Source organism: Nicotiana tabacum, chromosome 11 (genome assembly GCF_000715075.1).
Source record: "Nicotiana tabacum cultivar K326 chromosome 11, ASM71507v2, whole genome shotgun sequence".
In the NCBI taxonomy this organism is placed as follows: domain Eukaryota; kingdom Viridiplantae; phylum Streptophyta; class Magnoliopsida; order Solanales; family Solanaceae; genus Nicotiana; species Nicotiana tabacum.
In genome coordinates this window covers 38,683,587-38,747,249 of record NC_134090.1, presented here as the reverse complement: position 1 = coordinate 38,747,249, position 63,663 = coordinate 38,683,587, and the positions used below count along the sequence as shown (strand labels likewise).

The window sequence follows — 63,663 nt, the reverse complement described above, 5'->3', positions numbered from 1 at the left end:
TACACCCAAGTTCACTATTTTCCTTTGAGGGGTTGGTTATATCTCGATGATATTGTTGGAATACGCATGTGTTCATCTCAAGCCTACATCTCAATCCCCTGGATAAACTGACAAAATTTCCATATAGTTCCTTCCAAGCTCTTCATTAAGCAACTCATCTCAACGACGGAAAAGAAAGGGGTAACCATAAAGAAAGGATCAAATATAAAAAATTAATCTCTTTTAACTGAACCTTATGCTCCACCCTCACAAACCCAAAAAAGAGAGAGACAAAGAGAAACACGATAACATATTTTTGGGCATTTGCAGCTCATTAATAGCATAAATTCAAATGTGTAAAACATAATTAGAAAAAATTAAGACTTACGGATTTTAGATAGGACAATTTATCCATTATCATACAGAGAGACGATAAGATGGTTCTTTTCTGCTTTCTGTGAAAGCTTTAGTGATCATTTATCCACGACTAACAGAATATGCTAACTATACCCTCTCTAAAATTTACTCTTGATTGAATATCATTCACAATTCGAAAGAAGGATTGATGAACAAAATCGAGAATGATCATATATTGGGTATTTACAATCACTTTTATTCTCCTATCAGGCAGGAGTGCAACCATAGTGGAGAAGGAGTAAGATGGAAAATTTATAGCTAAAAGGGCAACATTAAGTCCGCCCTTGAATCACCACATTTTTTTGTTATTTTCATTATTCAAAAATTAAACTTTCCAAATATTAATAGAAAATCATGTAAGAATTAAAGTTGATAAAATAAACTCAAAGAGATAAGAAAAAAAGATGGGTGAAGCAAACCATGTAATATCAAAATAATCAACGTCTAATTCATTAACCCAATTGGTTGAAAATTATTACACTGGCTCTCTATTATAGATTCCCTTTTTGTAGTACTCTTTATCTTCAACACAAAAGTAGATACTTTTCTAGGCGACCCAATGGTTCATGAGAGGCGCAGAGTCTCAGTTCTACGTTTGGGCTCTGTCAGACCTCCTAAAAGTCTGGACTTCACTGTATGTAAAAGGGGTTTTTCCCTACAACTTCGAAGCTAAATTCTGTTCAAATGCAGATGCAATTCCTAATTAAATAGCCAATAAAATTAAAATAATGGTAAAGTGTTGTGCAATTTGCGTATCTACCCGTATACGTACTTTGGTAAATAAGTAAAAGAAGTAAATACGAAGTTCAACACAGAGATCTCAAATTAGTATAAAACCCAGAGGGAGCAAACCTCAGTATAAGAAATCCAACCAAAACGAACACATACATAGCTTTCGTGGCAATAATTGGAAGTGAAGAATCTGATAACTACCATTTTCACACAATCAAAGACCATCAACAGAAAAAACTCACACTTTAAAAGAGTGTGGAATATAGAGAAGCAACTCATTAAAACATATAGACCCGACACTGAAAGACTGACGAAGAAAGAGCAGCGCAAAGAAAAAGTCGAAAAACTTACCGAAAAGATAGATTGCACTTCGAGGAGAATTGCAGAGAGCGTAGGAGTAGGGAGCTCAGGGAAGGAGAAAGAAAATTGCAAAGTCTCCCAAATAGGGCTGTTAATCTTGTACAATCAATCTAAGTAGTGGTACACGTGATTTGGTTAAAGAGAGTTGCAATCCACGTGTTTATTCACAGGTGAAATGAGCCCAATTTTACAGTATACACTACCGTCTACCAATTGTATATAGTAGTAACAATTTACAAAGAGCACGCACATGTCAGGACATCGAAGAGAATGAAAATGCTGAAATTGGCATAAAAATACAAAAATGCCCATGACAAACATGTCTTCGTGCATACAAACTCCCGTTTCTAATATATACTAGTGTAGAATGGCCCGTGCTGAGCCCGGCCCAAACTTATGTTGTTTTATAAAAAGAGTGCATAAATTTTTATGAGATGTATAAGTTTTTTGTTATTAGAGATATAGTTTGAGAAACTCAATTCGAGGGGGTCTTCTATATGGATTCAAACGCTATTATCCTGGAATTCTCTCTGCATAAATGAATTTTACTTAATTGTAATAGTTCACTTGAGCCATTACATTTCAACTTCCAAAAGCAGATTTGTTAGCTTAAGTAACTTGTGGTGTATAAGTATATTTGGGAGCCAATTCATTTATCTGCAAATCTTTTATTAAAAAAAAATTCATTGACCTTCGACGATCTTTCTTAGGCTGTCTGGGTATAGAAAACTGAACTTTGAGCTTTTGCACTTGCCATTTATTAACTCCGTTCATTATCATTACTTTCAGAAAATAGAACTGTCACGATAATTGGAAGTCCATTGTGCTTACACCAACAAAAAGTTGCTTCTGTACTGTGTGACTTCTCCCTGGCTTCCTTTGTTGGTAAACCTTATGAGCTCTTATATTTCCTGCAATCCCTGTCCATAAAAATTCGAGGGAACATACTTGATGTTTTTGATTTACAATATCTTGAATTATTTCTGCCCAAGAGTGTCAAGAATTTAAAGTTACAGCCAACAACGGAACACTTCTCTATCCACTGGATAGATAAGCTCAGAGGTGTCCCTTGGTCCAAATTGCAAAGCTTATCTCTTGTCTTAGACGTTATGTCAGATAACCTTTTAATCACAGTTGTGAATTTCCTTCCACTTATGGTAGAGCCGAATTGAAGAAGGACCTCCCACTGGTCAAGTTGGCCGAGTTTTGTTCTCTGCTTTGTACTTAGTTTGTCTAAAATACAACTTCACTGTGATGCACGTTATACTTATTTTAGCTAATGCTGCTCGGTGGGCCGGGCCTGAACCGGACCGGACCGGGCCCGCGGTCCTAACGGGCCTGGTGGGCCTGGTGGGCCGGTCCTGGGTGGGCCGGTCTTGGTGGGCCTCTGAGCCCGTCACGGGCTGGTCTCCATGGTTGAGCCCACGAGCCCGGGACCGTTTGGCCCGGGACCGGCAGGCGGGCCTGGGCCGGTCCTGGCGGGCCCAACGGCTATTTTTCAAAAAAAAAAAAAAAAAAAAATCCAACGGCCATATTTAAAATCTAGCCGTTTGGGCTGAAAATATGACCGTTTTTAAGTTAAAAAAATGGCCATTTGGCCCCCAAACTTTATTTTAACCCCAAACTTTATATAATTACACTTTTCCCCATTTCTCAACTATAAATACCCCCTCATTCTTTCATTTTTATTCACCAATTCATCAATATCTCTCAATATCTCTCAATCTCTCTCAATCTCTCTACTACAATTACTTAATTTATTGTTGAAATTTCGTGAAAAATTGTGAAGTTGTTGAATTGAAGTTTTCAAGTGTTCAACGATTTTCAATTTTCAAGAAGTTGTTCGGCAATCCGGTAAACTCGTTTCAACTCTTACGTTTTTATAATATATTTTTGTGTGGTTTAGTTTGCATAATTATAATTAATATGGCATTTACTTTGAAAAAAATGTTTGGTAAAGGAAAAGATAAAACCGGTGAAAGTAGTGGCCAACCAACTACCCTTCCCCCGGCTCCCCGACCTAGAAAAGATAAGCAAGTTGAAAGTAGTCGCCAACCTAGACGTCCTCCTCCTTCCGTAATTCTTGATAGTGATCACCCTTGTTTTCAATTTACCGATAGTGAATTTTATCATAATGTTGCACCAGGTGATAGATTAGATGATGAAATTATGAATGCTCTTTATCCTAATGAAACCATCTTAGAAAATAATGAGGAAAATGAGGATGATGATGAAACTCAAGCACCGGATTTAGATGATACACCTACTAGTCCTCTTAATAACCCAAGTGATGCACCGGTCGACCCACCTGTAGAAACTCCTACTTTTAATAGAGAACCTGCTAAACGCTTAGAAACATCATTAGTTTGGAATTTTTTTACTCAAGTAAGAGAAAAAAATAAGGCTAAGTGTAAAACTTGTGGGAAATTAATGTCGCATAAATATGTAGGAGACCGTAGCGGCACAGGTAGTTTGACTAGGCACATAAAAACACACCCTAGAGATAAGGCTAGATTTTTTCAAATGAAAGCGCATCTAGAGGGGACAAGTGTAGATTCTGCGATTAACCCTAGTACAGGTTCAAATCTAGTTCAACCAGGAATTAACACTGTCACTGGAGGTATTTTATATTACGATCCAAATAGAGATCGTGAAGAATTAGCAAAGATGATTACTGTTATGTGCTTACCTTATACTTTTGCTTCTAATCCTAATTGGGTTCATTATATTAGAAGAGTGTTTAATCCTACTTATAAAGGTTGGCCTCGCGCAACAGTTAAGAGTGATAAGCACAGGACCATGTGGGCTTAGGCCCGTCACGAGCCGGTTCCACCCATTAGGCCCACGAAGACCGGGACCGCCAGGCCCGGGATCGCCAGAGCCCGGGACCACGAAGCCCGGGACCGCGAGGCCCGGCCCGTTAGGCCCACTAAGGCCCGGGCCCGGGACAAAATACAGCATTAATTTTAGCCTTATTTGCAGCCTGAATTGTAATGTTCCGATTATCTTGCTTTATCATTCTTTGTTGTATAAACCCTTTAAATTGCAATGGATATCATCCTGTTAAAAAGGATCTCTTCTCAACTTTCAAGAGAAATGCGTTAGCTTATTTGCAGTCTGTCATATTCAAACATTATCTTTGATCGCAATGGGTTCCTTTTGTCATCACCACAAAAGAATTGGATTGATTAACAAGATTAAAAGAGTGTTATTTTGCACTTCAAGTGAACTTGTAAGATTTGAAGAACTCATACTCCATAAGATAGGGCAACTTTTTAATAACGTTTTGTATAAATCAAACTGAAATTCATTTCAACAGGATAAAAAAATGCATATTTGAAAGTAATTTTGAGGGTAGGAAAGACTAACATTCACCAAGAAAGTAGGATGAAGATTAACTTGGTATTAAAAGGGTTGGGTTACGGGAAAGGAAGAACACATGCCCAGAATCTCAAATTAAATTAGTACTTGCAGAACACTACTACTACCGGACAACAATAGGCCCAAACATACTGAGTAAAACTTCTGAAGCCAAAATCCTCTTATCACTTTCACGCACCTATATAATGGTGCCACAAGAATCAAGGTTATATATATGGGCAACTACGACTACAGAGAGACAAAAGAAAAGCAAACTTCTCAGTACTTTGATTCCTATAGGATCCCTAAACTCAGCAAAACATGTAGCTACTGCTACAAAGGAGATTCAATAAGAGCAAAAAGGTAATCTTGGTAATATTTAAATTTTCAAATAAAAGCAGTTCGCCCACTCCTCCTGCTATGTCTGTCATATGCAGTGTTCAATTTGTCAACAAGCTCGTTCATTGTGCTGCAACCACCAAAGAAAATAAAAATATCTTAGATAGTGACGGAAAATATTTTATTAGAAATCTCCATACATAAATAAGCTAGCAATACTCTTATTTATAATAGTATGAACCAGATACATTAAATATGACTCACAGACTTTCAGTAAATCAGAGATGACCAAGGCAACTGCGTCACCTGCTTGCACTTAAAATGTGTGGTACTAATTTGTTGGAACTTCTTTACCTGCTTGCACTATTCCAGACTTATTGACCTATTTTAATACTAAATAAATTGCAGGTGACGTTTTACTAATAAACGATCTGCACATGATTGAAGAGCTCATTTGAGAGACGAAGTTGCCGACCGATCTCATCAATTTAGTAGTCTTCTCAAAATTCCTAAATTATGAACATAAAACTATCTGAAGAGAAGAAAAGCTCATAGGTGTATCTGTATCGCTCATTGCTTCATAGTTCTCCGTTATCCAGCAGCCCCAATTAACTATCTCTGATGAATTATTCCTTTTTTTTAATAACCATGATGGACAGGCCAGCTTATGCACATCTCAAGTTCTCAACTAATTCTACAAGTTACCTGCAAAGATCCGTTCCAGTAGGCATTTTGAGTTGTCATAACATAGAATCATTATACTATGTTACATACTCTCAGTAAATCAAGGTTTTAGACATCACACTGGAAGTAAAGATTTTATAAAGTCATGACAGAATGAAAAAAGTCATCCAATCAGGTAAATTATGCAAGAAGAAATCAGTAAATGGCACCCCAAATTATTGTTTACTTTACCATTGAGGCAATCTTTTTAAAGACGAAATCAATTCGCATTTAGCATCGCCTCTTTAACTCCTAGGCTTATATACCGAAACAGCCTAAAAAAGAGTTTATCCTGAAGACTTTAAAAAGGTAACAAACCACAGCTTCAAGTGAACCAACTCCAAAACGTTTTAGTATAATAAAGTTAGCAGCAACATAATAAATATTTGCACTTTTAAATTATTCTGTCAACGCTGTTTTCAATTGGAGTAAAGGAATGAATTATACAGAATACAAATACTTTATTTTCTTTCTTTTCCTTTGAAAATACAGATGCTTTCCTTGGCAGCTAGCAAGAAATTAGATGTAGCGAAATTAAATCCTAGAAACCGATCAACAAAGGTGCTATGTTGTCGTTGAACAATTTTAAAGTCAATAAACATTAAGCATGTACTATTAAGAATGAGAATCTATGGAGTACAAGAAAACACCTTTTAAATATCAAACAAGCTTCAGTTTATACTGTGTTTTGCCTACTCTAGCTCATGTCTAAAATATTCAAACCATAGGCATGCTAAATGACCAACTTGTGTTTTAAAGGCTGGACTTGTCGTAGAAAGTAGCAACATCATTTTGCTTTCTTATTCTACTCTTCTTTTCTTGTATCATCTACTGGATCTAAAGGAGTACTGGTTAGTCACTCTTCATCCATTTCTAATAACCCATTCTTAGTAAAATGCTTAGCAATACCTTGTCTCGGGACAACTTTGGTTGAGTTCCTTGTTGCGGAAGCCAAATGTATATAGTGTGAATAAGTCACAACTACTATACCAAAATTATGACAGCCACCAAATAATAAATAAGACAATAAAGCAACAATAAAGGGAACACCAGAATTTACGAGGTTCGGCTAATTTTGCCTACTCCTCGGACACAACCAATATTTTATTTCACTCCAAAAATACAAGTGAAATAATACTAAAGAGAGAAGATACAAATGCCTTAAACAGATGAGAAGGCAAATGAGAGGTGTGTTTCAATCCTAAACATTAGGCCTTCTTTTATAGGGGAAAAATCCCCCCAAACTTAACTCCCAACCAATGTGGGACTTTGGCATTTTGCCAAACTTCAACAAATCTCCACCTTGGCAAAATTCCACATTTTCAATTCTCTCTCAATAACAAATTTTGGTTGTGTCTTCATCTTCAATCTTCAGTGTTCAACAATGTTGATCAAATCCAAACATTGTTGAAACTTGACCGCAGTCACCACCTTTGTCAGCATATCAGCAGGATTCTCCGTAGTATGAATTTTCTTCACCGTGACTCCACCTTCTTCTATGATTTCTCGTACGAAATGATACCGAACATCAATGTGCTTCGTCCTTGCATGATAAACTTGGTTCTTCGCTAATTGAATAGCACTTTGACTATCACAAAAAATTGTGATACCTTTTTGTTCAACACCAAGCTCCTTTAGCAATCCTTGAAGCCAAATTGCCTCTTTCACAGCATCTGTAATAGCCATGTACTCTGCCTCTGTTGTAGACAAAGCAACTGTTGACTGCAAAGTAGACTTCCAACTAACAGCCTTTGCAAAAGTAAACACATAACCAGTAGTTGATCTTCGTTTGTCCATATCACCCGCAAAATCTGAGTCACAATATCCAACTACAGACTGATTGTCTTCCTGCTCAAAAACTAACCCGACATCTACAGTATTATGAATATACCGTAGAATCCACTTCACAGCTTGCCAATGCTCCTTCCCTGGATTGTGCATATATCTGCTAATAACTCCAACAGCTTGTGAAATGTCAGGCCTTGTGCAAACCATTGCATACATCAAGCTACCAACAGCATTTGCGTATGGTACCTTTGACATATACTCTCGTTTGATTTTGAGGACGACCCCTCACAAACAGTGCTTCTCCTTCTCCGCCCTTCTGTTTTTCTCGCTTTCTTTGTTCATAGCTGTACAAAGCTGAACAAACTTCTCTGAGAGAAATTTCGTCATTTCCATGGAGTAGAGTAGTTTCAAGGTGCTCGTACTCATCAGGAAGTGACGCCAACAACATTAAGGCCAAGTCACCATCATCATAAGTTGTATCCATATTTTGCAAATCTGTGACCAACTTATTGAAACTGGTGATATGTTCATTCATCGTGGTGCCAGGAACATAGGTGAAGTGAAACAGTCTCTTCTTCATGTACAATTTATTTTGACTGTTTTTCTTCAAAAATTTATCCTCCAGTGCTTTCCATAATTTACTTGCAGAAGTTTCCTTTGTGTATGGATATTTCTGCTCTCTAGCAAGGTAGGATCGAATGGTACCGCAAGCAACACGGTTGATAATTCTCCAATCTTCTTCTCCAATAACATCTGGTTTCTTTTCTTCAATGGCCAGATCTAGCCCTTGTTGAAAAAGGACATCTAGAACCTCGCCTTGCCACATCCCAAAATGTCCGGACCCGTCAAAAATTTCTACCGCAAATTTCGCATTTGACACAATTCTTGTCATAAGCGAAGATGCCAATGATGACGTATTGTTGACACTTGATGTAGATTCTTCTTGTTTATTGTCCCCCATATTTGACACAAATATTATTTAATAGCTGACGACACAAATCAAGATTATTTCCTTTCTGATGTAGAAGATCAGACTAAGCTGCAACTACAGAGCATACTCAGACAGAACCTTGACTCAGTTACCAAGATAAATCTTTTCTGATGTGGAAGATCAGACTATGCTGCAACCACAGAGCATACTTAGACAGTACCTTGGCTCTGATACCAATTGTTGCGGAAGCCAAATGTATATAGTGTGAATAAGTCACAACTACTATACCAAAATTATGACAGCCACCAAATAATAAATAAGACAATAAAGCAACAATAAAGGGAACACCAGAATTTACGAGGTTCGGCTAATTTTGCCTACTCCTCGGACACAACCAATATTTTATTTCACTCCAAAAATACAAGTGAAATAATACTAAAAAGAGAAGATACAAATGCCTTAAACAGATGAGAAGGCAAATGAGAGGTGTGTTTCAATCCTAAACATTAGGCCTTCTTTTATAGGGGAAAAATCCCCCCAAACTTAACTCCCAACCAATGTGGGACTTTGGCATTTTGCCAAACTTCACAATTGACACAGCTCCTCAGCCAATCAAAGTTATTTCTTTGAAAAGACTAATCGCCTGAAAAGCCGGAAGAAAGGATTTGAAATTAATTTTTTATCAAGAATAAAGGAGTTGAAACCACTAAACCTGAATGTAGAATTCAGCATATTTACATTGGATATTGTAAACTAACTGAATCAAATGATTCTCATGAGGAGTCACATTCTTGCAGATTAGCCAAACAACTAAGAAGATATTGAAATAAGAAACGCAGAGTTAAAGAATGAAAAAGAATAAGTAATTTTCCTACCAAAGCTTGTCCGGCCAAGAAATTGAGCTATCAACCCCTGCAGTAGTCTTAGAATACAGAACATTTTTCAATTGAGAGAGATATGGTGTAAGTTTGATTTCGAGTAGCTTGTCTAAAGGGAGTTCAAAGAAGTCATACGAAGATCGAAGAATGAACTTACTATATACATTCCCTGCGGTTGGTTTGCCAATAAAGCACACTCCTCAAGAGTGTCATATATGCCTTTAATGTTGTCCTCTTTAATGTAACCAGGAAGCACTACTTCACAGAAAGTGACAAAAGAGAACAATGCAAGCAGTTAGGTAAATTTTGTAATAAAGATATTAATACTAAATAGGAAAGGACGTTGTTGGATAAGATAGATCCATGAATCTTGATTTTACCTTCCATATTACCAAGCATACAATTGAAGATCCTAACGAAAGTGTGTTGTAGCCTAGGCTAGATCCTAACTGTATAAAAACTTGATTTCCTCCAAAGATGGTCCATACTTTCCACAATGACATTCAAGCTTCTCATGGAAGATGTATACAGAGTCAAATGCAGTTGCACTGCAGAAACCTTCATTCCAAATAACAAGTGTAGCATGTCAACCTCTTCTTTGCCACGGATCCATTGATAAAAAGATTGACCTCCTTGAGGGTAAGTACTCCAATCACCTTAGAAACCTACAGAACAACTGTCACACCTCCTTTTTCCGCCCCCGCGAGGGGTGAATGAGTTTTTCCAATTAAAGGACAATCGAAACGGGATTTGTTTATTTATTTCAGAGCCGCCACTTGGGAGATTTAGGGTGTCCCTCCCAAGTCACCAATTTAATCCCGAATCGAGGAAAAGAATGACTCTGTTTAACAGTCTGCGAACCAGAAATCCGGATAAGGAATTCTGTTAACCTGGGAGAAGGTGTTAGGCATTCCCGAGTTCCGTGGTTCTAGCACGGTCGCTCAACTGTTGCATTTAGCTATTATCTGATTTTTACATGAATAACCTATGTGCTGATTCTACTTTTTATTGCTTTTACATATACATATTTATTCGAGAGAGTGAACGCCGTTTAAAGTATGTTTTCGGATTGCGCCGCATCAAATGAACCCGCAATCTTAGGCACACTCTATTCAACGTCTTAGGATTTGGATTCGGGCCGCATAAAATGCCCACCCATATTTAGGAATGTAATTTACTAAAGCCGCGCCTAAAGATTCTGCGCATTATTATCTTTTGGGAGGGTCGTGAAATTCGCTAAACGGCCCTTCCCGACTTCTAAAAAATTTCTTAAACTTTTACTGAGGGTCCTGCAATTTTTTATTTTTATTTTTTTTTGTTTTTATTTGACGAAGCTCGTCTCATTTATTTATTTATTTATTTTTTAAAAGGAAAGTAACTACATTTCTATTTTTATTTGTCTCTAAATAAAGAAAAATCCTGGTTAATTACATGCTAAAAAAAACCGTAACTTATTTAATTAATAGATTACAACAGATGCTAACGAAAATTATACTTGAACTTGTAAAAATGGAAAATTGTTTCGCGCCTTATTCCATAAGCTAATATTACTAAAAATGGAATTATGTATATAAAATAACGTACAAGATTGACTAACGTTACTACGATTAGCCATTTTTAACTGTGGTGAGGTTAACTAAATGATCAAAGCTATAGACTAATTAATTAACCCTAATGGATTCGCAATTTAACTATATTTTATTGAAACTACTCTACATTAGTGTAAGTATACTTAATTATTAATACATAAAATTATCGACTACGACCTTTATTTATTTATTTATTTACTTCTATTATTATTATTGGAGCTATAATGTTGACACTACCCAACCACCTTACATTTACATTTTTATCAAGTCCACAATCTATCTATGTGAGATTATTTGTAACATGAATTAATGCCAATACTGATGAGAGTATAATCACTTAAGAGGACTAATGAAAATTAGTTTTAACCATCTAAACGAAATACTAATCGGGTTTTGACTAAGTACTCTATCTCGTTTATGGACTACTTAAATATATGCATGGAAACAAACAACTAACTAGAGATATGCTACTTATCATGATTTACCCCATTAATCTAACAAAATTGAAATGTTCATGTTATATCAGCGCATGACCATTTATACGATTCCTTCTCTTTTCAGTCCAATTATACATTAAAAAAAAAAATTAAAACAGTTCACAAAGAAAAAAAACTAAATAGACCAGATTGTCTACTATCTACTTTATTGAAGCGGTTGGATTTTATTGCTGCATTTCAACTTCAAAACTTTATCACTACAAGATTCGAATGTGTACCTGGAATTCGAATTACACATAGAGAAAAGAGGTCAGGAGCAACAATGTACAGCAGTAGCACAGCAACAGAATCCCACAGCAAATAACAACAACAAAAACCAACAATAACCAGTGTAACAATGGTCAGAACCAAACTGAAAACCCCCGGAAAGCCTGACTGAAAATCAGTAGCACTAAACGCAATCCACAGAGGCAGTAACAAAGTTCTGATTTCAGTATGTAAAGAAAAGGACCTCACTTTCAGTTTTTAACTCTCAAAGACTGATTTTTAGTTCTGAAAAATTAGCCTATTTCTCCCTTTTAAGTTCTGAAAATTTTTCTTCTCTAAATTTCCAGTCCTCTTCTCGATCAGCTCCTCCTATTTATAGGCTAGAACTAAACATTATTTATTCAAAGTTTTTTCACTTTCAGCCTGTATATTCCTTCTCATGTGCATCTATACACTTTTATCATTAATCCCATGCTTATTTTCTGATTTTCCACCCTTAAAGATACCAGACAGGGTGTATTCTGCACTACTAATTCCCTTTTCATTAAATAATTCATTAATTTAATTATACACTGAATATTCAACTGGCAGACTACTAACACTAAACATTTTAAATCTTTTAAACACCCAAAAATACCCCTGAAAATCCCCTATTATTATTGTCTTGTCCTCACTCTTAGCAATCTGTATTTAAACCTCTCTGATTTACAACTACACCAAATCACTACACAGCTACAACCAATCCTTAAGTCAAATTCACACAAATGATTCAAGCATCAAAATAGACCTACGAAGTGATTCATGTTGTATTCGTCCAAACAAAGCAGTCATAAACTAACTATTCGACGAAGTTGTTCAAATCGAATGTAGTTTATAACGCACACTCAAACAAACAGAAGAAAGACCTTGACCAAATAAAAAGGTCTTGAAGAAGAATGAGAACTAATGAACAAGACAAGATTACAAAATAACACTTTAAACAAAGAATAAATAATCCAAAAAAATAGAATGAACAAAACAAGATTATGAACAACACTTAAAACCAAAAACCATAACAGAAAATAAATCAAAATGAACTAAATAATCTTGAAAGAAAAATCTGAAACTTGAACGAACCCAAGTTGAACTCGGAGTTGAACTATTGGAGGTCGAACGACTGTTTTGTGGACGTTGAAAAAGGACGAAGCAGAAGTTGGACGTTTGGACTGTGGCGGATTAGCATGGAGGGACGAGGGTATCGTGAGGCGTCGAGGAACAGCAGCTGGACTCGCTGCTGCCATGGTCAACGGGGAGCAGCAGCGGCAGTGGTCGCTGGTCGACGTGAAGCAATGGGGTGGTTGGTGGGTGTTGGGCAGTGGGGTTTGGTCGACGTGAAGCAGTGGGGTGGCTGGTGGGTGTTGGGCAGTGGGGTTTGGTCGACGTGAAGCAGACGATGGGGGTAGTGGGGTTTGGTCGACGTGAAGCAGGCGACGGGGGTAGTGGGGTTTGGTCGAGCAGCTGAAGGTGGTCGACGGGGGGCGGCGATGGATAAAACTGGTTGTTTGGACTGGTTATGGCTATGGAGGACGAAGCAGTAGTCGTTGGGTGAGGATGGAGGAACCTCGGGCTAGGCTTTTCATTTTTTTTTTTCGTTTTTCTTCCGTTCAAAATGAAGAAGAAGGTGAACAGTGCCTTCTTCAATTTTTTCAGAAATTTTTTCCCCCACGTTCCTTTCCAATTTTTCTCCTTTAAAATCCACCCTCCCTCGTGTGTTTTGTCTTTGTTCAAAGAACATGGACCTCACGTGTGTAGGGGTCCAAGACTTGTGTCCCCCATGCGTGGTGGGGTTCCCCGTGTGTGGTGTTCCGTCCGTGTCCCCCACGCGTGTCCCCCATGTGTGGTGGGCTCGGATTATTACGGGCTAAGTCCGAAAATTAGGCCTAAAAACGGGTAGTTTGAACCCAAATATTATTCTTTGTCCAGACCCGAGAATAGAACACGATGTTATTCAATTAATCCTATGCAAGCAAAATAACTACCAAAATAAGACTAACATTTAAAACAAAACTATTTTTAAAATAGCTACAAAGCATAAATAAAACTATTTTTGTCATTTTCGTTTTTATATAAAGATAAAATATAAAGTACTATTTTTTTGTATTTTTCAAGATTAAAATGGCTACAAAACGTTAATAACTCTTTTTTTTTTGTAATTTTCGGAATTATACAACGATAAAAATATAAAGTACTATTTCTATATTTTTTAAGTTTAAAATGACTACAAAACATTAATAAAACTATATTTTTTATAATTTTCGAAATTATATAAAGTACAAAAATATGGTACTATTTTTTTTGTATTTTTTCAAGTTTATGAGAAATACATAAGCTAAAATTTACATATATATTTTTTGTAATTTTTCTTCTGCGAAGAAATAAAGTAAAATAGTCAAAATAGCTATATTAGACTCAATTCAAATATTAACGTTTTGTAGCCCTCTTTTTCTTTTTTTTTTTTGATAAAACTAAAATTCTAAATTGAGCTACAAACTAAATTAACTCCAAAAATACTAATTAAACTCTTAAAAACAATTATCATACACAATTAAACACCAACTAAAATAAAATTGCATAATTTGACATTAAATGCTAAAAATGCAAAATATTCCTATTTTTTGTGACTTTCATTTTTGCAAAACAAACTTAATTAAATACTAAATGAAAATGTGATATATTTTATATTTTTATTAATTAAAACAAATAAACATGCACTCATAAAAATACAAATAATTATACAAACATACCACAAAAATAACAAAAATTGCACACAAAGGAAAATTGTTTTATTTTGAATTTTTGGGAGTAATTATTTCATAGGGCAAAAAGCACGTGTTTACAGCTACCCCTCTTTGCCCGAAAACACGAAGGGTTTTCGTGCAAAGATAAAGTGAGCGATTTTTTTGCCCATCTGAGTACTCCGCGTGAAGCATTTTTTGAAAGATTTGACCGAACCTTTGCTTCGAAGGTTTCCTACATATCCTGGGCTAAACAGGAATCAAGTCAATGTAGTTCGGGAAGTCTTGGTAGCTGGGACTACCGGGGAACTATGGTTCTGCTGTTACTACTGTTGTATATTGTTACCACTGCCTTACTGATCTCCTTATTATACCGTATCCAAAAGAAAACAAGAAAATCAGAAGCTAGGCTAGCCTATGGATCACAAGATCTTATCTATTTTCAACTTGTCTTTGCTGCCTTGCTTTCTTGTCGGATTGTGTTTCTTCCAGCGCTTCTTTCTTCCGGAAACTTGGGGATGGCACTGGCCTTTTGCTTTTCTGAATCCCAGTTCTCACTATCTTGTTCGGCCGCTGGGATATGGCTTCCTCCCCTAAACATTCAAAGGTTTCTCTGGGGATACGACTTTTCTTCATCAGATTTGTTATGCTGGGATCAATTGAGGTTCAAAGGCCGCTTTTTTTTTAGATTTGTCTTATTTTCCATTTGACTCATGCGCTTGAATTTGTGCTAGACTTCTCGTTGCAACCTTCTGTCTTCTTTCTGATTTCTGAATTTGGACTTATGCTAGGACCTTCTGTTGCAACCTTCTGCTTCCCCGTGTTGGGGATTTTTATTGTTTCCTGCTGGGGATTCCTGTTGTAACCTTCTGCCTTTCGGAGGGGTTACTGATTTCAAAACCTGAAGTATAAGACTAAAAAGTATTCCTCTCGTTATACAGGTGGGTGTCACACCTCCTTTTTCCGATCCCGCGAAGGGCGTAGGAGTTTTTTTCCAATTAAAGGACAATCGAAACGAGATTTATTTATTTATTTCAGAGTCGCCACTTGGGAGATTTAGGGTGTCCCAAGTCACCAATTTTAATCCCGGATCGAGGAAAAGAATGACTCCATATTACAGTCTGCGTACCAGAAATCCGGATAAGGAATTCTGTTAACCCGGGAGAAGGTGTTAGGCATTCCCGAGTTCCGTGGTTTTAGCACGGTCGCTCAATTGTCATATTTGGCTTATTTATCTGATTTTAATACAATTATGAACCGATGTGCCAATTTTAACTTTTTACCACTTTATTATTATTATTATTATTATTTTTAAAAAAATTGTGAACATCGTTTAAAACATGTCTTTGGATTACGTCACATGAAATGCACCCGCAATCCGGAACACATTTTTATTCAATGTTTTAGGATTTAGATTTGGGTCGCATGAAATGCGCATCCGAGTTTAAGAAGGTAAAATTAATTAAATCGCGCCTAAAGAGTCTAGCGCGTCATTATCTTTGAGGAAGGAAGTGAAATTCACTAAACAATCCATCCCAAATTCTAAGTAATTTTTTTAAAAAATAATTAAATAAATAAATGAGATTGGATAATCCTGTAAATTTGTATTATTTACATCTATTTATTTTTAGCGAAATCCTTCCTTATTTTAAGAATATCCTTTAATGACTACCTTTTTATTATTACTAAGTTTATCTATAAATATAAAATCAATATCTACATTCTTGAAAATAACATATTAAATAGAAGAGAAAAACAAATATTAACAGAAAGTAATAAAAATTATAATCATAAATACAACATGGAATGGTCAAAAAATAAAATAAAAAAAAATAAAAAAAAAACTAATTATCCCATAGTTGGATTAAAATTCAAATTGTTAGTAAGACTTAAGCTTATTGAAGCTAATTATTTACAAATACTGAAAATTGAAAGAAAAAAAAAACTTGATTACTAAACCATATTTCTAAAAAATTAAACAATTTAACCTTAACTAACTTTGTTTTAATTCACATCATGTCCTAATACTTGTTCGCAAACTAATTCATGTTTTAACTGAAATTGACTACATGATTCCGATTAACTTATCGTTGACGAAAAACCTTATGAATAAGGAATTTAGTTAATTTTTGCCAAACTGATTCAATAACGCCATTTTTACGTTATTTCTTCTATTTTTTGTTATTAAACAGTTTTAATTAATAACCGGGCTTAAATATATTTCCTAATAATCTGGTTAAGGCATTATTTAATATGTCGCTATAATATGCCTAATTATGCCAAATGACAGTGATTTACAGAATAATAATACATGAATGACCTAAATACAATACAAAAAAAAATTAAACTAACTTAAAAATTTAACACTCCATTCTTCATTTCAGCTTACAAAATGCCAAAATTACAGTTGTGTACCTGATATTGTCAATACAAGAAGAAGAAAGTCAGCAACGTAATACGTAACACAGCAACAGCGACAATAACCAGCAATAACCAGTCAACGAAAATCCCAGTGACAGATTTGAAAAATTCAAAATAAAATCCAGGAATGCCGAAAATAACGGACAGAAACCAAGGGAAATTTTCAGATTTTTGAAAGGCTAGTTAATCTTCAACCCTTAATTTCTACACCTGTATACCAGAATATTTATCAGGTGTGTACTACTTTCTCTTCTAATTTTCAATTTTTTTTTATTTTCTTTGTAGGTTTTTTTTTCTTTTCTTGAGAGTTTCAATGTTTTTTTTTCGGAATAAATGTTCAGCTCTTTTTTTTCTCTAATCTCTCTTTTTTTTTCTGTCTGTCTCCCCTCTATCTGATTTCAAGACTTCTCTTTTATAACCCATCCCATAAACCTTTCAATTAATTAAAATCCATACTTTTTCTCTACCCAACCCATTATCCTTCCACTCATCCCCATTACATTAAATAAACATATCACACCACCCCATTTCATTTTGTCCCCCATGCTTCATTTAAAATAATGCAAGATTCCCCTTTAAATTAAATCTTGTCCCCCCTTTATATTAAATAATCATATCACAACCCACCCCATTTCATTTTGTCCCCCATGCTTCAAATAAACAATTACAAAATGTACAATTCCTAAACTACCCCTTCCGACCTTACTGAAATTACCAAACTACCCCTGAACGTAATACAAATTTACCAAACTACCCATCAGCTATAACACATCAATTAATCAAACTTAACCAAAATATAGACAATATGATCAATTTCTAACAATGTTCAAACAACAATATGAACACGGATGAACATCATAACAACAATATCACATGAACATGATTTTAACAACATTTCAACAACAAATCACATGAACACAAATTGAACAACCAAGAACAACTAAAATTTGATTGAACAATATTTTTGGCAACAACAAACCTATTTTTCGGATTTAAACAACAACAACAATCAAACAAGTATATTTAGATTCCTAAATTCAATAATATTGAACTTAAAATCAACTCTAACAACATTACAACAAACAATTCTTATATTAAACTTTAAACAAGATTATGAGAACAATTCAAGAAATAATCATAAATGGTAAACAAGAAATCAAACTATACAAAATTCGGATTCAAGATCATCCAAACATGAACATGAATGAATCTATTTTAACACAACAAACATGACGGATTAAACGATTAAATCAATATTCCTTTAACACAACTAAATTCTTTAAACAAATAACAAGATCGACGAAGAAACAATTATGAACTTAAACTTGAACTTAACAATACTAACAATTTCTAACAATACATAAACACATGAAATAAATTGAAGAAATAGTTAATTAAATTTCAATTTGAATCTAACAAACAACAAACTAACAAATATTCACTTAAACAATAATACAAACATGAAATGAATATGAAAACAACTAATTAAACTTCTATTTTGAAATCTGAAAATTAATTTTAACAAAGCACATGAACATGAACAAACTAGAAAAAATGATTTCAACGATAAACAACGAACAAAACAAGAATCAAATATTTAACGATTTTAACTTTTAGAAATATAAAAACGAAATATGGACAAAATAAAACTCAAAAACAACTAACCGGAGATGAATCAACGAAGAACTTTGATTGTAAACAAATCTGTCCGAGCCTCGACCAAAGCTCGAACAAATGACGACGAAGACGAAGAGAAGATGAAGCAGCCCGTAGCTACTGCCGCGACGAGCAGCAGCAGTAGTCCGTCCAACACCTACTGCGACGAGCAGCAGCAGCACGACGTCAAGACAGCAGTAACGGCGGCGACAGGCAGCAGCAGCGGCGGCGACAGGCAGCAGCACAGCGCGGACAGCCATGGACGACGACATGGTAGACGTCGAAGCTCGTCCATGACTGTGTTCGTTTGGTTGTTTGGTTGAGACAGAAGCAGCAGCAGCTGGTCGACCATGGCAGCGGCAGTCCGTCGAGGAGGATGACGGGAAGACGACGCACCAGCAGAAGCAGCGGGGAGCAGAAACGGGCAGCAATGCGCACAATGGAGGTTTGACGAAGAAGATGAAGCAACGGAGAAACCATGGACGACGTCGACGGAAAAGATGAAGGCGTGAAGATGGAGGGGAAGCCATGGTTGGGGTGTAAGGGGGGGGGGTAGCCATGGTTGTGTTTTTTTTAGCTTGGGGAAGATGATGAAAAGAAGAAGATAGGAAAGGGGGGGTGGCGGATTGGTTAGGTCTTTTTAGGGTTTTCTTCTCTTTTTTTTGTTTTGTGTTGTTTGTAAGATAATAGGATGTTGGGTTATGGACTGGGTCGACCCAGTTCGAAATGGACTGGGTCGTAGGGAAGATTGGGCCATTTTTTGGGCCTATGGCTTGAAATCGAAGAAGAGGCCCAATTCCGACTTTCTTTATATTATCGCTCTCTTTTCTTCTTTTATTTCTCTAAAACTAAATTATAAAAATACTTAAACTATTATTAAGAACTAAATTAAGTTATAAAAGCGCAAATTAACTCTCAATAACAATTAACGCACAATTAAGTATTAATTAAGCATAAAATTGTATATTTGGACATTAAATGCTAAAAATGCAAACGATGCCTATTTTTGTAATTTTTAATTTTTGTAAAACAAATTTAATCACTAACAATTGTAGAATTAAATCCTACATGCAAAATGCGACATATTTTTGTATTTTTTATTAATTTAGCAAATAAACATGCACAGACAAATACAAATAATTATTCAAAATATCACAAAATATCACAAAATTGCACATCAAAGAAAAATCATTTTATTTTTGAATTTTTTGGGAGTAATTCTCATATTGGGCAAAAATCACGTGCTTACAGCTGCCCCTCTTTGCCCGAAGACACGAAGGGTTTTCGTGCAAAGATAAAGCGAGCGATTTTTGCCCATCCGAGTACTCCGTGTGAAACATTTTTTGAAAAAGATTTGACCGAACCTTTGCTTCAAAGGTTTCCTACATATCCTGGGCTAAACAGGAATCAGGTCAATGTAGTTCGGGAAGTCTTGGTAGCTGGGACTACCATGGGACTGCAATGTTACTGCTGTTGCATGCTACTTTTACTGTTTGCTGACCTCCTTATTACACCATGCTTAAAAAATAAGAAGCTAGACTAAGCTAGAAATTACAGAATCTTATTTGTTTTCCCCCTTGCTCCGGTTTCCTTGCTTTTTGTCGGTTTGTGTTTCCTCTAGTGCCTTTTTACCAAGACTTCTGGCCCTTGGCTTTTTTTTTTAATACCAGTTTTCATCATTTTGTTCGGTCCGCTGGGGACTTGGCTTTCTTCATTAAGCTTTTTGGCGGTTCCTCTGGTGGGTACGACTCTCTTTATCAGACTTGTTATGCTGGGCATGATTTAATGTTCACCAACTGCTTCTTTCAAAACGCGTTTTTTCTTCCTTTTGAGTTATGCGCCTGAATTTGTGCTGGGGTCTCTTGTGACCTTCTGTTTCTCGGTGCTGGGATTTTATTGTTTCCTGCTGGGGATTCTTGTTGTAACCTTCTGTTTTATTGTCCTCTGACTTGATCTTGAAATGTATGCCTCTGTTCTATGGGCGGGCTCCCAACTTCAACACTTGAAAATTAAAAACTGAAATGTATTCCTCTGTTATATGGGCGGGCTCCCAACTTCAACACTTGAAAATTAAAAACTGAAATGTATGCCTCTGTTATCTGGGCGGGCTCCCAACTTCAATGCTTGAAATATAAAGACTGAAATATATGCCTCTGTTATCTGGGCAGGCTCCCAACTTGAATGCTTGAAATGAAAAGACTGAAATGTATGCCTCTGTTATCTGGGCAGACTCCCAACTTCAATGCTTGAAATGAAAAGACTGAAATGTATGCCTCTGTTATCTGGGCGGGCTCCCAACTTCAATGCTTGAAATGAAAAGACTGAAATGTATTCCTCTGTTATCTGGGTGGGCTCCCAACTTCAATGCTTGAAATATAAAGACTGAAATGTATGCCTCTGTTATCTGGGCGGGCTCCCAACTTCAACTCTTGAAATGTAAAGACTGAATGTATGCCTCTGTTATCTGGGCAGGCTCCCAACTTCAATGCTTGACATGAAAATACTGAAATGTATGCCTCTGTTATCTGGGCAGGCTCTCAACTTCAATGCTTGAAATGAAAAGACTGAAATGTATGCCTCTGTTATCTGGGCGGGCTCCCAACTTCAATGCTTGAAATGTAAAGACTGAATGTATGCCTCTGTTATCTGGGCGGGCTCCCAACTTCAATGCTTGAAAAGTATGTCTCTGTTCTCCAGGCGGACTCCTGACTTTTAAAATTTAAGCTGTATGTCTCCGTTCTTCAGGCGGACTCCTGATGTCAAACTTGAAAAATACGTCTCTGTTCTCCAGGTGGACTCCTGACAACTTGCATTTATCCTGATTAGTGCTTGTTTTTCCCTCCTGGAGAATTCCTCTTCAACAACTAACTTTTCTTCCCCTGCTCAATCAAAGAAAATTTTGTCAGTTTAAAACGGTGGTTAGTTGATGGCATTCTTGCTGAAAAATCCTTCCACTGCCTTGCTTTCTGTTGACTAACTTCCACGCACTGACCCTAAACCGCTTGACTTTCTGACCAACTTTTAAATTTCCCAACCTCTGGCAACCTAAATGTTTTACACCTCTACTGTTATTTCACTTTTCTGACCTTTTTGTTTGAGCCTTCGCCTTTCCCACGACATTTCCCAATCATTTCACCGATGAAACTTCTGTTAATTCCCTGTATTCCACTTGACATCAAGTTGTTTTTGACATGCTCTGACCACGTTGTGCTTTACAATTCTAGAAGCTGGTAGTGAACTTTGAAGTCCTTTCTGCTTGCATTGAACAAAACTGGCACTGAAACATCTCAGCTAGATAAAACCCTCAAAAGAAAATGAAATGCCATGATTTTTGAGTTAAGGATAAGAAGAATCCAAAAACCAGATGACTGTTTGAAAAGAGAAGGAAAAGAAACTTATCTGAACGAGACAACTAGTACCAATGGTCAAGACATACATTTTGGATTAATCTGCCCAATCTATCCAACCAAACAACTCTCAATTGTCGTACCTCATTGCCCAGAACTTCCATCACTTGTTTGATTTATCCAGACCTTAACCTTGTTTCCCTGCGGTACCGCGAAACGGTTTCTATCAACAGACCTTTTCTCAGTTTTCCATTTCTCATCTCACCTTCGCCTTGAGGTGCCCGTAAAGGTTTTCACCAACACGACTCTCTCATTTATTTTTCTCTCAGCTCCCGTCGCCTTACAGTGCCCGTGAGGGTTTTCACCCATAAGACTCTCTCATTTATTTTTGTTCTTCTTGCTCGAACCAGAGTGTTGCCCCTGTCGTGGGTTATTCCTACCTGTTCATCTTGGCATTTCTCAAAACTGATCATAAGGTCTTTCTTTGGACCGTAATGTAGGCTTTTGGATTGAGTTAGAAAGAAAAGTATAAAAGGTTCAAAACAATTCAAATGGGTTCAAATTACAACTTTCGGAATCCAACTTTCATAACAATCACCACTTCTGCCCCAGTTTCTTGCTTGGGGATTTTTGGATTTCTATTTGGTATGACTGAACCTCGGATTAAGGCTGCCTACGTACCCTTTCGGGATCAAGTCAAACGTAGTTCACTTGGCGAGACTACGTTGTTATGTTTCTCTTCTTTCCTTTTTTTTCACTTTTCTTTCTTTTCTTTTTCTTCTTTTCTTTTTTTTTGTTCGGCACTTGTGTTCTCTGATAATGCTGCTGATTCCGAAAGAGGTGTATGAAAAATAAGTAAGGCTCGAAGGGGATAACAAGGGATATGAGTGTTTGGATAGCAGAACAAAATGCCTTCATCATTTCAATCTTTAAGATATGCCAAATATGAACAGATACATTCAGAAAATAAAGAAATCATACATAATATCTCTTGACCGCATCGGAATTGATGGTCATTTCTACACATTTTCCTTCCACATCTGTCAAATACAATGCTCCATTAGACAACACTCTGGTTACCACAAATGGTCCCTGCCAGTTTGGGGCAAATTTTCCTTTTGCCTCAGCCCAATGAGGCAAGATCCGCCTCAGTACTAATTGCCCGACTTCAAATTTCCTTGGACGTACCTTTTTGTTGTATGCTCTTGCCATTCTTCGTTGGTACAGTTGGCCATGACACACTGATGCCAATCTTTTCTCATCGATCAAACTCAACTGCTCAAGACGGCTTTTCACCCATTCATCATCATCGATCTCAGCCTCTGCAATGATTCGCAAAGATGGGATTTCCACTTCTGCGGGTATTACTGCCTCGGTACCATATACCAATGAGTAAGGAGTCGCCCCTACCGAGGTACGCATGGTGGTGCGATATCCTAACAATGCAAAAGGCAATTTCTCGTGCCATTGTCTAGATCCTTCAACCATCTTCCGGAGTATTTTCTTTATGTTCTTATTGGCCGCTTCAACCGCACCATTTGCCTTGGGACGGTACGGAGTAGAGTGCCTGTGAGCAATCTTAAACTGCTCACATGTCTCCTTCATCAAATGACTATTAAGATTAGCCCCATTATCTGTGATGATTACCTTTGGGATCCCAAACCGACATATGATATTTGCATGCACGAAGTCAACTACAGCCTTCTTGGTCACAGACTTGAATGTCTTCGCTTCCACCCATTTGGTAAAATAATCTATAGCTACCAAGATAAATCTGTGCCCATTTGATGCTGCTGGATCAATTGGCCCAATAACATCCATGCCCCATGCGACAAAAGGCCATGGCGCAGACATCACATGTAATTCTGATGGTGGAGCATGAATCAAATCTCCATGTATTTGGCATTGATGACACTTACGCACAAAACTGATACAATCTCGCTCCATCGTGAGCCAATAATAACCTGCTCGGAGAATCTTCTTTGCTAGAACATACCCACTCATATGCGGTCCACAAACTCCGGAATGCACCTCAGTCATGATAGTTGTGGCCTGCCGTGCATCTATACATCTCAACAAACCGAGCTCTGGCGTTCTTTTGTACAGTACTCCTCCACTAAGGAAAAACCCACTTGCCAACATTCGAATTGTTCTTTTCTGATCACCGGTGGCCTGCGTTGGATACACTCCCGCTTTGATGTACTCTTTGATATCATGGAATCATGGCTCTCCATCGATTTCCTCTTCTATCACATTGCAGTAAGCATGCTGATCACGGACTTGAATCTGCAATGGATCAACATAGGCCTTATCTGGATGGTGCAACATTGACGCCAAAGTAGCCAAAGCGTCAGCAACCTCATTATGAATCCTTGGAATGTGTCTGAATTCTATGGCCTGAAAATGCTGGCAAAGCTCATGCAGACATCTTCAAGTCCCGTGTTTCCCATTCCCCTTGAATCTGGTATACCAGTAAGTCCGAGTCACCCATGACCAAGACTTCCCGTACACCCATATCCACAGCTAATCTCAATCCCAATATACACGCCTCATATTCTGCCATGTTGTTTGTACAGTAGAAACGAAGCCGAGCTGTAACGGGGTAATGCTGACCTGTTTCCGAAATAAGTACTGCTCCTATTCCCACACCCTTCATATTTGCAGCCCCATCAAAGAAAAGTTTCCATCCCGACTTCTCAGCTTGTTCTAATTCTTCAATGTGCATTACCTCTTCATCAGGGAAATAAGTTTTCAAAGGCTCATAATCTTCATCAACGGGGTTCTCAGCCAAGTGATCGGCTAATGCCTGTGCTTTCATGGCAGTCCGTGTCACATAGACAATGTCGAACTCTGTAAGTAAGATCTGCCACTTTGCAAGCCTCCCTGTGGGCATGGGTTTCTGGAAAATATACTTCAACGGGTCCAAGCGAGATATAAGGTAAGTGGTGTAAGATGACAAGTAATGTTTCAATTTCTGTGCCACCCAAGTTAGGGCACAACATGTTCTTTCCAGATGAGTATACTTGACCTCGTAAGATGTGAACTTCTTACTGAGATAGTAGATAGCCTGCTCCTTTCTGCCCGTAACATCATGCTGCCCCAGTACACAGCCGAATGAACTGTCCATAACTGTCAGATACAGAATCAAAGGCCTCTCTGGTTCTGGTGGGACCAACACGGGTGGGTTTGACAAATACCCCTTTATCTTATCAAAAGCCTCCTGGCATTCATCAGTCCATTTGACCGCGACATCTTTCTTTAACAATTTGAAAATTGGTTCACATGTTGCTGTGAGCTGAGCAATGAACCTGCTGATATAGTTCAGTCTTCCCAACAAACTCATCACCTCGGTTTTGTTTCTTGGAGGTGGCAATTCCTGAATAGATTTGATCTTTGACAGGTCTAATTCAATACCTCTCCGGCTAACTATGAATCCCAACAACTTCCCAGATGGCACCCCGAAAGCACATTTCGCAGGATTGAGCTTAAGATTGTACCTGAGAAGCTTTTGAAAGAATTTTCTCAAATCTCTGACATGGTCAGATTGCTGTCTAGACTTAACGATCACATCATCCACGTATACCTCAATTTCTTTATGTATCATATCATGGAAGATAGTTGTCATGGCCCTCATATAAGTTGCCCCAGCATTTTTCAAACCAAACGGCATGACCCTATAACAATACGTTCCCCACGGCGTGATGAATGCCGTCTTTTCTGCATCTTCCTTATCCATTAGAATCTGATGATAACCCGCATAACAATCCACAAAATAACCAATATCATGTTTGGCACAATTGTCGATCAGTATATGGATGTTGGGCAGTGGGAAATTATCTTTTGGGCTTGCTTTGTTAAGGTCTCGATAATCGACGCACACCCTGGTCTTGCTATCTTTCTTTGGCACAGGCACGACATTGGCTAACCAAGTGGTGTACCGTGTAACCTGAATGACCTTTGCCTCAAATTGCTTGGTGATCTCTTCTTTGATCTTCACACTTATGTCTGTTTTGAACTTTCTCAACTTCTGCTTGACAGGGAGCAGTGTTGGATCAGTGGGCAATTTATGAACCACCAAATCGGTGCTTAGACCCGGCATATCATCATATGACCATGCAAAAACGTCTTTGTACTCATGCAATACTTTAATTATCTCCTCCTTGAGTTGTGGCTCCAAATGAACACTTATTTTAGTTTCCCGTACATTGTCTTGGTCCCCTAGATTAACTACTTCTGTGTCATTTAGGTTAGGTTTGGGTTTTTCTTCAAAGTGACTTAATTCTTTACTAATTTCCTCATAAGCTTCATCATTATTACAATCCATCCCATCATCACACTCGATCTCTTGTATTATTACTTCTGAACTAGATTGGCTTTTAAAACTGGGCCGAAGATTCCTCATGCATGTCATGTCATTGATATCAGCATAAAAAGAACTGTACAAAGAAAAGAAAAGAAAATGGAAAGAGAATTAGGGACGAAGAAAATTGCATTTCATTAAACGTAAAGACAACAAGGTTTTAACTCATCCAAACGGACGGAACATAACAACTGGATTACAAACCCTGGAATAATCCAGGTGACAAAAGGAAAACAAAACCCACTACCACGACTCCCTCCGAACTGGAAGAGGAGTAGCTTCCCAATTGTTGATGTTAGCATGTGGTCCGATGTACTGTATGTCTGCTCTGCTTGACCCTTCCCCGGCCTCAACCATGTTTACTTCAGCAAATACTTCCTCAAACACCTTATCCAAATTCCCATCCGCCTCAATTAACGAACCTGACATCTTTGCCAATGATTGTTTCTTAATACTCGGTCTGACGAAGGACCTGGACAATCGAGGAATTGGTTTAGGGAGCACCCAAGCTTTCTTCTTCAATTTACGAGCCTTTCTGACATCTGCTGCTGTTGGTTTGAACCTAACCTGAAGGTGTCCAGATTTTTGGGCAAAGACACAGGTTGAGTAATGCCCTGCAGTTCAACCCCCAAACCCTTCCCGGGCACGAACCCGTTATTCAACATTTCTGATACTACCATGACGGTCGTAGCTGACACCCTGGGACATGGCATGCTTTTACCCTCAGGCAACCTGCTCACCGGAACCGTGTCGAGGATCTGATACACCCATGGCCCCTTATCATCTTTGGTCTCTATAAAGGGTATAATGGCATCATTCACGGCGCATGTGGGATCTTCCCCATGTAACACAATTTCTTGTCCTGTCCCACTCGAATTTGATCATTTGGTGCAGTGTGGAGGGCACGGCTTTTGCCGCATGAATCCACGGTCGACCCAACAAAAGATTATAGGATACTGCAGCATCCAACACCTGAAATTCCATCGTGAACTCGACTGGGCCAATAGTCAATTCGAGTACAATATCCCCTACTGTGTTTGTTCCCCCTCCATCGAACCCTCGAACACAAATGTTATTTTTGCGGATTCTATCCTCATCAATCTTTAACTTGTTCAATGTGGATAACGTGCAAATATTAGCGCTCGACCCGTTATCGATTAGTGCCCGAGTAACCATTAAACCTTCACATTTGACCGTCAAATAGAGAGCCTTGTTGTGTTCTGTGCCTTCCATAGGCAATTCATCATCAGAAAATGCTATCCTGTTCACTTCAAAGATCTTGTTGGCAATTGTCTCTAAATGGTTTACTGAGATTTTGTCAGGCACATGAGCCTCATTCAATATCTTCATTAAAGCTCGGCAATGCTCATCAGAGTGAATTAATAATGACAACAACGAGATTTGGGCCGGTGTTTTTCTCAGTTGCTCAACAATGGAATAATCTTATCCTTTCATCTTTTTCAGAAACTCTTCTGCTTCCTCTTCCGTTACAGCTTTTTTAACTGGCACTGGATTGTCTTTTGCGCCCTTAGCTTTTCTCAACTCTTCAGGGGCGAAACAACGTCCTGACCGGGTCAGTCCCTGTGCTTCACAACTTTCTTCCTCAATTTCCTTTCCTTTGTATGTCACCACTACTTTGTCATATTTCCAGGGTATGGCTTTGCTATCAACCATGGGTAACTGGACTACCGGTTTTATGACAACCGGCTCTACATAGACTCCCTTCACAACCACCACGGGCGTGGATACTGACCTTGGTACCACTATCTTGACTGGCTCCTGCTTTTTCTCGGCCACAAACGGTCCTTTTCCCATTACTAGCACTAGCTTGTCTTCTACTGCTTTTAACTGAACCACTGGCCTTGCACTCACTGTCTTTTCTTTGGTTTCCGTAGAACGAATCACCATAACCACCTGCGAAGGTTTCTTAGGCTCTGCCCCCTTATGTATCAGTTCGATCATGTTGGCCTCATAATGCACTGGTAACGGATTTTGATTGATGTTCGGGGCCTCTGGAGCCAGTACCTCAATACGATGATTATCAATGAGCTCTTGGATTGCGTTTTTCAACTTCCAACATTTTTCAGTATCGTGCCCCGGTATCCCTGAGCAATACTCGCAGCTAACAGAGTGGTCCAGGTTTCTGGGAAGAGGATTTGGTGCTTTGGATTCAACTGGGGTCAGCATCCCCAACTGTTTCAATCTGTGGAAAAGAGAAGTGTAAGATTCTCCCAGCGGAGTAAATGTTTTTTTGTTTGGGGCCTTCTCATTTCTATAAGCTTGGTTTGGGCGAAAGTTGGTTCCTGGTCTGTTAGCCCTGGGAGGTGGATAGATGTTTTGTAGGTGTGGCTGTGTATTTTGGGGACTTGGTGTACGCCATTGCGAGTGCACTGGGGGTTGAGTGTAGGTCTGGGCGTGGTGAATAGAAAATTGTGGTTCTGGTGGTGGATAATAGTGTTGCGGTGGACCATATGGGGTATATTGATAGTTTGGGTGATGGGGTCTGGGTTGGTTGTAGTAGAGTGGACGGTTATTGTGCTTGGACCAAACATTAGCTTCAACTGCCGCAACTTCTTCTTTCTTCTTCTTCCCCAGCACACCACCAGTACCGCTTTGGATGGCCTGGGTGGTTGCTTTCAACGCCGAGTAGCTCAAGATCTTGTTAGATTTCAATCCTTCTTCAATCATGGCTCCCATCTTTACCACTTCATTAAACGACTTCCCGACAGATGTCACTAGATGACCAAAATAGGTAGGTTCCAATGTTTGCAAGAAGTAATCTACCATCTCACTCTCCCGCATAGGAGGATCAACCCTTGCAGCTTGTTCCCTCCAGCGGAAACCAAACTCTCTAAAACTCTCCCCAGGCTTCTTTTCTAGTTTCAACAATGACAGACGATCAGGGACTATTTCGAGGTTATATTGAAAATGGCCGATGAATGCCTGGGCCAAATCATCCCATGTATACCATCGGCCGGGGTCTTGCCTCGTGTACCATTCTAGCGCTGACCCGCTCAGGCTTTGCCCGAAATATGCTATCAACAACTCATCTTTTCCCCCAGCCCCCTCTCATCTTGCTACAGAAACCACGCAGATGGGCTACTGGGTCACCGTGCCCCTCATATAAGTCAAACTTCGGCATTTTAAACCCCGCAGGCAACTGTACATCAGGAAAAGGGCACAAATCTTTGTATGCGACACTAACTTGGTTTCCTAAACCATGCATGTTCCTGAAGGATTGCTCCAGGCTTTTGACTTTACGAATCACCTCCTCTTGTTCTGCATTCTTAACCGGTTTATCAACTTCTCCCGGGATTTCAAAATGGGGAGAGGAGGTATATGGCTCAGGCGCTTTGAAAGTGGGTTCGGGAGGGTAATATTGGGTGTCGTGAGCTTGGAATAGCGGCTCACTGGATGATCTATGTAGTGGAGCTGGGGGAGGTGCCACAAAGACGGGAACATTTGGTGGAGGAGGGTTTTGAGTGGGTGGTAGAGCTTGGGAATCATAAGCCTCTCTTCCCTGATAATAGTGATGGCTTGGGAAACTTGTTGAAGGACCGGGAGAGGGGTATTCCGGTGTGTGTACTGGTTGGAGGGTAGGAGTAACGGGTAGTTCTTGCCCCTTCTGGTCTCTAGCTAAGGCTATCTGCATTTCATTCATTTCTAGCCTCATTTTTTCCATTTTCTCCAGGGCTTCCTTCAGCATCTGATTGGCCATTTTTTCTGACTCAACGCTGTTGTCTGACCCAGTCATGCTTTCTGGTATAGGACCTTTTGATCTTGTTTGATAATGGTACGGTGCCAGTACGCTCTAACAACTAACTGATATTGATTGGAAAAACAACAAACTTGTCAGTGTTAGAGTCTTAACAGATATTGTAATTGCACGTTAGGGGGATGCAATGCTCCTAGGCAGTTAATCATTTCTAACATGCTTTTGCTCTGATCGCATGCATCATCCCGGCTTATTTTTGCTCTGACAAACATATATTCTTCTTTTTTTTTTTTTACGGTCGAATCCTATAGAGATTGCCTACGTATTGTGACCCCGCACGAATCAGACCAAGCGTAGTTCGTGCCATAAGACCAAAGTTTTTTTATTATTATTTTTTTTTACTCAAAATAATGCTATTAAAAGCCATCACAAAAAAAAATACAGACTTCATATATATATATAATTTTTATTTTTTTTTGAGAATGTTTGAAAAAAAAACATATGGGTAGACAACAGACTCGAAAAACAAACAAGTGCAAGATTGAACTAGGAATACATTAAAGCTTTGAATTTTGGTGCCCGCGAGGCATCATTCGGCCTTTCTGCGGGCTTGGGGGCCAGGCTTCTTTGCAAGCTTTTTAGTTCCTCCATGATCTTATGGACATAACCCATGACTGAGGCAAAAAGGATATCACGAGGCATCTCTTCACATGTTAGGCACTTTGTGGTGATATAGCGCCCTATATCATTGATCCTACCCCTGATTCTATCCCTCTCTATGCACATCTGTTCTATCCGTTGATTCTTTAGTCCCAATATTCGAGTATTGTCAATGAGCTGCTCTTGGAACCTCTCCATTTGTTCTTCCATCTGGGGTATCGACTCATAGCAGCGTTCTCTATCTGTTCTAGCATCCCGGGCTTGTTTGAGGACCCGATTATTGAGAATGGAGTTTATCTCTCTCAATGTTGCAACACTCATTTCGTAGTCCCTTTTTACTTGCCATAGATGCTCTCTCCGTGATGTTGTAACTGTGGCCCACCTGACCCGCATTCTTGTTATACAAGCCTGGGATCTCTCCAAGTCTTCTCGGCTTTGGCTGACTTGATTTCTCAATTCCGCTATCAACCTTTCATCAGAACGACGTTTCTGTCGGTCGCTATTACTCTTACCGACTTGGCGAATTCGGGCTTTCAGTGCCTGGTTTTCTTTGGCTAATTTGTTCTTCTCACCCTGCTCTGAGGCTACTTGAACATTGTTTTCAAACATAAGCCTTTCAATTTGTCGCTTCAGCTTCCCGATTTCAACCCGGTAGCCTTCCTCTCTTACTAACCAGCCCCACTGTTCCTGCGAATCATCCGTAAATTGTTGTACGTGAGCTCTTTTGGCAGGCCTCTGACGAATCTGAAACCTTTTCCAGAACCAAACATCTTATTTTGGGTCTACCTCACCCTTAGCCAGCTCTCGAACGATAGTCTTGGGTTCAAGGAATCTACATTCGTGCCACAGCTTTCTAATTTTTCCTTCGGGGAACACGACTCCTGGACTCAACTCAATGGCGTGCTTGCTTAGATCCTCATCCGTGGGAATTACCTGAAATCTTCCTAATTGGCGCAATACCCGATGAGGAGCATATGGCTGGATGCTATGAAGTCCCATCAAAAGAACATGACATTCCTCGGCCGCCATGTATATTACCTCAGTATCATTCAACCACCCAAATGCCCATTCAACTTGGTCAGTTGTTGTTGACCTCAATTGTGCAAGCCATGCTTCGACGCCTTCGAGAAATATGACGCCTGTCATTCGTTTCTCAAAGCCGCTAATGCAGTTTCTCTCAGTCAACCCGTGGTTCATGTATCCCACTCGGTGATGGAGGTGTTCTTGCATCCACAGCTGGAGTAACAGATTGCATCCCTGAAAGAACTTGCCTCCTTCTCGGCATATAGTTAAAGCTCGGTAGATTTCGGACAAAATCAAAGGAACCACAGTACTGTCGGTTCTTTTGATTGCAACATCGGCCATCCCTACAAGGCCTATCTCTATTTTTTTATCTTTGCGGGGACAGACCACAACTCCCAGAAATGCTGTGACAAATGCCAAAGTACGTCTTGCTTCCCACTTGATTCTGTTCCCAGTGTGAATTAATCCGAGGTTTGGTTCTTCCAAACCCTGAGGAATTCCGTACCGTTGATACAAGAATTGGAGAGTACAACATCCCTTCGACAAATCATCATTCTGCACCTTCCGACTAATGCTTAGCAAATCCAAGAACGCGTGCGGAGATACTGGTCTTGGTGAAAGTAAATACTGCCCTCTTAGTTTCCCATTCAACCCCGCATATCCGGCGACTTCCTCTAGTGTAGGTGAAAGTTCAAAGTCAGCAAAACGAAACACGTTGCGTGTTGGGTCCCAGAGCGGTATTAGAGCCTCGATGATATCTGTCCTTGGCTTGATATTCAACAGATCGACAAAACCTCCCAAAACTCTTTCCACTATCTTTATACTATCCTTTCCCATATCATTCCACCACATGTGGAGTTGCAAAGGGACCTCGCTACACACTGAGAATGGTTCATTTGACTTGTGCTCATCCTGCACATTTATTATAGTGATTAAAGAAGGAAAAACTTTTATTTGACTTAAAAACTATCTATATTCTAAAGAAATATTTTTTGGATTTTAAATTTTTTTTTTTTCGAAAAAACTTTTAAGGAGAAAGGAAATACTTTTGAACTAATATTCTGAATTTATGAAAGAAATACTACAGAAAAAAATATTTTTGAATTTTATTTTGAATATCTTTTAAACAAATAATTGGGATTTTGAGATTAAAAGGAAATATTTTATTTTTTTATTTTTTTATTTTTATTTTTTTTGCAAATTAAAATAAAAGACTTATTCCTACACACTTTCTGCTTTCTAGGCAAACAAACAATTCTAAAAGTAAAAATATATATGTTTTTTTTTCAAAATTTCGGCAGCATTTCGACAGTACTTGGACACTGATTTTTCTAAATTAATCATCTAACTCTCCACTTGCTATTTTTATTTTATTTTATTTTAAATTATTATTATTATTATTATTATTTTACACTCCCGAGACTCAGAAGCCGGTCAACATGCAAGACCGAGCAAATAAATGCACATAAAACAAATAAGATGCATCAGGATGGTCTTTATTTCAGGTTGCTAGCCCTAGACGGACTCAACCCCTGTGTTGAGTCCCCTAAGTCAAAATGCACATGATGCAAATAAGCGTTCCTATTAGGGATCCGGCATGAAACTGAGTTATTCTAGGTTCAGAACTTGGGTGTTTGTTCTAGACCTGGCTTACCCGAGCGGACAGCTCGAGCCGAGGGGGAGGCAGCGTACCGGGAATACAGAAGTTTCACCGGCTTTGCAACTTATCCAACCTCGTTCTAAATTGGGAATTTAGACACTATACAGAAAAGAAGTCACATGAATTGCACCCTTCTTCATGATTTAGAAGACTCAGAGAGGAGATGGGTTTCGGCACAGCTTATATACAGTTCACATAAGATCAAAGCGGTAAAAGCAGTTAATTAGCACATTAAGCACAGATCATGTAACAAAATCAAACGAAGCCAAATACAACAATTATTCCAAGCTCGAATTCTGAACCCTGAACCAGAGATTCTGGGTCCTATTTATCCCCAGTAGAGTCGCCAGAGCTGTCACACCTCCTTTTTCCGATCTCGCGAAGGGCGTAGGAGTTTTTTTCCAATTAAAGGACAATCGAAACGGGATTTATTTATTTATTTCAGAGTCGCCACTTGGGAGATTTAGGGTGTCCCAAGTCACCAATTTTAATCCCGGATCGAGGAAAAGAATGACTCCATATTACAGTCTGCGTACCAGAAATCCGGATAAGGAATTCTGTTAACCCGGGAGAAGGTGTTAGGCATTCCCGAGTTCCGTGGTTTTAGCACGGTCGCTCAATTGTCATATTTGGCTTATTTATCTGATTTTAATACAATTATGAACCGATGTGCCAATTTTAACTTTTTACCACTTTATTATTATTATTATTATTTTTTTAAAAAAAAAATTATGAACATCTTTGGATTACGTCACATGAAATGCACCCGCAATCCGGAACACATTTTTATTCAATGTTTTAGGATTTAGATTTGGGTCGCATGAAATGCGCATCCGAGTTTAAGAAGGTAAAATTAATTAAATCGCGCCTAAAGAGTCTAGCGCGTCATTATCTTTGAGGAAGGAAGTGAAATTCACTAAACAATCCATCCCAAATTCTAAGTAATTTTTTTTAAAAATAATTAAATAAATAAATGAGATTGGATAATCCTGTAAATTTGTATTATTTACATCTATTTATTTTTAGCGAAATCCTTCCTTATTTTAAGAATATCCTTTAATGACTACCTTTTTATTATTACTAAGTTTATCTATAAATATAAAATCAATATCTACATTCTTGAAAATAACATATTAAATAGAAGAGAAAAACAAATATTAACAGAAAGTAATAAAAATTATAATCATAAATACAACATGGAATAGTCAAAAAATAAAATAAAAAAAATAAAAAAAAAACTAATTATCCCATAGTTGGATTAAAATTCAAATTGTTAGTAAGACTTAAGCTTATTGAAGCTAATTATTTACAAATACTGAAAATTGAAAAAAAAAAACTTGATTACTAAACCATATTTCTAAAAAATTAAACAATTTAACCTTAACTAACTTTGTTTTAATTCACATCATGTCCTAATACTTGTTCGCAAACTAATTCATGTTTTAACTGAAATTGACTACATGATTCCGATTAACTTATCGTTGACGAAAAACCTTATGAATAAGGAATTTAGTTAATTTTTGCCAAACTGATTCAATAACGCCATTTTTTACGTTATTTCTTCTATTTTTTGTTATTAAGCAATTTTAATTAATAACCGGGCTTAAATATATTTCCTAATAATCTGGTTAAGGCATTATTTAATATGTCGCTATAATATGCCTAATTATGCCAAATGACAGTGATTTACAGAATAATAATACATGAATGACCTAAATACAATACAAAAAAAAATTAAACTAACTTAAAAATTTAACACTCCATTCTTCATTTCAGCTTACAAAATGCCAAAATTACAGTTGTGTACCTGATATTGTCAATACAAGAAGAAGAAAGTCAGCAACTTAATACGTAACACAGCAACAACAACAATAACCAGCAATAACCAGTCAACGAAAATCCCAGTGACAGATTTGAAAAATTCAAAATAAAATCCAGGAATGCCGAAAATAACGGACAGAAACCAAGGGAAATTTTCAGATTTTTGAAAGGCTAGTTAATCTTCAACCCTTAATTTCTACACCTGTATACCAGAATATTTATCAGGTGTGTACTACTTTCTCTTCTAATTTTCAACTTTTTTTTTTATTTTCTTTGTAGGTTTTTTTTCTTTTCTTGAGAGTTTCAATGTTTTTTTTTCGGAATAAATGTTCAGCTCTTTTTTTTCTCTAATCTCTCTTTTTTTTTCTGTCTGTCTCCCCTCTATCTGATTTCAAGACTTCTCTTTTATAACACATCCCATAAACCTTTCAATTAATTAAAATCCATACTTTTTCTCTACCCAACCCATTATCTTTCCACTCATCCCCATTACATTAAATAAACATATCACACCACCCCATTTCATTTTGTCCCCCATGCTTCATTTAAAATAATGCAAGATTCCCCTTTAAATTAAATCTTGTCCCCCCTTTATATTAAATAATCATATCACAACCCACCCCATTTCATTTTGTCCCCCATGCTTCAAATAAACAATTACAAAATGTACAATTCCTAAACTACCCCTTCCGACCTTACTGAAATTACCAAACTACCCCTGAACGTATTACAAATTTACCAAACTACCCATCAGCTATAACACATCAATTAATCAAACTTAACCAAAATATAGACAATATGATCAATTTCTAACAATGTTCAAACAACAATATGAACACGGATGAACATCATAACAACAATATCACATGAACATGATTTTAACAACATTTCAACAACAAATCACATGAACACAAATTGAACAACCAAGAACAACTAAAATTTGATTGAACAATATTTTTGGCAACAACAAACCTATTTTTCGGATTTAAACAACAACAATAATCAAACAAGTATATTTAGATTCCTAAATTCAATAATATTGAACTTAAAATCAACTCTAACAACATTACAACAAACAATTCTTATATTAAACTTTAAACAAGATTATGAGAACAATTCAAGAAATAATCATAAATGGTAAACAAGAAATCAAACTATACAAAATTCGGATTCAAGATCATCCAAACATGAACATGAATGAATCTATTTTAACACAACAAACATGACGGATTAAACGATTAAATCAATATATTCCTTTAACACAACTAAATTCTTTAAACAAATAACAAGATCGACGAAGAAACAATTATGAACTTAAACTTGAACTTAACAATACTAACAATTTCTAACAATACATAAACACATGAAATAAATTGAAGAAATAGTTAATTAAATTTCAATTTGAATCTAACAAACAACAAACTAACAAATATTCACTTAAACAATAATACAAACATGAAATGAATATGAAAACAACTAATTAAACTTCTATTTTGAAATCTGAAAATTAATTTTAACAAAGCACATGAACATGAACAAACTAGAAAAAATGATTTCAACGATAAACAACGAACAAAACAAGAATCAAATATTTAACGATTTTAACTTTTAGAAATATAAAAACGAAATATGGACAAAATAAAACTCAAAAACAACTAACCGGAGATGAATCAACGAAGAACTTTGATTGTAAACAAATCTGTCCGAGCCTCGACCAAAGCTCGAACAAATGACGACGAAGACGAAGAGAAGATGAAGCAGCCCGTAGCTACTGCCGCGACGAGCAGCAGCAGCAGTCCGTCCAACACCTGCTGCGACGAGCAGCAGCAGCACGACGTCAAGACAGCAGCAACGACGGCGACAGGCAGCAACAGCGGCGGCGACAGGCAGCAGCACAGCGCGGACAGCCATGGACGACGACATGGTCGACGTCGAAGCTCGTCCATGGCTGTGTTCGTTTGGTTGTTTGGTTGAGACAGAAGCAGTAGCAGCTGGTCGACCATGGCAGTGGCAGTCCGTCGAGGAGGATGACGGGAAGACGACGCACCGGCAGAAGCAGCGGGGAGCAGAAACGGGCAGCAGTGCGCACAACGGAGGTTTGACGAAGAAGATGAAGCAACGGAGAAACCATGGACGACGTCGATGGAAAAGATGAAGATGGAGGGGAAGCCATGGTTGGGGTGTAAGGGGGGCAGCCATGGTTGTGTTTTTTTTAGCTTGGGGAAGATGATGAAAAGAGAGAAAGAGAAGAAAGGGGGGGCGGATGGGTTGGTTAGGTCTTTTTAGGGTTTTTTTCTCTCTTTTTTTTTGTTTTGTATTGTTTGTAAGATAATAGGATGTTGGGTTATGGACTGGGTCGACCTAGTTCGAAATGGACTGGGTCGTAGGGAAGATTGGGCCATTTTTTGGGCCTATGGCTTGAAATCGAAGAAGAGGCCCAATTCCGACTTTCTTTATATTTTCGCTCTCTTTTCTTCTTTTATTTCTCTAAAACTAAATTATAAAAATACTTAAACTATTATTAAGAACTAAATTAAGTTATAAAAGCGCAAATTAACTCTCAATAACAATTAACGCACAATTAAGTATTAATTAAGCATAAAATTGTATATTTGGACATTAAATGCTAAAAATGCAAACGATGCCTATTTTTGTAATTTTTAATTTTTGTAAAACAAATTTAATCACTAACAATTGTAGAATTAAATCCTACATGCAAAATGCGACATATTTTTGTATTTTTTATTAATTTAGCAAATAAACATGCACAGACAAATACAAATAATTATTCAAAATATCACAAAATTGCACATCAAAGAAAAATCATTTTATTTTTGAATTTTTTGGGAGTAATTCTCATATTGGGCAAAAATCATGTGCTTACAGTGGGCGCTTGAAACATGAAATGTAAAGACTGAAAAATATTCCTCTCGTTATACAGGTGGGCGCCTGATACATGAAATGTAAAGACTGAAAAGTATTCCTCTCGTTATACAGGTGGGCGCCTGATACATAAAATGTAAAGACTGAAAAGTATTCCTCTCGTTATACAGGTGGGCGCCTGATACATAAAATGTAAAGACTGAAAAGTATTCCTCTCGTTATACAGGTGGGCGCCTGATACGTGAAATGAAAAACAGAAATGTATGCCCTCATTATACTGGTGGGCGACCTAGAACACGAAATGTAAAGACTAATGTATACCCTCATTATACTGGTGGGCGACCTAGGACAGGAAATGAAAAATGCATACCCTCATTATACTGGTGGGCGACCTAGGACATGAAATGAAAAATGCATACCCTCATTATACTGGTGGGCAACCTAGGACATGAAATAAAAAATGCATACTGGTGGGCGACCTAGGACAGGAAATGAAAAAATGCATACCCTCATTATACTGGTGGGCGACCTAGGACATGGAATGAAAAATGCGTACCCTCATTATACTGGTGGGCGACCTAAGACATGAAATGTAAAGACAGAATTGTATACCCTCATTATACTGGTGGGCGACCTAGGACAGGAAATGAAAAGACAGAATTGTATACCCTCATTATACTGGTGGGCGGCCTAGGACAGGAAATGAAAAAATGCATACCCTCATTATACTGGTGGGCGACCTAGGACATGGAATGAAAAATGCGTACCCTCATTATACTGGTGGGCGACCTAGGACATGAAATGTAAAGACAGAATTGTATACCCTCATTATACTGGTGGGCGACCTAGGACAGGAAATGAAAACAGAACTGCATACCATCATTATACTGGTGGGCGACCTAGGACATGAAAAAAAAAATAAAAAAAAATGTATCTGGATTTGTTTCCTCGTTTCTCCGAGAAAATTTTTAACAACGGCAGAAAATTTTCTGCCCCGATTTTGGTGACCTTCTTTGTGGCGTGTTTTTCTGCCATCATCAACCTTTGTTTTCCGGTAAAATCAAAGAAAACTTTGTTAGTTTTAACATGGTGAGTGATGATGTCACTCCTGCTGGGGGGTGATTTTTCCTTTCCCTTTCCCTTTCCCTTGCTCTGTGCTCCCAAAACTGGTTGGGGATAAAGTTGCTTGCTAGGGATGATATTCCTGCTGGGATGGTATTTCATTTATCTCTTCCCCGCTTTTGTTTCAAAACATGCTGGGGGAGTTCTCTTCAACTCCAAAACTACTCCCTTAAAAGTTTATTTTCTCCCAGCACTGCAGGGCATAAAATGTTATCATCTGGGGATAACGTTATTAGGATAAGCCTGTTAGGGTTATCTTGTTGCGGATTAATTTTCTCTCCCTCTTTCTGTTTTGTCTGACCCCCTTGGACCTTGATCAGTGATCTATCGAAGTTCTACCGGGGATCTTTTTGGAACTTGGTTCATAAGTCTTTAAACCTCTGATTCCTGCTTTTCTTCATGTTCCCCTTAACTTTCCAGGACAGTTTGTCATTTGGTTTTGCAACAAACGCCTTTTGTCTTATTGTCTTGACTTTGGCCTGTCCCCTTCGTATTTTGCTTTGTACTCTTTCGGCCCCTGGTAGTAAACTCTGAAAAATCCTTTTCGAAATAAATTTCTGGAAAAAATCTTTTTAGACAAAGAAAATGAAAAGATAGAAAAAGAGAAAAAATCTTCCCGAGCAAACGCTGGGGGAGAAGAAAAGGAAAGAACTTATCTGGACGGTATGACTGGTCTCAACGATCATGTCATGCATTACGGATTAATCAACCCAGTCTATTTGTATCAATCAATCTTCCTGATGGCCTCACTTGCTGGGGATAAATAGGTGCTCACCTCTTCGCAAATCCAGACCCTTTTTGCCAATCTATCTTGTTGCCTTATATTGCCCTTCGAGGGGTTTTCACTAATAAGACTCTCTCCTTTCCCTCAGCTCTCGTCGCCTTATGGTGCCTGTGAAGGTTTTCACCGATAAGACTCTCTCATTTCATTTCTCTCATCTTTCGTTGCCTAATGGTGCCTGTGAAGGTTTTCACCGATAAGACTCTCTCATTTTATTTTTTTCAGCGGGGAATTGGAGTGTTGCCGATATGACTCTCTCTTCTGGAGATTCTTTTCGGCTATCAATTCATTTCCAGTTTATGATCCTCTTCTTGCTGGGGATCAGTGCATTATTCTCGGCTTTCATTTGCCTGACTTGTCACCTCTCGGATATTGATCGGGAGGTCTTTTTTGGACATCGATGTTGGTTTCGGCGTGGGGCTAAAAGAAAGGCTATCAAAATTTCAAAATAACTTTGATGGGTGAACTACTACAACTCTTGGAATCAAACCTTTTTTTGAAACTTTAAAACCTAACTTCTGCCCCAGTTTTCTTTGCTTGGGGGATTTTATTTTTGTTATACTATGTTGAACTATGCACACTGTGACCGAGCCGTGAGGTATCCTCTTTGAGGAATCAGGTCAAACATAGTTCCCAACGCTTTTGTTGTTTTTTTTTGTTTGTGATTTTTATCTCTTTTTTTCATTTTTCTTTTAATTTCCCTTTTTCATATCTTTTTCCCATTAGTGATTCCAAAAGAGGGGTATGAAAGAATAACTTAAGGCTTAAAAGGGGGAAGCAAATGTTAAAAGTGTTTGGATAGAAGAAAGAATTGCCTCCGTCATTTCATTATCCAATAAGTACTAAATACAAACGAACGAACCAATAGCCACCATAATTAAAGAAATCACGCATAATATCTTTTGACTGCATCAGAATTGATAGCCATGTCGACACACCTTCCCTCGATATCTGTTAGACACAAAGCACCGTTGGACAACACTCTGGTCACGATATAAGGCCCTTGCCAATTTGGGGCGAACTTGCCTTTTGCTCAATGTGGATGCTGATTTTGGTCTCTGACATTATCTGCATCCTCTAGATTCACAGCCTCAGTGTCATTCAGATTAGGCTTGGGTTTCTCTTCAAATTGGCACAGTTCTCGGTTTATTTCTTCGAAGGCTTCATCCCCGTCATATTCAGACTCATCGTCACAATCGATCTCTTGTATCATTAAGTCGGAGTCGGATTGATTTATTAGACTAGGTCGAAGATCCGCTGTGCATGCCATGTCATTAGAACCAGTAAAAAGAGAACTGTTCAGAAAGAAAAAGAACAAAACAAAATTAAAATGAGACAAAAGAAAAGAATTTTATTGAAATTGCGGGATAACAGGGTTCACACTTTTACAAAACAAAATAAGAGTTGGATTACACCCTGGAATAATCCGAAACAAAAAAGCAAAAATCAAAGCCTACTACCAGGACTCACCCCGGATAGGAAGATGAGTAACCGTCCAATTGTTGGTTTTGGCCTCAGGCCCCACAAACTATATGTCCGCTCTTACACCGGTCGATTCTTCTTTCGGAGCGGCTTGGATTGTCATCACTGTCTGTGAGGGTTTCTTTGGCTCTCCTCCCTCGTATACCAGCTCGATCATGTGAGCTTCGTGGTGTACTGGCAATGGGTTTTGGTTGATGTTGGGCGCCTCCGGCGTCTGGACTTCGATCTTATTGGCATCAATAAGATCTTGTATTGCATGCCTTAACTTCCAACACTTTTCGGTATCATGCCCCAGCATTCCTGAGTAGTACTCACAGCTTATTGAACGGTTCAAATTTCGGGGTGGAGGATTTGGTCCTCTAGTCTTGACAGGACTAACCAAACCTAATTGCCTCAATTTGTGGAACATGGCGTGTAGGTTTCTCCCAACTCAGTAAAAACTCTATGTCTCTGTAGCATGTCATTTCTAGCAGCTTGATTTCCCCGAAAGCCCGCCCCTGGAGGGTTTCTGTATGCCCTTGGTGGAGGATAGGTGTTTTGCGGTGGTGCATGTGTGTTCTGGGGAGCCGGCGCGCGCCATTGCGGGCGAGCCGGAGGCTGAGTGTATGTCTGGGCTTGGTGCACGGAGAAGTGTGGTTCTTGGGGTGGATAGTAGTGCTGTGGTGGGCTGTATGGGTAGTTTGGCCTGTGGGGTCTAGGTTGGTTGTAGTATGGTTTGCCGCACATGGACCAACTGCTTGCCTCAATCGTGGCAATTTCTTCTTTCTTCCTCCTTCCCAGCGCACCTCCCGTGCCGCTCTGAATAGCCTGGGTCGTTGCCTTGAGCGCCGAGTAATTCAGGATTTTGTCAGACCTCAGACCCTCCTCTATCATGACCCCTATCTTTACTACTTCATTGAAGGATTTTCCAACCGTCGTCACCAAGTGACCAAAGTAAGTTGGATCCAGTGTTTGCAAGAAATAGTCCACCATTTCTCCCTCTCTCATGGGAGGATCAACTCTGGCTGCTTGTTCTCTCCAGCGGAAACCAAACTCACGAAAGCTTTCCCCAGGCTTCTTTCCGGTCCTTAGCAATGTGAGACGGTCAGGGACTATCTCGAGATTGTATTGAAAGTGACCCGCAAAAGCCTGCGCCAGATCATCCCAAGTGTACCATCTGCTGGAATCCTGCCTGGTATACCATTCCAGTGCCGATCCACTCAAACTTTGACCGAAATAAGTTATCAGTAGCTCATCTTTGCCGCCTGCCCTCTCATCTTGCTACAAAAGCCCCGCAAATGTGCCATGGGATCACCGTGCCCTTCATATAAATCAAACTTAGGCATCTTGAACCCAGCCGGGAGTTGGACGTCCGGGAAAGGGCATAGATCCTTGTAGGCCACGCTGACCTGGTTGCCCAATCCGTGCAGGTTCCTGAAGGACTGCTCCAGGCTTTTGAGTTTCCTCATTACCTCATCTTGTTCTGGGACCTTAACCGGCTTTTCAATCTCTGTCGGTACCTCCAAGTGCGGATTGTAGATATGGGGTTCTGGTGCATGGAATATGGGCTCAGGGGGATAGTATTGCGTATCGTGAGCCTGAAACAACGGCTCGCTGGTTGATCTTTGCAGGGTGGCTGATGTGGGTCCCATAAAAGTGGGAACATTTGGTGTTGGGGGAGGTTGATGGGGTGGTGGAGCTTGGGAATCATGGGGGCTTCTCTCCTGAAGATAACGGTGATTCGGGAGGCTTGTTGAAGGGCCAGAGTGAGGGTATTCCGGCATATGTCCCAGTGGTTCAGGGCTCTTTTGTGCTTTGGCCAGAGCTAACTGCATTGCATTCATCTCTAGTCCCATCCTTTCTATTTTCTCCATCGCTTCTTTTAACAACTGGCTCAACGGCCTTTCTTCCTCGGTACTATTTTCTGAAGTAGTCATGCTCGTTGTTACCGGTCCTTTGGATCTGGTTTGGTAAGGGTGTGTTGCCAGAATGCTTTAACAACTAACTGTCTAGTATTTATGAAAAACAACAAACTTGTTAGTGTTAGAGTTTAACAGATTTGATGATAGCACATTGGGGATGCAATGCTCCTAGGCAGTTAACCATTTCTAACATGTTTTGCTTCAAACACATGAAGTCATCCCGGCTCGCTTATTTGCCCCTTTAAAGTACTTTAGGAACCCCTGTATTTTATATTATATTTTCTTCTTCTCTTTTTTTTTTTTGGAATTATCAATTTTCATAATAAAATAAACTGGGTTTCAAAGGTTTAAAGACGACCTACAAACTTGAAAATCAAACGACTCACATATTCTAATCAAAAGTTTTACAAACTCAAAAACAAACGGTCAGCTCCCTTTCTCTGTTCGACAAATGCAACCAAACCATTATTTTTTGCAAATGTGGCCCCTTCCAAATTTCACATGAATTTTGAGGCCGGGGAGGATTATTTTATGACACTTTACAAACTTGTCCGTTCTTTTACGAAAATAGCCTTTCGACAACTGAAAGATACTCTAAGGCTATTTCGGCAATAACGGTTTAAGACACTGCCGAAGCTGGCTCGGCTTATTTTGACTAAAAATCCAAACGGTATTCACCTGACCGCTGACTCCTTGTTTATTTTTTTTAAAAAAAAAAATTAAAACAAAAGACCTGCTGTTGCAAACACAGCCTTTCAGCGTCTCGGGGACAAAGATTTTAAGGCTGTGTGGGTCAACTGGACCAAAATCCTAAAAAATGACCCAAGGTGATTGTTTATACAAAGTCAGCCTTCCGGCGTCCCTTTCGGGAACATTTGGCTATTTTTGACAAAACAACATCACTCGACTTATTTATGACAAAACTAAAATTTTGACATGTTTTTTTTTATTATTATTTATTTGTTTTTGGCTATTTTAGCAAAAGGTGGGGTTGGTCCCGATGAGGATTGCCTACGTATCTCACATCCGGTGAGAATCAAACCCGCGTAGTTCGGGAGAATTAACCGCACTATTTTAAAATAGGATTCTTTTTTCATTTTTATTTTTGACATTTCATAAGCAAAAAAAAACTACTTTTTAAAACAAGACCCCTTTTTTCTTTTTTTTCTTTTTTCAGACAACCTATTTTTCAATTAAAAAAAAAACTTTTTTTTTGACAAACAATATAACAGCCTATTTTTCTAACCAAAAAAAAAACTCTTTTTTTAAATTTTTTTTTGCTCTTTTTTTCTTTTTCTTTTTAGTAAAACAAACCAAAAAATAAAACTTTTTATTTTTATTTTCCAGAGTTCCGACAGTACTTGGGCATTGTTTTTTTTTTCAAAACCATTAGTTAACTCTCCAACTGCTATTTTTCTCTTTTTCTTAATTTTCTAACATTCCCGAAATTCAAAAAACCGGTCAACATCTAGGCCAGAGCAAATAAATGCACAGAAAACAATTAGGATGCATCAGGATGGTCTTTCCGTTTCAGGTTGCTAGCCCTAGACGGACCCAACCCCTGTGTTGAGTCCCCTAAGTCAAAATGCACATGAAGCAAACAAACGTTCCTACTAGGGATCTGACATGAGGCTGAGTTATTCTAGGTTCAAAACCTGGGTGTTTGTTTTAGACCTGGCTTACCCGAGCGGACAACTCGAGCCGAAGAAGAGGCGGCAGTCCGGGAATACAGAAGCTTCATCGGCTTTGCGACTTATCCAAACCTCGTTCTAAATTGGGACTTGACACTTAGACAGAAAAGAAGTCGTACACCGTACACCCTTCTTCACAATTCAGAAGACTCAGAGAGGAGATGGGTTTCGGCACAGCTTATATACAATTCACAAAATATCAAAGCAGTAAAAGCAGTTAGTTAGCACAATATGCACAGATCATGTAACAAAATCTAATAAAGCTGAATACAACAATTATTCCAAGCTCGAATTCTGAACCCTGAACCAGAGATTCTGGGTCCAGTCTCCAAGTCCCCAGCAGAGTCGCCAGAGCTGTCACACCTCCTTTTTCCGCCCCCGCGAGGGGTGAAGGAGTTTTTCCAATTAAAGGACAATCGAAACGGGATTTGTTTATCTATTTCAGAGTCGCCACTTGGGAGATTTAGGGTGTCCCAAGTCACCAATTTAATCTCGAATCGAGGAAAAGAATGACTCTGTTTAACAGTCTGCGAACCAGAAATCCGGATAAGGAATTCGGTTAACCCGGGAGAAGGTGTTAGGCATTCCCGAGTTCCGTGTTTCTAGCACGGTCGCTCAACTGTTGCATTTAGCTATTATCTGATTTTTACATGAATAACCTATGTGCTGATTCTACTTTTTATTGCTTTTACATATACATATTTATTCGAGAGAGTGAACGCCGTTTAAAGTATGTTTTCGGATTGCGCCGCATCAAATGAACCCGCAATCTTAGGCACACTCTATTCAACGTCTTAGGATTTGGATTCGGGCCGCATAAAATGCCCACCCATATTTAGGAATGTAATTTACTAAAGTCGCGCCTAAAGATTCTAGCGCATTATTATCTTTTGGGAGGGCCGTGAAATTCGCTAAACGGCCCTTCCCGACTTCTAAAAAAATTTCTTAAACCTTTACTGAGGGTCCTGCAATTTTTTTATTATTATTATTTTTTTGTTTTTATTTGACGAAGCTCGTCTCATTTATTTATTTATTTATTTATTAAAAGGAAAGTAACTACATTTCTATTTTTATTTGTCTCTAAATAAAGAAAAATTCTGGTTAATTACATGCTAAAAAAAACCGTAACTTATTTAATTAATAGATTACAACAGATGCTAACGAAAATTATACTTGAACTTGTAAAAATGGAAAATTGTTTCGCGCCTTATTCCATAAGCTAATATTACTAAAAATGGAATTATGTATATAAAATAACGTACAAGATTGACTAACGTTACTACAATTAGCCATTTTTAACTGTGGTGAGGTTAACTAAATGATCAAAGTTATAGACTAATTCATTAACCCTAATGGATTCGCAATTTAACTATACTTTATTGAAACTACTCAACATTAGTGTAAGTATACTTAATTATTAATACATAAAATTATCAACTAGAGCTAAACATTATTTATTCAAAGTTTTTTCACTTTCAGCCTGTATATTCCTTCTCATGTGCATCTATACACTTTTATCATTAATCCCATGCTTATTTTCTGATTTTCCACCCTTAAAGATACCAGACAGGGTGTATTCTGCACTACTAATTCCCTTTTCATTAAATAATTCATTAATTTAATTATACACTGAATATTCAACTGGCAGACTACTAACACTAAACATTTTAAATCTTTTAAACACCCAAAAATACCCCTGAAAATCCCCTATTATTATTGCCTTGCCCTCACTCTTAGCAATCTGTATTTAAACCTCTCTGATTTACAACTACACCAAATCACTACACAGCTACAACCAATCCTTAAGTCAAATTCACACAAATGATTCAAGCATCAAAACAGACCTACGAAGTGATTCATGTTGTATTCGTCCAAACAAAGCAGTCATAAACTAACTATTCGACGAAGTTGTTCAAATCGAATGTAGTTTATAACGCACACTCAAACAAACAGAAGAAAGACCTTGACCAAATAAAAAGGTCTTGAAGAAGAAGGAGAACTAATGAACAAGACAAGATTACAAAATAACACTTTAAACAAAGAATAAATAATCCAAAAAAATAGAATGAACAAAACAAGATTATGAACAACACTTAAAACCAAAAACCATAACAGAAAATAAATCAAAATGAACTAAATAATCTTGAAAGAAAAATCTGAAACTTGAACGAACCCAAGTCGAACTCGGAGTTGAACTATTGGAGGTCGAACGACTGTTTTGTGGACGTTGAAAAAGGACGAAGCAGAAGTTGGACGTTTGGACTGTGGCGGATTAGCATGGAGGGACGAGGGTGTCGTGAGGCGTCGAGGAACAGCAGCGGCAGCAGCTGGACTCGCTGCTGCCATGGTCAACGGGGAGCAGCAGCAGCAGTGGTCGCTGGTCGACGTGAATCAATGGGGTGGCTGGTGGGTGTTGGGCAGTGGGGTTTGGTCGACGTGAAGCAGTGGGGTGGCTGGTGGGTGTTGGGCAGTGGGGTTTGGTCGACGTGAAGCAGACGATGGGGGTAGTGGGGTTTGGTCGACGTGAAGCAAGCGACGGGGGTAGTAGGGTTTGGTCGACGTGAAGCAGGCAACGGGGGTAGTGGGGTTTGGTTGAGCAGCTAGAGGTGGTCGACGGGGGGCGGCGATGGATAAAACTGGTTGTTTGGACTGGTTATGGCTATGGAGGACGAAGCAGTGGTCGTTGGGTGAGGATGGAGGAACCTCGGGCTAGGCTTTTCGTTTTTTTTTCGTTTTTCTTCCGTTCAAAATGAAGAAGAATATGAACAGTGCCTTCTTCAATTTTTCAGAAATTTTTTTCCCCCACGTTTGTTTCCAATTTTTCTCCTTTAAAATCCACCCTCCCTCGTGTGTTTTGTCTTTGTTCAAAGAATATGGACCTCACGTGTGTAGGGGTCCAAGACTTGTGTCCCCCATGCGTGGTGGGGTTCCCCGTGTGTGGTGTTCCGTCCGTGTCCCCCACGCGTGTCCCCCATGTGTGGTGGGCTCGGATTATTACGGGCTAAGTCCAAAAATTAGGCCTAAAAATGGGTAGTTTGAACCCAAATATTATTCTTTGTCCAGACTTGAGAATAGAACACGATGTTATTCAATTAATCCTATGCAAACAAAATAACTACCAAAATAAGACTAACATTTAAAACAAAACTATTTTTAAAATAGCTACAAAGCATAAATAAAACTATTTTTGTCATTTTCGTTTTTATATAAAGATAAAATATAAAGTACTATTTTTTTGTATTTTTCAAGATTAAAATGGCTACAAAACGTTAATAACTCTTTTTTTTTGTAATTTTCGGAATTATACAACGATAAAAATATAAAGTACTATTTCTATATTTTTTAAGTTTAAAATGACTACAAAACATTAATAAAACTACATTTTTTATAATTTTCGAAATTATATAAAGTACAAATAAGGTACTATTTTTTTTGTATTTTTTCAAGTTTATGAGAAATACATAAGCTAAAATTTACATATATATTTTTTGTAATTTTTCTTTTGCGAAGAAATAAAGTAAAATAGTCAAAATAGCTATATTAGACTCAATTCAAATATTAACGTTTTGTAGCCCTCTTTTTTTTTTTTGATAAAACTAAAATTCTAAATTGAGCTACAAACTAAATTAACTCCAAAAATACTAATTAAACTCTTAACAACAATTATCATACACAATTAAACACCAATTAAAACAAAATTGCATAATTTGACATTAAATGCTAACAATGCAAAATATTCCTATTTTTTGTAACTTTCATTTTTGCAAAACAAACTTAATTAAATACTAAATGAAAATGTGATATATTTTATATTTTTATTAATTAAAAAAAATAAACATGCACTCATAAAAATACAAATAATTATACAAACATACCACAAAAATAACAAAAATTGCACACAAAGGAAAATTGTTTTATTTTGAATTTTTGGAAGTAATTCTTTCATAGGGCAAAAATCACGTGTTTACAACAACTATCATTCTTTTTCATCGAGCAGAAAGAAAGATGAAATTTTGAAAACAATCATGAAGGTTTTCTTTTTGTTTTATTTGTAGCTTTGCCTTTTCTCTCTCTTTTAAATTGCATAATGATATGTATACATATTTTTTTCCCTGTAAATTACACTTAAGACTTCAGCAATATACTCTAGTACAACATGGATGGAAGACTATTGTAGTTTTTTAGGAGTAGCCATTACATTTTATATTTAAAAGATCTCCAGCACTATCTCAATTAAGTACATGTATCTCCTTGCAAACTATTCTTTTTTTTCGGTTTCATTGTTAATTTTGGAAGCACACATAAGCATATTAGGCGCTGATAAATCTGTTGCTACGATCACATCATCTAATGTAGTTACACGACCATACCAATCTTTTGTATTCTAAAAGCTAAATTTATTTCTGTGGAATGACTTGACCAATCTATCATGTGATAATAATTTTCTTCCTGGTAACATATATACCAAAGCTAACTGAAATAAAATAAAATAAATCTGTCGGGGCCCACACAAAGAAAATTCGACCTCTTCAACATTTCAGCAGCCAGAGTGTCAAATCTTTCTAACCTCACCAAATCTCAATTCCTTTCCTACCACCCCCTTTAAGTCAGCATCCATCTCGGCAATTCCGCGACATAAAAGTCTCTTCCCCTTTTTCTGATGTCCCTGTCTTTCATACTTCTCTTCGGTTATCCAATTTCCCAAGCCTTAATCCAAATCAAAGTCCGGAGAACCCAATAGAATATGTCAAGTAGTTGGTTATCGCTTTTTAAGTATTAAAACAAAAAAATGCACCTCATCCTGAAATCACTTATAGAGTTATAGTATCGAACTGCCATTAATTAAATATATGTAGTTTGTTATATGTCATTTAATAAGCCAAGTAAAGCCATAAGATTTATCAAGATGAAACAGAAAGCTAGCTAAAAGAACCAAGTCGAACTTGTTAGCAGAGTAGTACACAACAACAAACATGAAATTTCAGCAAAAGCATGTCTCACCTCTCAGCAGAACTCATAATTTTATGTTTCAGTAATGCCAACACAGAGAACGGCAGGCAGAAGAAAAATGAATCACCCAGCAGCCGCAAAAAGAAAATCGACCTGCGCAAAATAGAGTGAGGAAGAGGATGAGCTGACAAACGGTGAGTCCAACTGCGTCGGCAGCCACATTTTACAAGACCGACACTCGTCACTCTTTGAAAACATATATCCAGCACTGACTACAACCCTATAAGAATGAACTCAACTCAAATTGCATAGCTTTAATTCCAAACCTAAAAGGAAAAACAAAGAAGGAACGATAGAGATCTACCAACACAGACACAAGGGAAGATTGAAGAATTGCACACCACGTGTTTGACAAAGCAAAGTACACCTCAACACCTGATAGACGCGGCAAACATCTTATTACAAATCGTCATCTTCTCCAGTCTTGCTTTGGAGTTTGGTGTGAAGAGTTATAGTGGAAGCAACTTGGGCTTGAGTTCAATTCAATCAGAACTCTCGAATAGCAAAAACCCTGGAACAAAATCAACAGCCCATAATACGCAGCTTTAATTCCAAACTTGGGGAGAAAACAAAGAGAATTAGAGAGATCTATACCTTGAAGAATCTGAAGAGAGGCAGAGAGGAGAGAAAGAAAAAGGATATACAAAAAACGTGCTGGCACTTACGTGTTGAACAAAAAGGATGTACACGAGAAAAGGTTTAAGCCACTTAGAGGACAGATTTCCAAAAATAACCCCGAAGCAGGGATTGGAATTCCAAAAATAGCCCAAAGAGGACGACGAAGAGCACCTCAACTCCCCCTTCTAAATAAGTAGAATATATATATAATTATATATATATACACTTCCTTCTTCTTCTGCTAATTAACAACCCTATTGAGCTCTCTATTTTCTTGATAATGGAGAAGAGCAAATCTTTCCCTTATCATTCTGCATCTTATACAGAAGCAAGATTTGATTTCGAGGATCGAACAAAGTCTCAAGTAGAAGAAGTTTTAATGGACCGGGCGAAAATCCGGAGGGGAAGAGGAAGAGAAGGATAGCTAGTTATAACATGTATTCTATGGAAGGTAAGCTTAAAACATCTTTGAGGAACAGTTTCAAGTGGATTAAGAGCAAATTTTCCGATAATTATTATGATTAGTGGTGTGATTAAGAGGAAAATTAAGCATCTTTTTGTTACATGGGGTTGTACTTGATTTCCCTATTTTCTTTTTTCTTCTTGAATATCTAGTTCTTGTTGATATTGCCATGTAGAAAATGGTCTTTGAAGGTTATGAGAAGTGATTATTGTACATAATTATATGTTGTTTGTACTTTTTTTTGGTTAAGTTGAATGAAGTTGTTTCTCATTCCCATCAAGATGAAATTGTTACGGGCGGAGGCGGATTTAAGATCTTGGGTTTAATCTTTTGGTTCTTTTTGGATCTGAAGCAAAAGCAATAATGGACCCCTTTCATGTTATTCGCTAAACTTAGTTTCTTAATTTCGCAATCAGTATATATATATTTGTTGCAAAAAACAAAACAAAAAAAAAACTTAAATAAAATTCAACTAATGTCAAATGCTCAAAAAAAATAGTGGGGTTTTGGATCTGAAGCAAAAGCAATAATGGACCCCTTTCATGTTATTCGCTAAACTTAGTTTCTTAATTTCGCAATCAACTAATGTCAAATGCTCAAAAAAAATAGTGGGGTTTTGGATCTGAAGCAAAAGCAATAATGGACCCCTTTCATGTTATTCGCTAAACTTAGTTTCTTAATTTCGCAATCAGTATTATTGCTTTTGCTTCAGATCCAAAACCCCACTATTTTTTTTGAGCATTTGACATTAGTTGAATTTTATTTAAGTTTTTTTTTTGTTTTGTTTTTTGCAACAAATTAAGTTAACATGTCAGAACACTATTGTGTTCGTTAATTGGTAAATTGATAAATGATAATTATTACTATTAAAGATTAAATTATAATATTAATATACAATAATTTTTTTGGATTAATAATATAGTATATATTACTTATTAAATCCTTGTTCAATAAACAAGCACCTCAAAAAGTTACTTTTATCACACGTTGGGTGGGTCTATTCTTTTTTCAATTGATGTTTCCAATTATTTACCTCTTATTTCCCCCTTTTCTTTCCCTTTGCTCAAAGTATGAGAAGTGGGACAACCTTTTTCCACGGGCTCACTCTTTTGTAAACAAGAAAAGAAAATCTTATCATGTCGAGTACTACTTATCCTAGCCATTATTAAACCAAATATCTAATGAATCACTCAATAAGCAAAAAAACATTAAGCAATCCCACCAGTCCCTTCATATGCTTAGTTGTACCAAAACCTGTATAAGCATATTAAAGAAAAAATATCACTACTAAATAATATAGGTATGGAAGAAAATCTTTGCATAATTGTACTCTTTATTTCATCAAGTAATTATAGTAATACATAGACAATTATAACACGTCTAAGCCAAATATAATAAAAAAGGTAGCCCGGTGTACAAAATATCTAGCGTTAGTTTAAAGAGGAAAAAGGGCCTCACCCTAACAACTTGTTTGGATGTTGTTATATATTGTTTTATAATGTATCGAATTGTTATGTATTGTATTATAGTATATTACACTGTATTATTTTGATGAATACAATATTTGGATAGATTGTATCATTTCCAATCGTTTTATGATGTCGCGCACCAGCAATCTGAACAATAAACTTATAATATTACAAAAAGAAAATATAGCAGGGTAGATTTTTTTAATTATATAAAAAGATGGCGAAATACATAAACGGCCCTGCAACGACCCGACCTGTCGTTTTGAGCTTTTGCACTTTGATCGCCAGTTCTCGGGCATGACTTGCCCTATGTAAGGTATTATGACTGATGTAGATCGTTGGTTTTGGTTTTCAGGAAAATCGGAATGAATTTAAAAGAACAGTCTCAAATGAAAGCTTTGAATTTGAAGGGTTGACCAAGAGTTGACTTATTTGTATATGAGCTCGGAACGGAATTCTTATGATTTGGTTAGCTTCGTTGGGTGATTTATGACTTAGGAGTGTGATCGGAATTGGTTTTGAAGGTCCGGAGTAGAATTAGGCTTGAATTGGCGAAGTTGAGATTTTGGCGATTTCCGATTGGTAGGTGAGATTTTGATCTAGGAGTCGGAATGGAATTTCGAGAGTTGCAGTAGCTTCGTTATGTCATTTGTGATGTGTGTGCAAAATTTCGGGTCATTCGGACGTGGTTTGGTTGCGTTTTTGATCGAAAGCGTATTTCGGAAGTTTTTAGAAAACTTAGGCTTGAATTCAATGTGAATTGATGGATTTGGTGTTGTTTGAGGTGTTTTGATGATTGAAACAAGTTTGAATGAGGTTTGAGGGTGTGTTGGTGCTTTTGGTTGAGGTCCCGGGGGCCTCGGGTAAGTTTTGGGTGGTCATTCAGATCGTTTTGAAGTTTGGAAATTGTAGAAAAATCTGCTCAGCTGTTGCAGAGATTTATCTCTTCGCGTTAGCGAGTGGAGTCTCGTGTTCGCGAAGAAGGATTGAGGAAGGCCAGGAGATTAGCCTTCGCGTTCGCAAGAGAAACTTCGCATTCGCGGAGGGCTGGACCGGTAGGCATTGCGTTCGCGTGAGACTGGGTCGCGTTCACGTAGGTTGGCGAAGTGATGCACCACGTTCGCGAGGTTGAGGACGCATTCGCGATGAGTGGGCTGTGTAAGGCATCGCGTTCGCGTCTGCCATGTCGCGTTCGCGAAGAGTAAAAGTTGGTCAACGCAATTTTGTGCTACGCATTCGCGAGAGGTTGACCGCGTTCGCGAAGAAGGAAGGGTCAGACCTGGGCAGAATGTTTTAAGTCATTTCATCCGCGATTTTGGGGCTCATTTCCCCCATTTTTGATCATCTTGAGAGCTTGTTGAAGGAAATTAAAGAGGGATTCAAGGGAAATCACCTAGAGGTAAGATTTTGAACTCAATACTCGATTATTATTGTGAAATCCACCTAGAAATTCATGGAACTAAGCCTAAAATTGAAGAGCTAGGGCTTGAGAAAATTGGACTTTTGATTTGGGATTTGGAGGACTATTTGGGGTCGGATTTGAGAACTTTTGGTATGTATGAACTTGTGGGGAGATAAGGAATCTAATGAAGTAAAAAATTCTGAGTTTCGAGAAGTGGCCGTGGGCTCGGGTTTTGCTAATTTTGGGATTTTTGATATTTTTCGATTGTTTTCGCTTGGGCTTTGTTCCCTTAGCATATTGTGACGTATTCGTTCTGCTTTTGGTTAGATTCGACGCACGTGGAGGCCAATTCGAGGGGCAAAGGCGTCGCGAGCTAGAGTTGTAGCCGGTTCGAGGTGAGTAATGATTGTAAATGATACTCTGAGGATTTGAAACCCCGGATTGCACATCGTAGTGCTATATTGAGGAGAGATACGCGCTGATAATGAGTGTGGTGTTGTTTACTATTGGGGATTGTGACTTGGTTCGTCCCGATTTATGATTTTACTGCGTATTTGACTGAAACCTATTTGTTAGCATCATGATTTGGGTTGATTGCCATATTTGAGTTTCGTGCCAACTATTTGAAGCCTCCGAAGATTTTTATCACTATTTCCTCACTATTTTGACTTATTACTTGAACTCAGTCTTGTTAATATTTACTGTTTTACAAACTCAGCCACTGTTACTCATATTTGAAACTTAAATGATATTTCTAAATGATGTTTTGGGCTGAGAACTACTGCTTTACTGATGCCCGAGGGGCTTGTGATGATTTTCGGACTGAGCGAGGCCGAGGGCCATATGTGAGGATATGTTGAGTGATATGAGACCGAGGGCCTGAGATACTTTTTATATGCCACGAGGTGGCTTGAGTGATGTGAGGCCGAGTGCCGAGTGATGTGAGGCCGAGTGCCGAGAGATGATGCTACGAGGTGGCTTGATATAGCGCTTGGGCCGTGAGGGGACTCTCCGGAGTCTGCATACCCACAGTGAGCGTGGGTACCCATCATGATCTGAAAGTGAGCCCGAGGGGCTGATATTATTCTGAGAGTAAGCCCGAGGGGCTGGTACTTTTCGAGAGATTTCCCGAGGGGCAAACCTTTATGTGTTCATCTTTCATATTTACTTGGCATTTTACTTGTTATACACAGTATTTGTGCCCGAGGGGCGGATGTTCTGTGCTTATCGGCACTAATTGTTTTGCATTTATTTGCGTAACTGTTGAAAAAGTCATTTTCGAAAGAGGGTTTTAAACTGAGCTAAGATGTTTCTAAATATTTCACAGCTTCATTGCTTTTCTCAAAGGTTTTACACTGCTTCTATATAGTATGTTGGTTTGCCTTCCGTGATTTCTTACTGCTCAGTTGTTATTTACCTTTATTACTCACTGAGTTGGAGTACTCACTTTACTCCCTGCACCTTGTATGCAGATGCAGGTATTTATACACCCGGTAGTGGGCTTTGGCTAATCGGTGGCAGAGTTATCGGAGTTTAGCAAGGTGGCTGCCAGCGTTCGCAGCACCGTTTTCTCTCCCTTTTTGCTTATCAGTCCTGTTTTTGTATATTTCAGATCCTTGTAGTTGTATTTATACTCTAATAGATGCTCGTGACTTGTGACACCCCGGTTAGGGCTGTGTCGGGTTGGGTTTCCGTTTTGTTATCTCTATTTCCGCTAAATATTGCTATTGAATCATGTTTGAAGTATCTTTATGTTATTTAACTATTTAAGAGGGTGAATTGTGTAAATTGGCTGGCCTTGTCTTCATGAGAGGCGCCAGCACGACCGAGTTCGGGGTTAGGGTCGTGATAAGTTGGTATCAGAGCCTAGGTTACATAGGTCTCACGAGTCATGAGCAGGTTTAGTAGAGTCTCGCGGATCGGTATAGAGACGTCTGTATTTATCCTCGAGAGGCTACAGAACCTTTAGGAAAATTTCACATTCTTGAATTCTTATCGTGCATCCTTGATTCAGCTTGAAAAGTAACTCTTAAAATTCCTTCTACGCATTCGTATGCGCGCATGAGCGCTCAGTATCAGATGTGCCTTGATGGTTTGTGATCCCCTGATCGAGGATCGAGATATGATCTCTGTGAGTTTGATGTGAGGCCAGTTTGGAGGACTTGAGGCCGGATCTTTGCCTATAGCTTGAGCACCGAGGTGCTGATTGTGTGAGCAAGTGTTTTGAACTTATATGTTCGGTATCGTCCCTATTAGTGGAAGTGACGGTTGGATAACTATGTGATGAGTATGCTAGTACTGCGAGATGTATCTATATGACTTGGAAGTGACGAGGAAGGTCTGCTGGAGGATAGAAGAACTATTAGGTGCTTGATTTTCATCTTGTTTTGAGGTGTAGCCCCGAGTTATAGGCGTATGAAAGATCTTTCAATGTTTCCCAATTGAGAGTGTAGTAGATTTCATGTTGCGGTATGAGTTCAGACTCAAGAAGACTAAGTAACTGCGTACGGTTTGTGACGGTGGAAGGTATACAGAAATGTTAATTGAAGGTAAAGTAGGTAGGTTATCTCCATGCGAAGAATTCTGGGGTTGTGTGACCCTTATATGACTGTTAGAAGATCTCATGTGCAAGTGGAATGTAAGTGTTGAAATTTGAATTTTGGGTTGCTTGTGAGGGTGGGCTTAACTGTTACGAGAATGAGTGCGAGATTTGCCAAAGATTTAAAGTACTAGATGATCTGTGTTTTTACAAGCTTACAAATGAATTGAGTTTAATCTCACTATGGTATTGTGGCATCAATATAATATAAGTGTTATGAGTTATTGAGTATATTTCGATCTATAGCTTCGAGCCAAGTGGGGGAGTTTGCTATGAGTGGTTGATTGCACGGTTAGGTGCTATATTGGTTCTAGTTTGAGGCGTGCAGGTGAATCAGTTATGGCTTGCGTAAATTGAGACCGAGGATGACTCGAGTAAAGGAAAATTTTGACAAAGGTTATATTATGCTTCATGGGGTAAGGAAATCACGGGATGTCTTAAGTTGTTGTTGGTAAAGAATGTTCGGTGCATAGAGCAGAGAGTTGCTTGGTTGTATTGGGATGGGGATTTCATTCTGCGGTGTCGGAGTGCCAATGAGACATGGGTGGTTCTGATCGTTGGGTCAGGTAAATTGCAGTTTGAATAAGAATGAATGACTTGCGAGAATTGTTCTAATGTGTTCAAGAGTCTGCATACATCAATTGAGTGTTCTAAAGTTGCATATGTGGTTAGAAACTGAGTTTTCATGGGAAAAGGTCAAGACTTGTGGTATTTCTATGTTACTTATAGGATTCTATCTATCAGTATCAGGAAAGTAAAGGTAACAGAGTTAAATTCGCAGGAAGCTCTTCAGTGTAAAGTATTCTGGGATGTGGTGTTTCTAGGAGTATTTGAGAGAGTATTCAGCGGCTTATGGATCTTAGACAGTGTGGTTTTATGCTTGGGTCTCGTGTGGTAACCCTGGGTTGAGGCATTGTGGTGATACAGCAAGAGGGAATATCCAGTTGAATATGAATTAGAAGAAAATTTCGATAGATGGAGTAGCTTGATAGTAGACCGGACCGGTAGGGTAAAGATATGCTTAATTCCATGTGTGTGTTTGAGGTGATGGGTTCTTGCGGGTATTTTGCAGCAATGCTCTTAAGTTTTAATGACTTGCTTAGCTTGGTCGAGTTAGAAGGATTCAGTCCTGGCAGGTCTGATTTGTGCAAAAGGGACTCGGAGAGTTCTTGATGGTTTTTACCGCGGTTTGGAGATGTATATTTTCTATGGGCATGCGGAGCAAGGGATGCATAGTGATTTTTCTTCTAGATGGGACCGATGGAAAGTTCTTGACTAGTTGAGTGCGTAGATGTCTGTGGCTCGGAAGGGAGATGAAGTTCTCATGTTATCCAGGATGGTATGGTATGTGCGGTATGTTGTGAGGATTGAGATTTGCGTGTGTAAGGTTACGGTTCAGTTTGTCACACCTCCTTTTTCCGCGCCCGGGGGCGCAGGGGAGTTTTTCCCAATTAAAGGACAATCGAAACGGGATTGGTTTAATTATTTCAGAGTCGCCACTTGGGAGATTTAGGGTGTCCCAAGTCACCAATTTTAATCCCGAATCGAGGAAAAGAATGACTCTATATTACAGTCTGCGTACCAGAAATCTAGATAAGGAATTCTGTTAACCCGGGAGAAGGTGTTAGGCATTCCCGAGTCCCGTGGTTCTAGCACGGTCGCTCAACTGTTATATTCGGCTTATTTATCTGATTTTAAAATACAATTATGAACCAATGTGCCAATTTTAACTTTTAACCGCTTTATTATTATTGTATTTACAAGAATGTGAACATCGCTTAAAACACGTCTTTGGACTGCGTCACATGAAATGCACCCACAATCCGGAACGCATTTTATTTGATGTTTTGAGATTTGGATTTGGGTCGCATGAAATGCGCACCCGAGCTTAAGAAAGTAAATTATTAAACACGCGCCTAAAGAGACTATCGCGTTATTATTTTGGGAAGGCCACGAAATTCACTAAGCGGCCCTCCTGAATTCTAAGTAATTTAAAACAAGTATTTACTGAGGGCCCCGCAATTTGTCCCTTTTATTTGGCGAGGCTCGTCTCATTTTTATTGTTTTTATTTTTATTATTTTTTAGAAAGAAAAAAAAGGCTAAAATAACTACATTTTTTTTTGCTACTTTGCGAGGTCATGAGTTGTAGATTAAACTTATTTGATGAAACGAATATTTTTCAGTGGAATTAAAATTACTCCTATGATTTTAACATTACTACTATACATACAAACAACTCTTAAGACAAGCATGTAGATAACAATAATCTTAATATGAAGAAGCAAATTGCGGAATAACTACTTAAAATAACGAAACAAAGGAAGAGACATTCAGCAAATCCGATACACAAACAGTGCATAGGAAATCCATATCATTTCATTCCATTTAAGCAAATATAACAAGTTTGGAAATGTATATGCACCTGTTTGAAGCAAGAACAACAACCAAACTGTCTCGACAGCTATCGGAAACCTCTCCAATGACGGAACCTCGATGTCGAACTCAACGATATCAGACCGGAAGCCACGAGCACAACCCGACGACGACCTCAGACGGTGTGCGCGATGATAACGAAGAAACGGCGGCAGCTGAGCATACTAACGCTAATGGCGTTACTGCTGGTTCGTGACTGGGGTGAGGAGGAGGCCTGGGGTTCGACTGGAGGGGTTGTTGTCGTTGGTCGTGTTGTTGGGTTGCGACGGGGTGGTGTTTGGTCGTTGGTTATGGTGGTTATGGGTGGAGGTGACGGGGTGGTGTTTGGTCGTTGGTTATGGTGGTTATGGGTGGAGGTGACGGGGTGGTGTTTGGTCGTTGGTTATGGGTGGAGGTGACGAAGGTGGAGCTGGAGGTGGAGGGGGCTGTTAGCGACGACAATGGTGGTGGCGATGGCTGGATTATGGTGGTTTGGACAGTAGGGAGATGGTGTTTGGACGCTGATGGCGTTGGAGGGGACGTGGTGGTGGCGGAAGAGATGGTGGCGATGGCGTTGGAGGGGACAGTAGTATTTTTGACGGGGAGGTCTGTGTGTTTGGACGCTGCGAGGAGGAGGGTCTCGTGGGTTTTTGACTCGCGCCCGGGGGGGCGCAGGGGGCAGCAGGTTGACGGGGACTCAGCTGGGTATTTGCTTCTTCTTCTTCTTGAAGAAGAAGCATGAACAGTAGTATATCTCCAAATTTTCAAAAGTCCCTCCTTCCTTTCATGTTTTGTCCGTGTATTTGTAATACAATGCCCATAAAAAATGAGCCCCACGCGTGGTGGGGTTCGAGGCATATGTCCCCCACGCGTGGTGGGGTTCCCCACGTGTCCTGGACACAGTTTATTATGGGCTAGGTCCGAAAATTAGGCCTAAAACCGGGTAGTTTGAACCCGAATATTATTCTTTTGCCCGGACCCGAGAAATAGGAACACGTTGCTTAACTAGTCCTATGTAAGCAAAATAACTACCAAAAATAAGACTAGTATTTAAACAAAACTATATATATTTTTTAAATATTTTTCAAGATTTTAAAATAGCTACAAAAATATTAATAAAACTATTTTTTTGTAATTTTCGTAAATATTAAGATAAATATGAAGTAATATTTTTTTGTATTTTTCAAAGTTTAAATAACTATAACATATTAATAAAATTATTTTTTTGTAATTTTCGTTTTTTTTAATAAAGACAAAAATATGAAATAATATTGTTTATATTAAAATGACTTCAAAACATTAATAGAATTATATATATATTTTTTGTTAATTTTCGAATTTATATAAAGTACCAAAATAAAGTGCAATTTTTGATTTTTTTTCGAGTTTATGAGGGATACATAAACTAAAATTTATATATATACTTTTTTTTGTAATTTTTCTTTTTGCAATGAAATAAAGTAAAAATAGTTAAAATAGCTATACTAGACCCAATTTCACATATTCACACTAAAAATGTGAAAATTCTCGGGGAGGGTCAAAAATCACGTGCTTACAGCTGCCCCCTCTTTGACTGGAAACACGAAGAGTTTTCCGACAAAGAACGACTAGACGTGTTTTTGACCCGACCATTACTTTGACGGAATACACTTAAGGAAAGGGAGGGATTGTGACCGAGCCCTGGTATCTGAGCTGCCTACATATCCTTGGTTATACAGGAATCAGGCCACGTGTAGTTCGGGAATGGGAGAGATAGTGAAGTGTACCGAGGTGAAGAGCCGATCGAGGTGCCGTTCCGTTGAGGTTCCGGTCCGCGGTCCTGTCATTACAACAAAATGAAAACTGAAAAAAAGACTAACTAAGCCTATCAGCTACTAGTTACAAGGATTCCTATCTCTTAAGTCTTCTGAAACTTGGTCTTGAATCTTGAATGGTGCTTCATACAGACTTTGGATCTGAACCTTGATACTTGCTAGTTGTAGGTGCTAGTTCTTGAGCAGACCACATTTGTTCTCCACTTCCGTATTTTGGGCTCTTCTCTTTCTTCTTTTTTTTTTCTTGTTTAGGTTTTTTTTTTGTTTTGTTTTTGTGACCAGCTTCTGTTGATCATCCCAGACTATTGATTCGCGCTCTTGAGGCGAGCTTCTAACTTGGATTGAATGCTGGGGATTTCTGTTGTAATCCTTCTGCTCTCCAGTGGGTCACTGCTTGATTTTGAAAAATGTTTCTCCGCTCTACAGGCGGACTCCTGACTTCTTCTATCTTCGACACGCAACAACCTCCGTTCTACAGGCGGGTCCTTGACAATCAAAACAAACAAAATTTCCTAACCCAGTTTGTACTGGGAAGGTTTGTGAGTCGTTAGCAAAATCGTAACTTACTTACACTACTGATGCAATGATGAGAGTAAACTAAAGACTAGGCTAGGATGTGCATCTCCTCTGAGTAAAACCAAAACTCTTGCTAGAAAATGTGTCTGCAAAAATAAAAACCTCAATGACTCAAACTAGAAAGTGTGTCTTCTATGGTTGAATCGGAATGAGCTAAACTAGGAAGTGCGTCTCCTAAGGGTGAAAACTTCAGTGACTAGAACTAGGAAGTGTGTCTCCTATGAATAAAATCTCGATTAGGAAGTGCGTCTCCTACGGGTAAACTTCAAAAACTGGACTAGGAATTGTGTCCCCTATGGTCGAACTTAAAATGAATCAAACTAGGAAGTGCATCTCCTAGGGGTGAAATCTTTTTAGGAAGTGCGTCTCCTATTGGTGAAACTGAACTTAGGAAGTGCGTCTCCTACTGGTGAAACTTATTTTAGGAAGTGCGTCTCCTACTGGTAAAACTTGCTTAGGAAGTGCGTCTCCTACTGGTGAAATATTTTTAGGAAGTGCGTCTCCTATTGGTGAAACTGAACTTAGGAAGTGCGTCTCCTACTGGTGAAACTTGTCTTAGGAAGTGCGTCTCCTACTGGTGAACTTGCTTTAGGAAGTGCGTCTCCTATGGTGAAACTGAACTTTAGGAAGTGCGTCTCCTATGGTGAAACTGACTTAGGAAGTGCGTCTCCTATTGATGAAACTTGCTTAGGAAGTGCGTCTCCTATTGGTGAAACTTGCTTTAGGAAGTGCGTCTCCTACTGGTGAACTATTCTTAGGAAGTGCGTCTCCTACTGGTAAAACTTTCCTAGGAAGTGCGTCTCCTATTGGGTGCAATAAACTTAGGAAGTGCGTCTCCTACTGGTGAAACTTTTTAGGAAGTGCGTCTCCTACTGGTACAATGGATTTAGGAAGTGCGTCTCCTATTGGTAAAACTTAACTTAGGAAGTGCGTCTCCTATTGGTGAACCTATTCTTAGGAAGTGCGTCTCCTAATGGTAAAACTGAACTTAGGAGGAAATGCATCTCCTATGGGTGAAACTGAAACAAACCTGGGAGGAAATGCGTCTCCTATGGGTGAAACTAAACAAACTTAGGAGGAAATGCGTCTCCTATGGGTGAAATGAACTTAGGAGGAAATGCATCTCCTATGGGTAAATACGTGGAATGTATGCCTCTGTTATCTGGGCGGGCTCCCAATTTCAACACTTAAAAGTAAAGACTGAATGTATTCCTCTGTTATTATGGGCGGGCTCCCAACTTCAACACTTAAAAGTAAAAAAGACTGAATGTATGCCTCTATTATCTGGGCGGGCTCCCAAATTCAACACTTGAAATAAAAAGACTGAAATGTATTCCTCTCGTTATACAGGTGGGCGCCTGGAACATGAAATGCAAATACTGAAATGTATTCCTCTCGTTATACAGGTGGGCGCCTGGTAAGAATTTTAAAGACTGAAAGTATTCCTCTCATTATACAGGTGGGCGCCTGTTTGTAAAGATATGAAAAATGATATGCCCGTATTATACTGGTGGGTGACCTAGAACAGAAATGAAAAGACAGAAATGTATTCCCGCATTATACTGGTGGGTGACCCAGAACAAAAAATGAAAAGACAGAAATGTATTCCTCTCGTTATTCAGGTGGGCGCCTGTTTGTAAAGATATGAAAAATGATATGCCCGTATTATACTGGTGGGTGACCTAGAACAGAAATGAAAAGACAGAAATGTATTCCCGCATTATACTGGTGGGTGACCCAGAACAAAAAATGAAAAGACAGAAATGCATTCCTCTCATTATTCAAGTGGGCGCCTGTTGGTAAAGATATGAAAAATGATATGCCCGTGTTATACTGGTGGGTGACCTAGAACAAAAATGAAAAGACAGAAAAGTATTCCCGCATTATACTGGTGGGTGACCTAGACCAAAAAATAAAAAGACAGAAATGTATTCCTCTCGTTATTCAGGTGGGCGCCTGTCGGTAAAGATATGAAAAATGATATGCCCGTGTTATACTGGTGGGTGACCAAGAACAAAAATGAAAAGACAAAAAAGTATTCCCGCATTATACTGGTGGGTGACCTAGAACAAAAAATAAAAAGACAGAAATGTATTCCTCTCATTATTCAGGTGGGCGCCTGTCAAGAAATGTAAAGACTGAAACCAACATATCCTATTTGAGGGCGGATGAACCCAACATATCCTATTTGAGGGCGGATGA

At 38.5% G+C, this 63,663-nt stretch overlaps 1 protein-coding gene and 2 long non-coding RNA genes across 16 annotated transcripts in view; all 3 read right to left on the bottom strand.

Annotated features, from left to right (window-relative positions):
- LOC107818932 (uncharacterized) overlaps positions 1 to 1,700 on the bottom strand; it is a 3,946-nt gene extending 2,246 nt beyond the window's left edge. The window contains exons 1-2 of one of the 5 annotated variants that reach the window (XR_001655544.2): positions 1,480 to 1,700; positions 1 to 158 (exon numbers count right to left, since the gene is read on the bottom strand). The exon at positions 1 to 158 is cut by the window's left edge and continues 12 nt beyond it. This is a non-coding gene — a long non-coding RNA (uncharacterized LOC107818932). The other 4 variants (XR_001655546.2, XR_001655547.2, XR_001655545.2 and 1 more) reach the window with 4 other exon arrangements.
- A 3,171-nt stretch (positions 1,701 to 4,871) lies between these two features.
- Positions 4,872 to 6,850, bottom strand: LOC107761000 (uncharacterized). The gene is made up of 2 exons (XR_001642501.2): positions 6,820 to 6,850; positions 4,872 to 5,892 (listed from the first exon to the last, which is right to left on the bottom strand). It is a non-coding gene; the product is annotated as an uncharacterized LOC107761000 (long non-coding RNA).
- Positions 6,851 to 35,018: 28,168 nt separating this feature from the next.
- Positions 35,019 to 51,533, bottom strand: LOC107784111 (uncharacterized). Of its 10 annotated transcripts, none has more exons than XM_075224996.1 (4): positions 50,773 to 51,504; positions 50,483 to 50,618; positions 50,099 to 50,200; positions 38,051 to 41,318 (listed from the first exon to the last, which is right to left on the bottom strand). In XM_075224996.1, the coding sequence occupies exons 2-4, from the start codon at positions 50,518 to 50,520 to the stop codon at positions 41,057 to 41,059; spliced, it is 402 nt and encodes a 133-aa protein (XP_075081097.1). In that variant the 5' UTR covers positions 50,521 to 50,618; positions 50,773 to 51,504; the 3' UTR covers positions 38,051 to 41,056. The 10 variants fall into 10 exon arrangements, 2 of the variants coding, with proteins under 2 accessions (XP_075081097.1, XP_075081096.1); XM_075224995.1 differs by having other exon boundaries at positions 50,702 to 51,503; XR_012696505.1 differs by lacking the exon at positions 38,051 to 41,318 and adding an exon at positions 35,019 to 35,223 and having other exon boundaries at positions 50,483 to 51,499.
- Positions 51,534 to 63,663: the final 12,130 nt, after the last annotated feature.

What these genes read in the sequence shown, in the direction of transcription:
- LOC107784111 (XM_075224996.1), bottom strand. Translation starts at nt 50,520, where the DNA reads ATGACGATTTGTAATAAGATGTTTGCCGCGTCTATCAG. An exon ending in ATGTTTGCCGCGTCTATCAG is followed by an intron (nt 50,201 to 50,482) that starts GTGTTGAGGTGT and finishes TATTTTGCGCAG; the next exon opens with GTCGATTTTCTTTTTGCGGC. An exon ending in ATTATGAGTTCTGCTGAGAG is followed by an intron (nt 41,319 to 50,098) that starts GTGAGACATGCT and finishes CTTTCTGAACAG; the next exon opens with TTCTCTTTTTACTGGTTCTA.